The sequence below is a fragment of the Pristis pectinata genome, chromosome 1 (genome assembly GCF_009764475.1).
Source record: "Pristis pectinata isolate sPriPec2 chromosome 1, sPriPec2.1.pri, whole genome shotgun sequence".
NCBI lineage: Eukaryota > Metazoa > Chordata > Chondrichthyes > Rhinopristiformes > Pristidae > Pristis > Pristis pectinata.
Window position 1 is genome coordinate 119,333,948 of NC_067405.1, and position 72,089 is coordinate 119,406,036.

A 72,089-nucleotide genomic window follows, 5' to 3' on the forward strand; every position below is an offset into this window, starting at 1 on the left:
GGGTGGTGAAATTGTGGAACTCCTTGCCACGCACAGCAGTGGAGGCCAGATCAGTGGGGGTATTCAAGGAGGAGATAGACAGATATCTAAATAGTCAGGGTATCAAGGGATATGGGGATAAGGCTGGCAAATGGGATTAGAATAGTTTTTTTCTCTCTCTCTTTTTTCCCACCCCATTTCTTTTTCCCTTTTCCTTGGAGCAGACTCGATGGGCCGAATGGCCTGCTTCTGCTCCCTTATCTTGTGATCTTGTAATAATCAAAGATCTCCTTTGTTTAGGCTTTTTCGAGGTACTAGACAAGGCTGCCTGTTAAGCCCTTTATTATTTGATATTGCTTTAGAACCTTTGGCTATTGCACTTCGGGATTCTTCAAATATATATGGTATTACTCGTGGACAGAAGATTCATAAGGTATCTTTTTACGCAGATGACCTGTTGCTTTATATTTCTAATCTGGAGGAATCTATCCCCGCAGTACTATCGCTATTAGATCAGTTTAGTGTTTTTTCTGGCTATAGATTAAATTTTAATAAGAGTGAACTTTTTCCATTAAATATGCAAATCCCAATTTATAGCCAATTACCTTTTAGATTGGTAACTGACTATTTTATGTACTTAGGTGTTAAAATTACTAAGAGACATAAGGACTTATTTAAAGCTAATCTACTGCCTTTAATTGACCATGTTAAACAATTATTTACTAAATGGTCCCCACTGTCTCTATCATTGGTAGGCCGAATTAATGTGGTTAAGATGAATATTTTACCAAAATTTTTATATTTATTTCAAGCAATTCCAACTTTTGTTCCAAAATCTTTTTTTGACACTATTGATTCTAAAATTCTTTCATATATTTGGCAGAATAAAAACCCAAGGCTAAGTAAGAAATATTTACAAAAACTAAAAAAAAGGATGGTGGTATGGCCTTGCCTAACTTTAGATTATATTATTGCGCAATCAATATTAGATATTTAATTTTTTGGATACAAGATTCAGATGTAATTCAACACCCCAAATGGGTACTTGAATTTTCATTAGTTTCTGTTTTAGGAGCTCCACTCCCTTTTGCACTTACCAAATTAAGTAAACACATGATTAACCCAATTGTTAAACATACAGTACGAATATGGTTTCAATTTCATAAATTTTTTGGATTGAATAAATTTAATCTATCAAGTCCCATTCAATCTAATTTTTTCTTTCATCCATCCAGAGTTGACTCAGCTTTTTCCATATGGAAAAGGAAGGGAATAGTATGTTTTCGTGATTTATTCATTGATAACTGTTTTTCATCTTTTGAACAATTGTCTAACAAATACAATTTGCCTAGATCACACTTTTTTCAATATTTGCAAATTAGAAATTTTTTAAAAGCTACTATACCCTCTTTTCCCCACACCTTACAAAACTGAAATTACGGAAAAAATTTTTGGTTTTAATCGTTGTCAGAAGGGCTTGATAGCAATAATTTATGATTTAATTATGAAAGTTCGTTCAGAACCACTGGACAAAATTAAGAATGAATGGGAAAGTGAACTCCAGACATCTTTACCTACAGAGACTTGGAAGAAAATTCTTCATTTAGTTAATACATCTTCAATGTGTGCCAGACATCCTTTGATACAGTTTAAGGTAGTTCACAGGACCCATATGTCAAAAGATAAGCTAGCTCGTTTTTATCAACATATAAATCCCATATGTGACAGATGTAAATCAAATGTGGCTTCTTTGACACGTATGTTTTGGTCCTGTCCTCTTTTGGAAAAATATTGGAAAGATATTTTTAACATTATTTCAAGTGTATTAAAGATTGATTTACAACCTCATCCTATCACCGCAATTTTTGGTTTACCAAGGATAGAATCTGGCCATCTATCTGCCTCCACTAACTGTATGATTGCCTTTGTTACGTTAATGGCCAAATGATCCATTTTGCTTAAATGGAAGGATCCAATACCCCCTACTACTTTTCAATGGTTCTCTCAAACTATATCATGTTTAAACTTGGAAAAAATTAGGAGTGGTACTGTTGATCCTTCACTCAAATTTGAGGAAGTTTGGAGTCCATTTATTCAATATTTTCACATGATATAGATCCCCTTATAATAACGTTTCAATTTAGAGGAACGAAGTTGACGACATAATATTGCTCTGTTTCTATTGAGAAATTTTAGTCCAGTTTTTTTTTCTGTTTCTTTTTGAATTTTTTTTTCTTTAGCTTAGTTTGGTTTGATATATTGTTTATAATTTTCTTACTGTTTTGGGGATTTTTTTTCTTTCTTTTACATTTTATAATAAATCTTTTTCTTTTATATTCATTCACTAAGAGATCGTTGGATCTACAGATTTTTTTTATACTTTATTGTTCTTTATGATTATCCATGTCATGATTGTTCTCCTGATCTCTTTGTATTACATGTATAAACATTGATATATTAATCTGTATTAATTTGAAAACTAATAAAAAGATTGAAAAGAAGAATAAAGATATCTCAGCCAGTGCTCCTGTAATTTCTTCTCTAGCTTCTCTCTTTATTCTTGGATATACGTGATCAGGCCCTGGAGAGTTATCTACCTTCATACGTTTTAAGATGTCCAGCACCTCCACTGCAATGTGGACTATCTGCAAGACATCCCCATTTTCTCTCTCAAACTCTGAAGTCTTCATGTCTTTCTCCATGATAAAAACAGAGGAGAAATATTCATTGAGAGCCTTGCCCATCTTCTGCAGCTCCAGACAAAGATGTCCCCTTTGGTCTTTGAGGGGGCCTGTTCTCTCTCTGGTTACCCTTTTTGCCTTAATATACTTATAAAATCTTGTTGGATTCTCCTTAATCTTTTCAAAATGTTTCTTCTGCATTTTCTCATGTTTCTAAGAGCAGAGTGAATGAAATTAGTTTGTAATTTTGCAAGTTGTTTTGCAACACAGCCCAACATAACTAAAAGATTCAGTTGGATTTGGAGAAGATTTTTATTCATGTCAATAGAGAAATATCAGAGGTTGTTCAAAATGATAATTAATGGCTACCTTAATAAAGCAGGATTTGAGTCATTCTGGAATTGCACAAAAACCTTCCACGTTTTGATGCAAACCTGTTTCTTGAACTGGTAGTAATAAATTACCATGAGGACTTGGAATATACACTCTTTTAGGTACCTTGATAATATTGATATGCCAATCACTGTGGAAGTAACCTTTTCCAGTCAAAGGCTCAAAATCATTTGTCAATCTTTCCTCTTGTACTCGGAGGCTCTTGGTCATGTGTATTTTAGCTTCTGCCTAAGGTAAAACACAAAATAATTTTATAAATATATATTTATTGAAACTCATGCATAGAAATTGTTACCTCCAAGTAATAATTTTGCAAAGGGAATTCATGCCTGAAGATTAAAAAAATGAGCATGAGATTGTGGTTATTTGGAAAGGTTTTTCAAAGAGTCAGTAATGTACAAAATGCCAAATGGCCTCTACCTGTGCTATAAGATTTTGTGGTTCTAGGAGGTTACAGTAAAAGATTCTTTGTGATAGAATTGTGGAATCTGCATGAATTTTAATGCATCATGATGTTGCCTTTCTTAAACTTCTACTAGCCTACAAATAGCTTCAACAGGAGTATTTGTGAGTTAATGGTACACTGCAGATGGTTTTGGGCTGGTAATTCCTTAAATTCCTCTTTTAAGCCATGTGGAAACTGGGTAAACACTCTTCTGTACAGTGGTCTGGCCTTTTAAAGATGATATTCCTCTCACAGTAGTAAGTTGTGCTGTTTATAATTTAATTGTTAATATGGAAGCAGATGAAAATAAGTTACATTATTTGTTCTGCATGAGCTTGTAGTTTCCACACTGTTAGCTATCCTGCCAGAAACACAGCATTCCTCAACCCAGGAAACTGGGCCATTGTCAGGGTTGGGTCACAACGCTTGTATATATCTGACCTGGCCATTTATTACATGGCTGAACAGAATTTATATTTTTCAAGGTCTGCTTTCAGGACTGGACACATTATAAAATAAAAGAGATGAGAAGCGCCTAAGGAGTTACTGGCTAACTAATTCACAGTTCCACATGGAGAACCCTTGTGTTAGCTTGAAAGGAATGCAGAACATAAAAAATAAAGGCCTTATCAATTTGATTGGCACTGACTGAGATTGGATGTGCATCTTTTTGAAGCAAATGGTGCAGAATTAATGAATTATCCATGCTGTTCAACATCTGCAGATACAACTGTTTTCAGTCACTCTATATGTGTAGCATTTTATCAGATGTTGAACGAAGACCTCTCATGCTCTGACATTTTTGGAAGAACCTATTCATTTTGTAATATTTAATCAAATGATAGGATAATAATTGCAAGCACTCTCATAGCCGTGAATGGTCAATCAGCAAAAATTAATTGACAGTGGTATTGTTGGCTTATGAATCGTGAATTACCCAAAATCTGTCTGATCCCCAGGGCCTTTCATGTGGTCGGGATTCCCTGACTTTATGACTCTTTGTACATCACAGTGCCAAGGTCGTGATATTTCATTCCGCCATATAATGTTTGAAAAGCCTTAGAGAAATTTTATAGATGTTATACAGTGCTTAGGGGTGTACAGAACATGGAATCCTGGCAATTCTGTTTCCTTGCTACATAAGTGCCACCATTTTAATGCATTACACTTGTGGTCATTTCACAGACATAAATATAACATTGAAACTATTTTCCAAAATGAGCAGGAAAACTTTATCTGCATACCCATGATATATTTACCTTCCAGCTGGCTGATCTGCTCGTGAGAGAGATGGTTACTCCATAGTTTCTCACTGTGTAAATAGGCCTCTTAGTTTGAAAAGGTTATTAAAATAAACCCAGGTGCTTGGATTTTCCTTCCCCTACACCATAATATGTAATAAATATATGTAAGCTTTGTGACTCAGCCCTGACAATGGCCCAGTTTCCTGGGTTGGGGAGTGCTGTGTTTCTGGCAGTGTGGAAACTACAAGCTCGTGGAACAAGCAATGTTCTTTATTTTCATCTATTAACAATTAAGTTATTATTAGCACAACTTACTACTGTGAGATGGATATCATTTTTAAAAGCAAAGACTAAGGCACAATATTCATTTACTATTTTCTTTGAGTATCAATTATTCTTGTTATAGAATCATTCAATAGCCCAAAACAACCTCTAATGATTCTTTGATTCCTAATGTAGCTGAAAAAAATTGTCAATACCACTCTTTCCTCTACTTCATTTATCTCTGGCTGGTCTAATAGAAACTTTATTTTCCTTCAATTGTACATGATCCTTGGAGTCACTGGCCTATGTTTATCCAGAAAAATCATTTTTAAGACTTATTTTTCAATACAGATGTTGGAAGTAGTATTGAGGTGATTGAATTACTTGGCTAGCAGTCCTAGAGGCTTGCTTTACACATTGGAAGTTATCAGTTTGAAATCCACCATGATACTGGGGAGTGAAATAATCTGCAATAAAACAGTCTAAAACCTTGAAATTACTGGATAGTTGTGAAAATCCATCTGTTTCACTAATGTTCTTTATACAAGGAAATCTGATCTGGCCTATAATTGACTCCAGACCCATAGCAATATGATTGCATGCCTTCCAAACTGGTCAGGCAAGCCACTCAGCTGTCACAACACTCTAGGAATAGGGACAGGCTACCTGGCACTGCAAAACCCATCTCATGAATGCCAAGGAATTGGTGTCCAACTGGAAAGTTCTCCCATAGACTGGTGAAGCACTTGCTTGATGCAGTTACACTGAAATAATCTTTCCTTACATCCGATTATCTGAACAATCCTATATGGGGTATATCCTAACCCACTACAAGGATAGATGCAGCAGAGCTGAACAATTAAGCAGCTAATTAGGCAGAGGAGTTTCTGAAAACACCTGCAACTTCAAAGATGACAGAGTCCCATCCATAAGTGAAGAAGACCATGTTGAAGCACGTACAACCATTTTCAGTCAGAACTGCTGAGTGGATGACATATTTCAGCCTTCTCCTGATGCACCAACAATATCTGACACTGGTCTTTACTAACTTGATTCACAACTAACAGTAATGGATAATATAAGTGCTGTGGGATCTGACAACATCCTGGCTGTAGTGCTGATGTTTTGCACTCCAGAACTAGCCCCACCACTAGCCAAGCAGTTCCAATGCAGCTAAAACACTGGCATCTGCTTGACAAAATGGAAAATTGCTCAAGTATATTCTGTCCCTAAAATCCAACGTGGTTAATTACCATCAATCTGTTCAAAATCATCAGAAAAGTAACAGAATATGTCACTGAGCATGCTATCAACTTGTACTTACTCACCAACAACCTACTCACTAGGACCACTTGGTGTCTGACCTGAAAATAACCAAGATCCAAACAAGAACAAAAGAACTGAATTCCTAATATGAGCTGAGAGTGACTTCCCTCAGCATCAACCCTGCATTTGACTGAGTGTTACACTGAGGTGTTTCAATAAAATTGAAATCAATAGGAATTGGCTGGAGTCGTATCTAGCTCAAAGAAAGGTAGCTACAGTTGGTGCAGATCAATCACCTCAAGCCCAGCATATTGGAGCAGGAATCCTTGAGGACATTGTTCCAGGCCCAGTCATCTTCAGCTGCTTTATTATTGATTTTGTTTCCATCATGTCAGAAGTGAGGAAGTTCTCTGATGTTTGCATGATTTTGAATTCAATTCACAGCTGTCACAAACCAGCAACAAAAGAAACACACTGAGCATGATTCAGTGTTAAAAACTATTTTATTAATCACTACTTATGATAATACGTAAAATAAAAGTAAAAATGTTAGTATGTTAGAATTCAAAAATGTTAAACCTTGAACGTTAACCCCAAAACTAAACTCGTTGTGTGTGTGTGTGACAAAGTCCAAAACTCCCAGTTCCGGAATGGTTCTTAAAGTTCAGTTCCGCAAGCCATAAGGTGAAACATGAGCAAGGCTTCTTCAACAACCACCGTTGTCTGAAGATAAGATGTAGATGTAGAAAAACATAGAGAGAGTACATATGAAATCCAAATGTTCCACAATGGAACCCAAACGACACTCCAGTGTTTACTCGGTAGTGACTTCCTCACCCCGAAAGCATCCGAACCGTGGTCGTCCACATACAAATACCTGTTTCCTTCTACAGGTCAGCAACAAAGTGAACTCCACCGGATTACTTCCAACTTCCATACATGGATTTCAGTGGCAGACACAGTTATTGTTTCTCATCCATCGATAGAGAACACTAGCAGGCTGGTGTCTCTCTCCCTTCTCTCTCTCTCTCTCCTTCTTCTTCTGCTTCTTCAACAACGTCATTACGTCCTTTATCTTCTATTGACGTAAGCACGCCCCACACACTCATACACACACACTCTCTATCTTAAAGGGACTTTCACTGAGTCCGTAACACAGCTCTTCCAATAATGAAGCAGTTCATGTCAACAGCAGCAGGATCTGAATTACATTTAAGCATAGGTCCATAAGTAGCAAACAACAACAATGTCACACAAATTCCAGGTATTGACTCTTCCCCTCGACATTGCCACTGCTGAATCTCTCACCATTAACATTCTGATGCTCTCTGTTAAACAGAAGCTAAACTGGATCAGCCACAAAAAAAGCAGTGGTTACAAAAGAGACTGTAATTCTGTGATAAGTTTTTCATCTTTTGACTCCCAAAAATGTTTCCAACATTACAAATTTGGTGGATATTCTTCACTTTCCTAGGTTTAGCAACATTCAAGAAGTATCCTAGACAAACAGTTCATTCAGTTGGCACCCAGTCCTTAAGCTAAAAATTTACGTCCTCTAACACAAGTTCATAGTTGCTGTAGTGTGTACCATTCACAAAATGTCCTGTAGCCACTTGCTAAGTCATCTTTGATAACATCTCTAACATGCAACTTCCATTATCAACAAGGACAAGAATAGCAGGTTCCACTGTACTAAAGTTACACACAGTCCTGATTTAATATACATTGCTGCTGCTTCATCATTACTGGAGTTCCCTACCAAAATCTCCTTGAGAGCGCTTTCACCGCATGAATGCTGTAATACAAAATGGCTGCTTACCACCATCTTCTCAGGTATAACTGGGGATAAGCAATAAATTTTGGTCTTGCGAGCTTTGTCCACATCCCAGTAAATGAATGTAAAAAAAGCATAATCAGCTTGACTTACTCTTGTCACTCTCTCATTTTCTAATTTCAAGGACATAATTAGCTTCCATGTCTTTTATTATGCTCTTAAGGATTAATATCTAGAAAGTAATCGCTGGTCAGTAGTACCCCATGCACTATACAGTGCAGACAGTGTTGTATTCCTCTTCTGAAATTCCCAGTGTGCTGCAATACCACATATTTTGTGGTCCTGATGGGTATGAATTTCTAGGCAATGCCATTTACTTTCAATCTTGTTTCCACTCAGTGGGGCTGACCAGTTGACCTTTCTCAGGTCTTTTGCACACTTTGGGAACCCCCACAACTTTCTGCAGTGATGGCCTTCAGATGGCACCTAGAAAAAGCAGGACAATAAGTATCCAAATAGTGTTCCTGATGTTAGGTAGTGGTGGTGGGAGAGGACATGTGGTAGATTGTGCAGGGTGCTAGGTCTGTTTACATAAAGCATATATCTATTGGCACAATGCCAAAAATATTAACGAAAAGTTTCTGACTTTCAAGTCTTTGTATAAGATGCCTTTATTAGTCACATGTATATTGAAACACACAGTGAAATGTATCTTTTGCATAGAGTGTTCTGGGGGCAGCCTGCAAGTGTCACCATGCTTCTGGCACCAACATAGCATGCCCACAACTTCCTAACCCATACGTCTTTGGAATGTGGGAGGAAACTGGAGTACCCAGAGGAAAACCTCTAGCCTCCTGTATATGAGGAACTCTTTTAGTAACTAATATTGATACTGACTGTCAGTTGTAATTTCAAGTGCATGAGCAATTCTTAGAAGATCAAAGCTCAAAATATGTAAATTTATGGCAACTGGCCGGAAGATGACATCATGACTTCAAGATTGTAAAGGGTCACAAGCAGCAATGCTATTCCAACATCTCTAAATATCAGAATGTATGAGGAACCCCAGCTCCTAAAGGAAAGTATCGTACTCAAGTAGTTTAGGATTGATTTGTGGTAATATCTTTAATCCCTCACTCATGCTTAGAAAAAAAACCATCAGGTGTAACTGGAGAGAAGCAATAAATGTTGGTCTTGTGAACTTTGCCCACATCCCAGCAAATGTATTAAAAAATCATGATCAGCTTGACTAATTCTTGTAACTTTCCTACCTTCTAAATATAAATGCTTGTGTTAATTTTTAATATCTTTCACTGAACTTTTTGCCACTAGGAATAGCTTGAAGCAGCAAAGCATAAACCAAAGATTTTTAAAGGTGCAAGTTTCACACGAGAGTTAACAACTTGATTTGTCTCAGCTTGTCAAAGCAAATCTTCACCAAAAGTAAGAATTGAAGTTTCTCTGAAAGCATTAATGGCCAAGGGTTTAAATAAATATCAAACTTTGATATGTTTTGTTTTCACAAATGGAAGCCAGCTTAAGTTTCATTTTGCTTGCCATGTATCCTCTCAGTCTCATTGCCCAGAGCAATATTGGACTAATGTACAGACTAGTCATGTTACAGTTAAACTTTGAACTCAAAACATGTAAATTCTCAGAAACACATTGTATTTTTCCCAGAATCCTGTTCCCCAACCTGGAATACCTGGTAGTGAAATGCTGACCGTTCTACCTTCCATGGGAGTTCTCTGCCTTCATTCTGACTGCAGTCTACATCTCATCTCAGGCAGACATCAAGCTAACTCTTGAGGAACTAAGTGCTGTGATCAACAAGAACAAAGCAGCTCACCCCAACGCCTATCACATCATGGCGGGAGACTTTAATCAGGCTAGCTTGAAGAACTCTCTGCCTAACTACTACCAACACATCACCAGAGGACTGAACACACTCGACCACTGTTATACCACCATCAAGAGCACCTACTGATCCATCCCTCGCCAGCACTTTGGTAAATCTGAACACCTGGCTGTGCTTCTTCTGCCTGCGTACATACAGAGACTGAAGAGCATGGCACTGGTGAAGAGGACTTCAAAGAGCTGGATGGCAGAAGCGGAGGAGTGAATTCAGGATTGTTTCGAGTCAGTGGACTGGAACATGTCCAAGGATTCATCAGAGGACCTAAATGAATATTCCACAGTCATCACCAACTTCATAAGGACATGGAGATGAGTCTGTACCCACAAAAATATTCTATCTTCTCCAACCAGAAGCCCTGGATGAACTGGAGATCCATAATCTGCTGAGGGCTAGATCTGTGGCATTTAAGGCTGGCGATCCAGAGTGATATAAGGAGTCCAGGTACAACCTCCAGAATGCCGCTGTGAGTGCAAAGAAGCAACTTCAGATGAAACTGGAATCACAGATGGATGCTTGACAGCTGTGGCAGGGCTTGCACAATATAACTTCCTGCAAGACGAGATAGAGTAGCATAAGTGGCAACGACCCATGACTCCCGGATGAGCTCAGTGCCTTTTATGCGCGCTTTGATAAGGAGAACTATGACACACCCACATGAGCCCCCACATCTCCAGATGACCCTGCAATTTCAGTCACTGAGGACGACGTCTGGGCATCCTTCAAGAGGGTGAATCCCTGAAAGCCGTCTGGTCCAGACAGTTACCTGCCTGTATACTAAAGGTCTGTGCGGACCACCTGGCTGGAGTATTTACAGACATGTTCAACCTCTCGCTTCTGCAGTCTAAGGTTCCCAGCTGCTTCAAAAGTTGCCCAAGAAGATTGTGGTGACCTGCCTCAATGACTACCGTCTGGTGGCACATACATCAACAATAATGAAGTGCATTGAGAGTTTGGTTATGGTGCAAATCAACTCCTGCTTCAGAGATGATCTCAATCCGCTCCAATTGCCTACCGCCGCAACAGGTCAACAGCAGATGTGATTTCTCTGGCTCATCACTCTGCTTTGGATCATCTGGATAATGGGAGCTTGTACGTCAGGCTGCTGTTCATCGACTACAGCTCGACATTCAACACAATTTTCCCATCCAAACTCATCATCAACCTTCAAGATCTGAGTCTCTATACCTCCTTCTGCAACCGGATAGATTGACTTCCTCATTGGCAGACCTCAGTCAGTGAGGATTGGTAACAACATCTCCTTGCTGACCATCAACACAGGTGCACCTCAAGGCTGCGTGCTTAGCCCCCTGCTCTATTCTCTGTACACACATGACTGTGTGGCTAATCACAGCTCCAGTGCGATCTTCAAATTCACCAATGACACTACCGTTGTTGGAAGAATCACAGGTGGCGATGAGTCACCTTACCAGAGTGAGATAGATCACTTGGTTGAGTGGTGCAGCAAAAACAACCTTTCTCTCAATGTCAGCAAAACTAAAGAGCTGATTGTTGACTTCAAGAAGGGGAAGGAGGGTGAACATGTGCCAGTCCAGATTGGGGATCAGTGGTGGAGAGAGTCCGCAGCGTTAAATTCCTGGGCGTTAACATATTGGTTGACCTGTCCTGGACCCAGCACATAGATGCAATCATACGCCAGCACCTTTACTTTCTTAGGAGATTAAGGAAGCTCAGCTTGTCATTAAAACTTCTACAGATATATTGTGAAAGTATCCTGGTGGCTGCATCATGGTCTGGTACGGCAATTTGAATGCACAGGGATGTAAGAAGCTGCAGAGAGTAGTGGACTCTGCCCAAGACATCATGGGCACATCCCTCCCCAATATCGGTAATACCTACAAGAGGTGCTGCCTCAAGAAGGCAATATCGATCATCAAAGATTCCCACCATTCAGGCCATGCCATCTTTTTGCAGCTACCATTGGGCAGGAGGTACAGAAACCTGAAGTCCCACACCACCAGGTTCAAGGACAGCTACTTCCCTTCAACCATTTGGTTCTTGAACCAACCAGCAAAACCTTAATCACTAGTTTAGCAACACTATTTTTCTTTTGTTCTAATTGTGTTTTCTTGTAAAACATTGTGCATAATTTATGCTTAATTTATGTTTTTCTTGTGAATACTGGTTATCTGATGCTACGTGCCTGTGATGCTGCTGCAAGTAAGTCTTTCATTGCACCTGTGTGTACATGCAATTGTGCATATGGCAATAAACTTGACTTTGATGTGGGAAAAGATTAGTGAAATCCAACCACAAAGATGGAGCCCAAAATAAAATAAAAGCATGCTGGGAATACTCAGCAGGTCAGGTAGCATGAGTGGAGGTAAATTTTCAGGTCAATGGGTCTTCTTCAGAACTGGATAAGTGAGAAAACAAGCTTGATTTAAGTTGCCAAAAACGGGAGGGTGGAATGAACAGAGGGAATGTATGTGATAGGGTATAAGTGGGGGAGAGAGAAGATAATGGTCATTGTTACAAAGGCTGGAGTGTATAGAGTGAGAAGTTTACGTCAGGTTTAATGGCATACAGTGCATGTGAGTACTTTGGCTCAGCCTCAAGCAGTGTGGCCTGGGAGGATTGGAGCCAGTGGCTGTGGAATGGAGTTTGTGGTGCTGATTAAAGAGATTGGGGTAGAATTTTTCCTCAGTTTTTTATGCTAACTGTGTATATATAGCACTGTTTGGTCCCCCATATATGAATTTCTGGCTCCAATAAAGTCATTGGAAATACATTTTCAAAACATGACATCTGCAACTTATTCAAACGTGCTACTGATAACATATTTCTACTCCAATGTCCTCGCATTATTTAAGTGGAGGAAATTTCTACTCATCCAATACTAGATGTTAGACAAGCAATGTAACAGGTGAGAGGCAATGGGAGAGTGAAGAGAGAATGGTAAGGTAGAGTTGGGTGTCATCATTATTCATGTGAAACTAAAAGCTATGCCTTCAGATGCCATTCAAGAGCCATCATATAGATAAAAAATAGGAGGGAATGAAGCACAGAAAGTTGTGGTACTTCAGATGCAGGAGGTGGGTAATGCACAGAGAATCCATTGCAGGCAAGCTTGGGCAAGGCTAGAGCCAGGAGAAGAGAAACTGGAATGGCTAGCCATGTCAAAGACTGCAGATGGAGTTTGTCGCTGTCTAACCTGGGGGTCAGGAAGGAAAGCCTGTGTATTCCCGATCTTAATCATTCCAGCATTGGCTGCTGTGCCTTCTTGCTGCCTTCATCTTTCTTCCTTTCTATCTCTCTTTAAAAACTTGTTTAAAATCTATATTTTGGACCAAACATTTGGTTATCAATCTTGATATCTATTTCAATAACTCCCAGGAAGTTACTGATACAGTGATGATATTGCAACTGACTTGACAAGGAAGATTTTTATGCTCCCCCTTGTTTGGTCATTACCTGGCACTTTTGTTGTGCAATTGTTATTCGCCTCTTTCAAGCTAAGCCCCATTGTTGTCCACGACCTGTTACATTGCAAGCATACTCTGAATGGAGCTGAATATTGTGCAAGCATTTTTGAGTGGCACCGTATGATACAGGTATGGTCACTGGTGGAGGAATGGAGACTTGGGCTAAGGACAGTTCCCTGAGGAAACCTACAGCATATCCTGTGCTTGAATAGATTGGCCTCCAACAAAAGCAATAATGTCTCTTTGTGTCAGGTATGGCTTCATTAACTGTAAAGTTTCTTTGCACGACCAATTTTATTGGAGTTCTTTGGTTTCATATTGGTCAAAGCTTGCCTTGCTTTCAAGATCAGTCACTCTTACCTTGCCTCTGGGATTCTGCTTGTGATGATATTTGGATCAAAGGTGTAATATGGTCTGCAGCTGAATGGTCCTAACAGAACTTGAAAATTAGCATTGGCGTTTGTACTATTGATGTGTAAATACTGCTTGACAGCCGTTCCATCTCTTTCCAGAGATTCTTCTGTGGAGCAAACGAATCACTTACAAATCCATTCTCGAGTCAAATAGAAGCATATTTATTTGATTGATCTTTCACCTGTGGGGAGAGACAGGCCCATCCACTAGAGTCTTGTGTGGACATTCTCTCCCTTTGCTTATACAGAAATCATCATTTTATATATATTTTGAGACAAGATAATACAGTTCCACCCATGCCTAACAGTTTAGTTACTGGAATTGAGCTAAGCAGGCATAGAAGAGCACATGTCTTCAAAGTCTAGCAAGGAAAAGTTACTTCCCATCCAGTCCAGGGGAATACACTCCATGTCTCACAGGTCTGACCTTGAACAATTACTTACCTGGTGGCTCCACTTCAGGAGCGTAGAGTCACAACCGCGTATCTCAGAAACATGGCAAGAGGGCTGGGCTGCAAGCGAGGCTGAAACAACGTGGGTACAAGACCCCGCTCCCCAGCATACTACTAGCTAATGTCCAGTCCATTGAGAACAAAGTTGATGAACTAAGGGCAAGACTGACCTACCAAAGAGAACTGAGGGACTGTTGTGTACTACGTCTCACTGAAACGTGGCTTACACCTGCCTCACCTGACTGTGCCATTCAACCTGAGGGCTTCTCAATTCATTGAAAGGCGTGTACAGTGTCCTCAGGCAAAGTTAAAGGCGGAGGGGTCTGCTTCTTAATCAATAACTTGTGGTGCTCGGACGTGACGGTCCTGGTGAGCTCCTGCTCACCCAGCCTCGAATATCTAACGGTGAAGTGTCGACGATTCTATCTGCCAAGGGAGATAACTTCAGCTATGCTGATGGCAGTCTACATCCCACCACAGACGGACATGAAGCCTGCACTCAATGAGCTATACTCCGTGGTCAACAACCTTGAGACAGGATACCCTGAGGCCCTCTTCTTTATCGCAGGTGAATTTAATCAGGCCAACCTCAAGAGTGTGTTACCAAAATACTACAAGCACATCTCCTGCTCCACCAGGGGTGCCAACACACTTGACCACTGCTATACAACCATCAGAGATGCCTTCTGAGCCACCCCTCATCCTCACTTTGGGAAATCAGACCACCAGGCTGTGCTCCTTCTCCTTGCATACAAACAGAAACTGAAACGGGAGGATCTGGTACAGAGAGTCGTACAGTGCTGGTCTGAGGAAGCAGATGAGCTCCTACTTGACTGCTTTGAGACAGTGGACTGGTCCATGTTCAAAGACTCAGCTGCCAGCCTTGATGAGTATACCACCACCATCAGACTTTATCAGCAAATGTGTTGAGGACTGTGTACCAAGGAGGACAATACGGGTGTTCCCAAACAAGAAACCATAGATGAACTGAGAGATCCACTCCCTACTGAAGGAGAGGACTGCTGCACACAAATCTGGTGATCCTGATCTGTACAAGAAATCGAGATATGACCTTCAGAAAGCTATCAGGGATGCTAAGAGGCAATACCGACTCAAAATGGAGTGTCAGACTAGCCATCAGTTATGGCAGGGCTTACAGGCCATGACAGGCTGCAAGATGAAGACGGGCTACATAGTTAACAACAGCACATCCCTTCCTGATGAACTTAACTTCTATGCACATTTTGAACAAAAGGGAAATGAATTGTCACCACCCACCCTGACAGCCTCCAATGCAACTGAACTCGTGGTCACCGCTGAGGAAGTAAGATCAGTTTTCCGGAGAGTGAACATGAGGAAAGCATCTGGCCCAGATGGTGTCCCTGGCCACGTGCTCAGATTTTGTGCTGATCAGCTGGAGGGAGTATTTGCAGACATATTTAGCCTCTCCCTGCTTCAATCTCAGGTTTCCACTTGTCTTAAGAAGACCACTATCATTCCGGTACTGAAGAAAAGCAAGGTAACATGCCTCAATGACTACCGACCAGTGGCTCTGACATCCACCATCATGAAGTGCTTTGAGAGGTTGGTCATGGCACGCATCAACTCCAGCCTCCCAGACAATCTTGACCCACTGCAATTCGCCTATCGCCGAAACAGGTCTACAGCGGATGCCATCTCCCTGGCTCTACACTCAACTCTGGAGCATCTGGACAGTAAAGACATCTATGTTAGACTATTGTTTATTGACTACAGCTCCGCCTTCAATACAACAATTCCAAGCAAACTTCTCACCAAACTCCAAGACCTTAGACTCAACACCTCCGTCTGTAACTGGATCCTTGACTTTCTAACCAACAGACCGCAATCAGTGAGGATAGGCAGCAATACCTCCGGCACGATTATTCTCAACACTGTGCCTCACAAGGCTGCGTCCTCAGCCCTCTACTCTACTCCCTGTACACTCATGACTGTGTGGCCAGATTCTGCTTTAACTCCATCTACAAGTTTGCAGATGATACCACCGTTGTAGGCCGTATCTCAAACAGCGATGAGTCGGAGTACAGGAAGGAGATAGAGAGCTTAGTGGAATGGTGTCATGACAACAATCTTTCCCTCAATGTCAACAAAACAAAAGAGCTGGTCATTGACTTCAGGAAGAGGGGTGGTGTAAATGCACCTGTCTATATCAACGGTGCTGAGGTTGAGAGGGTTGAGAGCTTCAAGTTCCTGGGAGTGAACATCACCAACAGCCTGTCCTGGTCAAATCACGTAGATGCCACGGCCAAGAAAGCTCACCAGCGCCTCTACTTCCTCAGGAGGCTAAAGAAATTCAGTTTGTCCCCTTTGACACTCACCAACTTTTATCGATGCACCATAGAAAGCATCTTATCTGGATGCATCATGGCTTGATACGGTAACTGCTCTGCCCAGGACCGCAAGAAACTGCAGAGAGTTGTGGACACAGCCCAGCGCATCACGGACACTAGCCTCCCCTCCTTGGACTCTGTCTTTACCTCTTGCTGTCATGGTGAAGCAGCCAGCATAATCAAAGACCCCATCCACCTGGGTCATTCTCTCTTCTCTCCTCTTCCATCAGGTATAAGATACAGGAGCCTGAGGGCACATACCACCAGACTTAAGGACAGCTTGTCTCCCATTGTGATAAGATTATTGAACGGTTCCCTTATACGATGAGATGGACCTCACGATCTACCTTGTTGTGACCTTGCACCTTATTGCACTGCACTTTCTCTGTAGCTGTGACAATTTACTCTGAACTGTTATTGTTTTTACCTGTACTACCTCAATGCACTCTGTACTAATGCAATGTAACTGCACTGTGTAACAAATTGACCTGTAGGATCGGTATGTAAGACAAGTTTTTCACTGTACCTCGATACAAGTGACAATAATAAACCAATACCAATACCAATGATCTGTCACTTCTGACTTCTTCTCTATTGCATGATCAGCTCTTGTGAAGACTCCTTTCCTCTGGTGGACTAATGACCAGGTCTCATCACTTAGATATGTCATTGCTCTAATTCAGGTCCTTGATTGCCGTGGAGACAACCCTGGAGACAACACAAGGCCTTTCGCCATTGTCATTATCTCCAAATACTTAACCTCATTATTAGCAGTCTTTGAGATAATCTCCAAGCACACATTCCAGTGAGCTGCTTGTTTCTTAGCTCGTATGGCCAGCTCAGGTGAAAAAAAGAGGAATTAAATGGAATTAAAAGTTAATGGATCTACAGTAACGCACTCTCCAAAAATCTGGGACTAACCTTGAAGAAAATAAACCTTCACATAAAACAACAAAAGTGCACACCTCAAACTTTGCTTTGAGGAATTTTTATATTTTATACTTTTTGTATTTTCTTGCAACATAGAAGAACGCCTAAGTCTCTGCCAGCTTTCAAAGCATTCCCATCACTTATTTCTCTGTAACCTATTCTCTCTCACAAACCCATCAACTGCCCCCTATTATTTCTCCTGTCATCTTCCCTAGTAGAGATCATTCACTGTGGTCAGTTAACTTACCCGCCATACGTCTTTGTGATGTGGAAGGAAACTGGAGCGCCTGGGAGAAAACCACTCATGGGGAAACATGCAAACTCTACATAAACAGCACTCAAGGTCAGGATCGAATCTGGGTCACTGGACTGTGCGGCAGCAGTACTATCTGTGTGCGGTACTAACTGTACTGCCCTAGGAATTAAGAAGCCATTACATATAATGGAGCATTTTTTTTGGAAGTAATTTCTTTGGCTAATGCTTAGTAAATGCATTTGTAATTCATTTTAAAGCTTTTCTTCCTGAGGTTTGTGTGCAATGAGATAAGGAAGAAAGTGAGATTAGCCTGATCAGTTCTGACAGGGATCATTCACACTAGTACACAACTTAGTTCAACATCCGTCAGTTCCCTTACGTTTGCTGATTTGATCATTAATTTGATATATGATAACAAAAGTGAGGTTTTCTCTTGTGAATTCTGGATATGATATGAATTGAAATGTTGACTGTCAACATAAACACTTACAGTTGGCATCTATGCTTATGAGTGAAAGTAATCCTTGCTTGCATCGGCTTTCACTATATTTATATCTGGAGAGTACTTACGTATCAACTGTGACTCAGCTGGTAGCGTTCTTGTCTCTGAGTCAGAAAGCTCAAATCACATTCTGGAGGTGAGCACCCAAACATTGTCTAACAATTCGGTGAGAGCTGCCCTTTTGGAGATGCTGTCTTTCAAGATGAGAAAACCATGTCTGCTTGCTCAGAGAATGTCCAAAATTTTCTGTTGGTCTTAGGTAGAAGACCGGAGGATTTTTCTATGTTATTTTGGACAATATTTATTTCTAATTTAAAATCAACAAAAAAGACCCTCAGAATATCTGGGCATTGTCACATTGTTGTTTGAGAAAGCTTGCTGAAATCAGCTGCTCCTTTTCATATGTAACAACAGTGGCTACATTTCAAAAGTATTTTTATGATAATCCTTTTCTGTGTTTATTTTTACTTATGCTTTAAGGTTGTGTAATCATGATTTCTTGGAGGCATATTTCATTGTCTTAACTGGGACCTGTAATGTAACTAAATGAACTGTTTTGAACTCCTTAAGAGTTTGTGCTGGTTATTTGCACTTAGAAAATTATCAATCAATATCAAAATACAGCTGCAACAGCAGTATACCAAACTCTTCATCAATGGCTCATTACACTTGGGAACACAAGAAACCCTAGCAAATAAAAAAATTACATTTTACTTTCAAAGAATACAAAGTCAAAGAATACAATTTTCTGGGCAGAGTTTTGCAGACTATGAATCATGTAGAATGACATTTTACCATGAACAATGCTGAAAAGCATCAAAATGTACCCAAATAGTGGACAAAAATAGCAGTGCACATAGTGTGCAGTGGGGGTAGATCGTGTGAAGGGAATGGAGATACTAAATATGGTCAAGGACTTTGTGCTAGTGTAGTGTGTTTCATTAAACGAGTAAACTTGATTCCCAATATTCTGTGCTATGAACATCAGTTACGATAGCACATGGATGCAATCAAGAGGAGGGCGCGCCAGCGTCTTTACTTCTTAGAAGGTTAAAGAGGTTCGGCAATGTCACCGAACACTTCAACAAGCTTCCACAGATGTACTGTTGAAAGTATCCTGAGTGGTTGCATCATGGTCTGGTACGACAATTTGAATGCGTAACAATGAAAGAAGCTGCACAGTGTAGTGGACTCAGCCCAATACATCATGCGCATATCCCTCCAAACCACTGGTAGTCTCTACATGAGGCAATGCCTCAAGAAGGCAACATCTATCATCAAAGATCCCCACCATCCAGACTACGCCATCTTCTCACAGCTATATTTGGACAGGAGGTACAGAAGCCGAAAGTTCCACACCACCAGGTTCAAGAACAGCTACTTCTCGTCAACCATTTGGTTTTTGAACCAACCTGCACAAACCTAATCACTACCTCAGTTCAGCAACACTTTGACCATTTTGACCACTTTGCACTGCAATGGACATTGTTTTTTTGGTTATAATTGTGTTCTTTCAAAAGATTGTGTATAATTTATGGTTAAAATGTTTTTCTTGTGAATGCTGCTTATCTGATACTATGTGCTTGTGATGCTGCTGCAAGTAAGTTTTTCCTTGCACTTGTGCAGACATCTTCTTGTGTAGATGAGAATAAACTCGACTTTAAACATCTAATTGAAACCACATGCACAATTTTGTACCATGCACACATGACTGGTAAATAGTATGAAGAATGGAACAGGTCTTAACTGCAGGATCAAAACCAGTTCCTGTGTTAGATAAAGGGCCCACTTCTAACTAGACTGCTGCATGAGATCTGCCAGAGAAGATTCTCCAAGCATATTTTAACCTTCTTTTAGGGAAGTCTCTCTTTCATTTCTCAACCTGCACCCTGCCATTCCATCCTCAACCCCATTTCAACTGTCCTCCATGGTCACTCAGAGCTTCCTTCAATGTTTTTTCTCCCTCATAATCCTGATGTTTTGACAACAATGCTCTCCTCACTGACCCCCTTCTCTGATTTCCACCTTTCTACCCAGTCAGTCTCCAGGCACCTCACTTTCCTCAGCTCTACACTCCTACCAACGTCTCCTGCCCACCCAACTGCCCCTACCCCCCATCCTGATCTCCTTTCCAGCCACGCTCCCCTCCTACCACTAATCTTCTTCCAGTTTTCCCCCAAAGCTTCCTGATTCAACCCCTCATCTTATTCAGTCATTCATGTCCTTATGAACTTCTCCCCATTAATCACCTCCACTTCACATGCAATCTGCCCTCACTACTCTCTTCATGATCTCTACTTTGAATGGACAGAAGCAATTGCATAGGACCAGAATAGCTAAACTATGAAATGGCATCCTCAGTCCTGTTCTATTTATTAATCTGGAAGATTTAAATTCAAGTAATTAAATCTGGAATTTAAAAAGTTGGTATCAGTAATAGTAGCCATGAAACAACTGGATTATTTTGTAAAGCCCTCATTTTTGTCATTGTCCTTCAGATTAAGAAATCTGCAATCCATATCCTTTCTTTTTCAATCTTTTTATTAAATTTCAAATTAATATACATAACAATAGTGATTATACACATGGTGCGAAGAGATCGGGATAACAATAATAACAGTTGACATATACACTCACAGGGAGTAAAATATATAATCTGAACCTCCCAATCGCTTACTAAGTGAACATGATACAAAAGAATTTGAAAAGAAATTTAATTATATGAAAAGAGAACCCCAAAATTAAAAAAAATAATAAACAAAGCAAACCAAAAACTTCAAAAAAAAGCTGGACTGTTATTTCTTCGGTTAAAAAAAGCATTATTATGTCGTTAGCTCCACTCCTCTATATTCAAAGGTTATTGAAAGGGATTCGAAAAAGGTCTGGTTACATCGTATGAAAATACTGAATAAATGGACTCCAAACTTCCTCAAATATAAGCGAAGGATCAACAGGACTACTCTTCTGGAAAAATATTGGAAAGACATTTTTAATATTATTTCAATTGTATTGAATATTGATTTACAACCTCATCCTATTACTGCAATTTTTGGGTTACCAATGATGGACTCAGGCCATTTATCCACTTCAGCTTGTCGTATGATTGCATTTGTTGTGTTTCGATGTACATGTGACTAATAAAGATATCTTAGAACCCTTTGCTGAATCCATCAGGAAGGACGAGAGCATAAGAGAGATGACATTGCCAGGCAGTGGAGGCACACAAGTCAAAACCTCCCTGTACATGGATGATGTTGCCGTCTTCTGCTTAGATCCATGGTCAGTTCGCAGATTGATTAGCATCTGCAACCAGTTCGAGTTGCCATCAGGGGCCAGACTCAATCACAGGAAGAGCGAGGCCATGCTCTTTGGTAACTGGCCTGACCAATCCAATGTCCCTTCACTGTCAGGTCTGACTACCTGAAGGTACTGGGGATCTGGTTAGAAGGGGCTGAGGCATGTTACAAGAATTGGCTTGAGCGGGTTGGGAAGGTAGAACAAAAACTGTGTTTGTGGAAATGGCATTCTCTGTCAATAACTGCGAAGAACTTGGTCATCAGATGCGATGTGCTCTCAGGGCTGCTGTACTTGGCGCAGGTGTGGCCTGTTCCTCGCTCCTCTGCCTCGGCAATCACCCGGGACGTTTTCCAGTTTATCTGATGGTCCAAGGTGGAGTGAGTCTGACGGGTCACACTGCACAAGTCCCCTGAGAATGGGGACAAAAGTGTACCCAAAGTTGCCCTCATCCTGATGACCACCTTCGTGTGTGGCTGTATCAGTCGGTGTGTGGATCCAAAGTATGTGGGCACCAGGTGTCACTATGTGCTGAGGTTCTACCTGTCCCTGGTGTTGTGGAAGATAGGCCTGGTCCCTCTACCGTGCAATGCCCCAATCAGCTGGACGATGCCGCACTACCTACCCCTTGTGGAAGAGTTCTCCCAAGCAAACACCTTTGACCACAAGTTCATCAGACAGTGGTCAGTGCAGAATGTACTTCAGACACTGCGGGACAGGGACACTGGATTCTGTGGGTTTGTTCCCAATGCAAACAGTCCAAACCATATGGCAGAATGCCTCATCGGCAGATCTGACCAACAAGCACCAAGACCTCGCTTGGTTGGCGGTGAGAAGTACCCTCCCAGTCAGACCTTTCCTCTTCAGACAATATGTCACCCCAATGTACGCTGCCCTTGGGACAGCTGCGATGGGGAAGAAACAGTCACCCACTTCTTTGTAGACTGTGGATTTGCTAAGAGGCTATGGAGAAGGATGCAAGGGTCTTTGTTCCAGTTCATCCCCAGCAGCTGCGTGATCTACGGGCTGTTCCCAGGGACAAACGCCGAGACAGACATCAAGTGCTGCTGGAAGATCACCAACTTGGTTGTCCGTAAGGGAATGCTGCAGACTGGCACAGTCCAGGCTGCAGGAGTATGTGCTGAGGGACACACTGAAGCTCGGTGCAGCCAATGCTCAGTCTCCGTAGGGAAGGTCCGCAGTATAGGCCCCTTCTGCTACCGCACATGGAAGGGCAGAGGTGGGCGGGGAAGCCCCTCGAACGATGAAAGGAGTATCATCTCAGGGAGCCACATGAGTGGCAATGGTGCCATGTTTGTTTCTGTGTTTTTTTCCTCTTTAAAAGTTTACACCACTGAATGTAACAACCATGAATGTGAAGGGTTTTTTTGCACTGTTTCTTCCTTTGTATTATAACTTCTTATTATGAATAAAATTTATTTTTGAAATAAGAAAAATTGAGCCTGCTTGTTACGATGAATAAAGACTTTGCTATCCGACAGTTTCTCCAGTGACTTAGTCATAGACACAAGATTCTGAAATAAATATGTTTCCGGAATTCTGTGTGAATGTGAAAAATGAAGTAATTTAGTTTATTTGGAAAGTCCCAGAAGTTGGCTCTACGTGCTTATTTCTCTTGTTCCAGTCTGTGGAAATTGTATGGATGTCTGACCTGGACATAATTTCTGAGGAGTTACACATGCAGGAATTATTTGGTTTCCCAAAATGTTGAGATGGTTGTTGATGATTCATTGTTGTCTTTGAATTAGTGCAGTTTTATTTATGTTTTATTTATTCTTTCTTTTTTACGCCAGTAATTATTTTCAGTGGCATGTGCTAAGAAAGCCTGCCCAGTATCTTTGCAATATCCTTATTCTCCAAAGTTTACATTAATAAATGCTAGATCTTTTCATGCCTCTTAGTGTAATTTCTCAGAAGTCCGCCATTCCATTTCCTCGCACAGCAAACCACATTATCAATGACATGGAATGTTATGTTGAACCAAAGTAAGTAAAGTTTACTGAACAGTAAATCACTTCTTTAGCAGAGTGAATGTCAGGAACATTACAATGTCAGGATACTTTAGAATATTTTACAATGGAGCATAATGCCAGTCTCAGTTTGAAGGAAGTGCACTAAAAGCTGATAAGTCCTGAAGAAAGGTCCTGACCCGAAATGTTGACCGCCTGCTTTTCTCCACGAATGCTGCCCCGCCTGCTGAGTTCCTCCAGCATCGTTGTGTTTTTCATCTAGTTTTCAGCATCTGCAGTCCTTTGTTTCTCCACCAAAAGTCTTAGCTTGTCAGAAATCCAAGGTTCAATTCTGGGTGAACCCTAGACTTGAATCTTTTGCAATGATCTCCAAACATGTTAACTGTTTCAGGTCTGAAATTGGCTTAAATAAAATGACAGTCTGAAATCAGTCCAATCTGCCTGACTTACATTTCCGGCATTTCTGTTTTATTTCATATTTCTAGCATCTGCCATTTTTCGATTTCTGATGCAAGTAATATAATAGATTTTTGGAAAATTTGATTGTCACCTAATGTCCTATGGAAGAATGTACTTCAAGAAATATTCAAAGTGATTAAAAAGGTGTCATATTCATTTTAAAAACTTAGGTTGTTGTACATCAATAAATATATTTGCTCTTCTTCAAGAAAACAGAAAATAATATGTTAGTGCATTAACAATAGCATCCATTTTATTCTGAGTTGAATTCAGGTCTAGTTCATCATCTGATACTCTAATATTCTATTGATCTTTACAGGAATTAGCATCTTGATAGCTTCATCCAGATTGTATATTGCTGCTGTCTAGATATGACCTTGTCCAGGGTTGTCAGATCTCTGACTATCACTCATGAAGCAGACAACATAGAATAGCCATGTAAAATCTGATGCATGGTATACTGGAAAATCACTGGTGCTGTTGAAACTCCATAGGCTAGGCGATGATATTTGGAAGCCCTTTGTTGAGCTTGTTACTCTGAATCCAAATCCAGGTATGGCTATGTGAAAGATAAATCCTCTACATTGCATAATACATATGTTTCAGCTTTTATACAGCTATTTATTGTGATCTTTCTTACTAGTTATGTTGCTTTGATTCAACTGCAATAGGAGGAACTGACCAGTCACTCCTCTCTATTCGTGACATGATGCTATATCTCTATAGAAGATCCATTTCATTCTCAACCACTTCTTTCAAGGCTCAATTGTTGCCATTTTAGTGCTAAGGAAATGTAATCATGATAATGAAATGTTCCAATTACTCATGCCTTCCAAAACAATGTACAGGATATTTGCATAAACCATTTTGGGTGAATTTTACCTTGTTGCCACTCTAGTAACGGTCATGATGTTAATACAGAAAGGAAGACTGAGACATGTACTGTTTATCTGTGTACAGCCATCTTTATTTTGACTCTGCTCCTGATTCCCACTGCTGGTTAACTGCTGGTAAGCCAGAGCCAAGGCAACCCATACTGTTCAGGTTTGTTTTGCTCTTTTCCACCTGAGTTTACAGTGCACAGACTACTAGCCTGGGTTTATGGTAGATTGTCTTCACATTTAATTCTTTATCCATGCCCCCTTGAACCTCCTCATATTCTTCCAGAGGCTTGCTTAAACATAATCATGATTATTCTTCCCAAATAGCTTTTTCAAGTTCCATTTTCAGCCAATCTCTTCCAAGCAGATTTGGTTTGTTGACATAATCAGCCACAATAATCTGTAGTTTGTTTTTTGTCCATTACAGCTGACCTCTGCATGGGGAGTGGGGATTGGGGGTTGGGGGGGGACACCTGTAATGGGCAAAACACAAACTACCAATTGTGTTCCTAGAAAAAGGTCCATATCACAATTTTTCGTAATGCAAAGCTGCGTCATCTGTACGTTTCAAGAAACGCGAGTTGAAAAAATTTAATTTTGTGGGCTTTTTTACACATAAATCCAATGAGAGCGAATTATATTCATCTCAAATTTTTGGCTAGTGATTTGTGAATACTGTAGCTGCGAACTTCTGTAATCTGAATGGCCATAGCACGGTGATCACCTGTATAGAGGACTATACATTCCATATGTCTAAGTACTCTCAGGGTCTCTTTGAGGTACATTCCCAATATTAAATTGTTTCTGCCAAATGGGACCTTGCTAACATTTGATTATACACATCCCTTACAATGATGGAGCTTTTTGTAGCCATGTCAATATCTATGTTAATGTGTCCATCATTATTTTTCTAAATTTAGAGTAACATTGAAAGTATAATTCTAAAATTAAAATTTAGACTTCAATTTTAGAATTAAAATTGCTCTAAACTCTCCTTACATTGTTTACCCATCCCAATGGGGTGTAAACCTCCCCTCTGCACTTTTTTACTTTGATAATTTTCCTCCCATTGGGACAGTGCTTGTCTGCCATTGTTTGCTGTGTTCTGTTCACCTTTGCACATAGAACAATGAGCTCTTGCTTAATACAGTTGAAACAACTTGCTACCATGAACAGACACACATGTCCAAATGATTCCCATAACGATGGATCAGTGCTTCCCATTAGGGCCTTGCATTAAGCACCTGTCACACTCACATGACCTGGATTTGATTTTAGAGTTCTCACTATATTTCCACTAATTGATTGAATTGTACATGCTCATCCATTATCAGAAACTTATCATGGAGTGGTACTGCAGAAATGTTCTGAAGTTGCGATGCTGCAACAGATATTTTAGAGCAACTATATAGTAGCTTATGAGCTCTCTGACCACTGGTTATTGGTTCCAAACAAATTACTTATCATATCCTCTGATGGTGCTGGGGTGAAATTATTCAGTCATTTCTCTATTGGTAGTATAATCCATGTCCAGTTAACAACTTACTACCTTGAACAGACATAGACATGGGTGTCTTTTCAAGATAGTAAGTTGTTAAATGGACATGGATTATACTAAAGAAATGAAAATATGTAAGCCTCCATCATATAGGTATCTGGCCTTATTTTGTACCTTTGCTGTTTATTTCATCAATGTTATTTGCCCATGCAAATATTTCAATCCTTTCAATGTACATATTGAAAGATACACATCTTGTTATAACCACAGAGGCCAGACTCCAAGAATGAATGACCCTTTTCCTGCTAGCATGACACCATGGGTAGCATTGCCTCCTCGAGTGCTGTAAGTACCTATGATTCTATGAACCTGCAAAATTAGTACAATATTTATCTTTATATGGTAATGTTATTCATTACCCACTGCAAAGTGGCATGAAATCTTGCAGTATCACCAGTTGGGCATAATGGGATCACTTTGTACTCTATTGAATAGTGTAAGTGCAGCACACATGCTGATTTGTAAAGAGAACAGAGGTGAGAACACTCTACGCAAAAGATGCATTTCACTGTGTGTTTCGATGTACATGTGACTAATAAAGATATCTTACCGGTCTCTTCATGTATCAAGACACACCACATTGCAATCTGACATGAACAATATGGGCTGAATGTCCTACTTCTATGCCACCATTTTCAATGACTTTATAAATTCTATTGAATAGACTATAACAACTTACACTTATATACCTTTAACATACCAAACCATACCATGGAGAAATTATGGCAGTTGACTAAAAGCTCAGCTATATTTGTAGGTTTTAAGCAGCATCTAAGAGTAGAGTGAAGGAAAGGTTTACTGGAGGATTCCACTGCTGAGGTCTTAGGCAGTTGACTGATGATGGTGAAATTAGGGATACTCAGAATGAAAGAAAGTTGGAGGTTGTAGAGATATGGAGGGATGGGCCTGTAGGAGGCTTTTGACAGACTAGAGCCAATGCAGATCAGTGAATACAGGACTGGTGGCTGAGCTGGAAGGCACAAGTTAATATATGGATAGGAGCATTTTGAGTAAGCACAAATAAAAGTAGATTAGAAGAAGGAGGACTGGGTTAAAATAGTCATGCCTGGGGCAAATAAAGACAAAGGACAAAGGTTCTGACAGCATACGAATTGAGGCAGTAGTTGAGGTGGGTGATGTAATGGAGGTAGATGTTGGTAGACTGTGTCAGATGTGGTCAGAAGCTCACCTTGGTGTCAAACACAAAACTACGGTTATGAACAAACTGCTTCAGTTTGAGGTAGTTCCCAATTCAAAGATTAACTTGAGGATTACAATCTTCTTCTTAATATGTGCAGATTTAAATATTTTTCTGTATGAACTGAGATACAGAAAGGTATGATGTAATATTTTTTTACTCACAAACTTGAAAATTCAAATTGAAAAGCACTATAAGTATGTGCATAGTTCAGCAAAATTGAACATTTTACAGATTTTGGTTCATTGTGCATTTTATCAATCTAGCAAGGAGCTGAAGATGTATTGCAGACATTCTATCTGACCAGGTGTATCTGCATCAAATTCAATCGTTTTTTGCTGAAATTATGTTACTCAAGGTAATGCCCCGTTTGCTGCAATGCATAATTTCCTAAGGTTAATAAAGCAACAGATTTTGACACTAAAGATGCAGAATAAGTACTGTGTGTTAATCCAATGCAGCCAGCCAGACACTGTCAATATAGTGATAGCCTTGTTTGGAAATTAGATGATGACATTGGGAAGCCCAAACAACAAGGAGGCCAACTAGCATTTGTAATTTTGATTAGTGAAGCATGAGAATACATCAATGATTTGGAAGCTAACTCTCATTACATCATTACTACCAACAAAAAATGGTGCAGAGAAGTGAGGGGAAAGCAATTAAAAAATAAAGTTTTTGTAATATTCTTCCAGATAAAATTAAGGTAGATTTTATTTAACACTGTAAAAGTAACATTAAGGCACATAGACTCATATATTTGCATGCCAAACATAGTAGCTAACTGGGCAATATGTTTTAAGGTTGCCTATGTCACTTTTAGGTATGCTATAAAACTATGCAAACGTTTTTGATTAGGTAACTTACAAAACAGAAGTATTTGTGTAGCAATTACAATATGAGGAACTTGAATAGCATTTAAGCTAAATATGAAGAAAATTTTTGAGACTTAACATGACACTCAGCATCAAATTGTTTATTGTTCACACTTGTTGACTCCATATTGAAAAGTAGTTCTTGTGCTGTTAATTACAATGGCTAACTCCAATGTTTAAAATATAGTGCATAGATAAGACTGTTAGCAATATCTGCAAATCCTTAGCATGCTCATTTTATATTCCTCTGCTTACTATTTAAGTAAAAGCATTCAGCTTCTGCTGTAATATCGGATAATAGAATGTCTTCTGAAAGTGCTAAAAGTTATTTCAATGCTAGAAAAGCACATTGGTTCAGAATGAAATAAAGAGAGTATATTTGCTTTTTAAAAAAAGAAATAAGATATTCCTCCTCTATTCCTTGCTCTGCAATAGTCACAGATCAGTTCACTCAAAAAGCAGTAAAAAACCGAAAATTAAAAAAAATACTGCAGATACTGGAAATCTGAAATAAAAACAGAATCAATTCTGACAAAACATCTGGACCTGAAAGCTTTACTTCATTTCTCTGCACATATGCTGCTTGACCTGCCGTGTTTGTAGCAATTGCGAATTTTGCATTTGATAACTGTGTTTGTCACCATATGATATGCCAAAGGTCTGTGAAATTGACATAAAACATAATATGAAGAATTCTAACTTCACAAACCAAATTATCAAAATAAATTTTGCTCAGGCACATCTATTATCTAATTAAGTCAAATAACAAGAAAATACAGCACTGATTGGCTGAGAAATACTAACCTTAAGTCAGCTTCTCAACCAATCAGAAGCAGTTTTTAAAAGATGGAGATTCCAATTTGGAAATGTGTCAATGAAAACAAATGAGTTTCATTTCATTACCAAAAGGTATGAAATAGTGTTAAAGGCATGGAAAAGAATAAGGAATAAGTGCTATTATTTAAGAGCTTTGATTACCCAAGACTTTTTTTTAATGTTGAAGTAAGTCAGATACTGCCAATAAACTAGCAGTTTTACTGATAGATAATTAGGTACTTTTCTGCCCTAAAATATGTGGATGAAGTGCTTAAAAATAGCTTGGGTTACAGAATTCTCTCTTAATGTTAGCATTATGAGTTAATTTTTTTTTAAATTTAAATTTTATTTACAGCGTGGTAACAGGACCTTCCGGCCCAACGAGTCCGCGCCGCCCATTTTAAACCCAAATTAACCTACCCGTACGTCTTTGCAATGTGGGAGGAAACCGGAGCACCTGGAGGAAACCCACGCAGACACGGGAGAACATACAAACTCCTTACAGACAGCGACAGGAATTGAACCCCGATCGCTGGCGCTGTAATAGCGTTGCGCTAACCACTATGCTACCATGCCGCCTGACAATAAACTTAGAAATATGCATCAGTGCCACCTAGAGTTTGGTAACTTTTCTGATATTGTTGTTTACTGCAAAGTGCGTTGTATAAAAGAAGAAATGCTGCTCTTTCTTCTCTAGCTTCACATCTTTTAGAAATTTCTGAGGGTTCCACCTATCTAGATATCGAGTTCCCAATGTACAAATATCTGCAGCACTCTGTTTTCCACACAACAAAAAATGACTCCACTTCAAAGAGAATCAAATCAACTGTTGCTACATATTCCATTCTACAGTTGATGCATTCTCTTGTTCAATGGGGTCACAATAACAATGCCACATGCCCAACAAAGCAAATATTTGAATACATATTGTTTGACTCTCTTCAAAGGCAGTCTGAGTGAGCATTTGATGAGGTCAGGTGAAATGTGAATCATTAAACTGGTTTATTATACAGCATTTGACTACGTAGTACCAGAAGTCATCATAAATAACCACCACATTCAGCTGCAGCTTCAGCTTTTCTATTGGAAATATCAATTTACTATACCTTCAGTGGATAATCTCAAGTGAGTTTTTAAAACCACTTTCTAAACAACAGCTGGCTAAAAAAAATTCAATCTTGGGACTTTGACTTTTGATCCAACATGGAACTACACCTTCTGTCACGGCTAATCTAACTTGCTTACTCTCTTTCTAGTTCTAATGAAGGGTCTTTACCCGAAATGTTAACTCTACTTCATTTCCACAGATGTTGCCTGTCTGCCGAGTGTTTCCAGCATCTTCTGTTCTTATTACCATAGCAGCTGCCTGCTTTCATGTCTGCTTGCCTCCCAGTTTTCAGTCAAACTGACTACTCCTCCCTCTACCCAAGAACAAAATCTGGCAATATACCTTGCCACTCCCTGCCTACCCTCTAAGTTTAAATGAAAAGGGTTGTTGTAGCAGCAAGTGAATGTGAATAAGCCTTCTATTGTCTGAGCTCACCACCCGAAACCTGACCTCTAGCTCCAAGCCTTGTTGTCCATTGTATTTATCCATCTGGAGCCAAATTCAGGTGAACCACACCATTTTAACATATATTTTCCCAAAGCCATTCAGTGACAACTTGGTCAGAAATCCCTAGAAGTTATAAAGTACATTCAGACATCCTAAGGAGATGATAGGCATAATAGAAAATACAAGTCCTTTCTTTCTTGATAGACATTCAGCCAGAAGATTGTTGGTTTAAGGAAAGATTTCACAGTGGTGTAACTTGTGTGGCAATTACCATCCAAATGTGTGATATTAGAAGTGTGACAAACTGACAATGTGCACTTGAAAAGGTATTCCTTTGTAATTGAATCCTTCAGCACAAGACTAAAAAATATTTGCAGTTTGAAAACCACTGCGATGGTTTCCAGTGATGTGTTGATTCTCAGAGAGCCTTTAGAACTGAAGAACTGGTAAAGAGCTTCAGGTCCACGGAAGTGTCTGCATTGTTCATGGGGGTGTTAAGAATGTTCAGAATCTCCTTTTCATCTGATTTTTTCATGTTCCCTTTAATGTGTAAGATGGCTCCAACGTGCTGTTTTCTGCAGAGAATGGAACATTTGATTAGAGTGAATGTCTGCAAATAATTTCACTGTAATAACAACTACAATTGCAGCATACAGAAAACGAGTGCAGCCCAAAATCATATTCTGTTAGCCAATGTTAATAGTTAAAGTGGTGAATGATTGGTTAGTGGAATGCCTGAAGGTTTGAATTAATATCTTACATCTTCAAAACTCTGGAAAAAAATAACAACAATGAAATCTTGAAGGAAAAATATACAGATGCTAGACATCTGAAAAAAAACAGAAAATGCTGAAAATGTTCAACAGGTCAGGCAACATTTGTGTTCAGAGAAATGGACTTATTCTTTCAGATTAATGACCTTCCACTGGACATTTTTAAGTGTTTTTCTCTCTTCACAGATCCTGCCTGACCTGCTGAGTACTTCAAGCATTTTCCATTCTTAAATAAAGAATTTTTAATTTTTCATGCTTGTTTTGTGCAATGAGATGAATCAGAATTTTTATCATTGTAATTTGATTTCTTTGGTTTTTTTTGACATTGATATGTGGCAAGTCTAACATCACACTTCAGATAGTTTTCCATGTCCACTGAAGATGGAGTCACAATACCAGATGTTTCTTTGGGACATGATACGGTGCTGTATCTAAATAGAAATTTTAGATGACACAAATTTCACACAATTTTAACAGCTTTCATGCTGATGAATACAACTGTTTAAATCTCTTGAAAAATGCCTTCAACAGTATAATTAATTTTATAATATAATCAATTGTGATGGCTATTATGAAAATAAAATTTTCAGCTCGCAAGTTGTATTCCAGGAAATACATATAACTTGGGCTGCTATTTTGGTGTTTAATAAAGAAAGGACTGCATTGCATGTGTCAATATGATGCTATATTAAACTGCATTCAGTTGGGTGGAGGTGAAAGGCCCCATGTAGTTATGTAAATATCAGAGCAGTCTCATGATGTCATTCCCATTTCTAAGAAAGAATAAGTAGTCTTTTATCTCATTTTCCGTAAGTGGGATCTACCAGTTACACTGTTAATCTTGAAAGTAATTTATTGGCTATCAAACACTTTGGATGTTCTTAAGCTATGAAAAGTGCTAAATAAATACAATTTTTTTTAGAATATATGAAATAGGATCATGAGTAGACCCCCGGAGTTGACCTCGCAATTAGACAACACAGAAACAGAATCTTTTGTCCACTGAGTCCAGTCTGACCATCAAGCACCATTTTATTCTCCCCAATTTTTCATCCCTACTGGCCCCCAGATCCTACCTCTCACCTACACACTAGGGACAAGTTATTGATCACAGGGAGGACATGCAAACTCCACACAGACTTCAAAAGAGGTCAGGATTGAACTCGGGTCTCTGCAGCTGAGAGGCAGTAGCTCTACTAGCTGCATCACTGTGCCACCCACGCATCTGTGTAACATTCAATTCAATAAGACTATGGCAGACCTTCCTCAACTCCGCCTCCCCCTCTGCCTCCTGACCCTCTGATCTTTAAATTCCCTTGTGTTCAAAAAACCCATGCTCAAGGATTAGAATTCTAAAAATTCACATTTTTTTGTGTGAAGAAATTTGTTCTCATCTCATCTTACATGACTAGTTCCTTATCTTGAGATCATGTCTCCTAGTTCTAGGCCATCCAGCCAGAGTAAACAGTATCTAAACTGTCAAGCAAGAAATATTTAATCCCTTGTTCTCCTAGACACCAGAGAGTATGTCCTTAAAGCACATCACAGGAATTGGTCTTTTGCACATTTACTGAACAATGCACATTTTCTCTAATTAGATAATAATCCCCCTGAACATTTTTTATTCAGCATTAGGTTATTGGAATCATCTATTCACTCTTCAAGAAGCACCTTCATTTGAAATGACACTTTCAAGTTTTGTGATAATAATTTTGTAATTGTCCTTACTGAACATCTGGGAAGTCTTGGAAAAGTGCAGCAACTTCCATTGTAATAGCTTCAATGTCTTTAAGCCTGATGATTTCAGCTATTTTAAGGAGTGCAGACTCTAGATACGTAGCTTCAGATCTCTAGTTAAATGAAAAGAAAAACAATCCATCTGTTAGATGCATAAAAGCATAATAATTTGATACTTATTGCAGGTCAGCAAAGTAATCATTGTTGCCAGGTTAATGTGATAAGATTTAATAGCAATGTTAAATGAGTAATGATTATCCTCTGAGCACTGATATAAAATTACCAAGTATATTTTGTCACTGGGTGCATTGCTTGATTACTGTTGGCTCTGACATCCTGAATCTCAGATCTACACGTTTGCAATACAACAGAAAAGTAAAATAAAACTTCTTGTAAATCAGAGGTCCAGCAAAAAATGAAACATTGCAGAATAAGAGTGGCACAGCGTGACACAGTCTTTTCCAGGGTAGTACAGGTGGAGGTTGGGAGAAAATTTTTTGCCCATTCATTATTTGTGAAACAGTGAAATTGGTTGGCGTCTCAACAAGTGAGCAAGCACTTGAAAATTGCAAGTGTGAGGAGAGTTAAAGAAAGAGAAATCAAGATTTGCCTCTACCCTCTCTTCCTGTATTTATAAACTTGGACAGTGATACTTGGTCTCTGGCTAGCTTGAGGGCCCCTGGAATCAATCTCTGTTGAACCCCCTCAAAGACAAGCACATCCTTTCTTATCCCTCTCATAAAACACTGTCAACTCCACCTAATCATGATTTTTACATGTGACCTGTTACCATATCCTTGATAATGTATTATAACTTATCCCCTACTACTCCAATCAGGCAAATAGATCTACAATTCCCCTATTTTTCTTCTTCCTTCCTTGAAAGGTTGCTTTTACATTTGAATTTAAAAGTATGCAACACTAGAAGCAGTCTGGCTGCACAAAGGCAAAGGGGTCAAGACAAGTGGTGGAGAAGACCGGCTTGATTTCTTTTGCTTTCATGCAGAAGCTGGCTCAGTCTCTATGGCCAAGGGACAGTGTGGAAATGAAATAGAGGGCACCAATGATGTATCAATAGAATGCTGTAAAAGAAGAGGAAACACTTTTGGGGGGGATGGGGGGGTTCTCACCACTAGTGGATAGATACCAAGTAATGACCATTCTCCTCAGCTGGAAACGTTACAGAAAAGCAAAAGAGCCAACCATACCAAATACGGTGAGGAGAATGAGGTAAGTTAAAAGGCAATGTACACCGTTGTATATTATTTGGAACTTGCTTATTTTATGAACAAAAATAGGTTGGGGGGGGCTGGGTTTAATCAGGGAATAAAGAGACAAGGGCACAAATTTTGAAGATTAATATTTTCAAAAGGACCCTGGAGGAACAGATGTTGAAGATGGGGCAGTAATTTAAGAGGATACATAGATCAGGGATTGTTGTTTAGTGCTGGGATTGATGAAAGTATTTTCCTCTAAAGAAGAACAGTAACCAAGAAGAAGGACTCCTTGATAAAAGGAGCAATTTACAGAAGATAGGGAACTAATAAAAAGTTAGGTGCAAAGAAATTCAGAGCACAGCAGATGGTAAACCAGATGGGAACTGACGCCAGGGATCCCCAAATTAATCTGAATGTCTGTCCCTGAAATTGTGATGCATAAGTAAGTTAAATGAGCATATGTGTAGTTGGAGAGAGTGTGGTAAACAAGGTGCTTACATTTTACCAATTCTCCACATCTCTTTGGGCAGATTTTTTACTTATAGTCACAGACCATTAACATTATAGTATGCAGGTAATTACTTGGAGTTTTGTTTATTGAGTTAGAAAAAGATCTTGAAAAGCTAGTAGATGAATGTACTGTCAAGATCGCAGAGTCAAAGCCAGTGAAGATATCTTTACAGAGTTGGACATGGCCAGGGAGAACTATCCAATATATAAAATTTCCTTATTGTAGTAAGGGAATTTATAACTGCTTTGTAATCAATGTCACTCAAAATGCACCGATGTGCTACAAGTTGAACATATACTATGAAAAAGCAAAGTACTAAAGATCTGAGATCTACTTTTGATTGTCATGCTTCATTCAGAGCTAGGCTAGGATGATGGTTCTTATTTGCATTCACCTGAGAGTTTTACAAAATTAAATAATATTAATACACAACTGCTTCACCATATCATTCAGCGACAAATGATACAACAGAGAGATGTGTGAGATTTGCAAAAAAAAAGTCCAAAAGAATTGTGAGGCTGCTCGAATTTAACAAGATCGCAAACTTCTTGCTAAAACTATTAAATATCTGGAGTAGGTTACACATCTGTTGAGGCATAGAAGAGCTGGAACACGATTGAGCTTAGTTCCAAATAATCCTGAGGGCAAATTGGAAGACTGAGACAGAAACAGAATTATTACTCAAGCCATTTAGAGAAACAATCCAAACAATGTGGTAGAATTCATATGTTAACACTATCTAGCAAATTTGACTTTCAAACGTGGGATGTTGGAGTGATGGTTGAAGTATCTGGCACAAAGATAGATCATGTGGGAAAAGGTGATAGAAATAGAAATATATTGAAGAATTTTGTGATTGCTTGTGTATCCTGGAAATTGATCCAGAGGAAAATGGGGAAGAAATGACATGAAATCCAGAAGTGGCTACAATGCCAATAACAAAAGTTCCTTAGGGAAGACCAAAGAAATTCAGAAATCCTGTTGAGAGGTTAATTCTGTAAATAATGTGAATGTGTGAATTACTCTTTTTTTTGAAAAAGTGAAAAGCCACGTGTTGAATGTAAATGTGCATCATATACAGGGGCTATCCAGGTTATGAATGACCTGACTTTAAAGCATTTTCCAAGCTAGTAATAACAATAATAAATGTTCCATGGTTTTCATTAATGATTGAATACCATTCATATTCCACTAGTTTAATTATGGGTAGTGTTAGGGTCAAGGAAATTATGGAATTATAGCAAGTGTGTGTAGAGCAATATGGTATAGGTTACTATTGAAAATGGAGCAACACACAGAATGCTGGAGGAAATCAGCAGGTCAGTCAGCATCCATGGATGGAAATGGACAGGCAACATTCTTTCCAGTCCTGATGAAGGGTCTTGACCTGAAACGTAGACTGTCCATTTCTCTCCAATAGATGCTGCCTGACCTGCTGAGTTCCTCCGGCATTTTGTGTGTTGCTCCAGATTTCAAGCATCAGCAGCCTTCCTTGTATCTGCCATAGAAAATGGACATTTCTGACAGAGATAAATTGACTTATAGACAGTTCTCAGCAATGCAACCCTTAAATAACTCACGGACCACCTGTATTTATAATGTCTACACACACGTGCAGAGTAGTTGGAGAGAGTGGAATAAACAAAATTCACTTGTTTCAGCATTTTTTCATCCGACACATCATATTCCTGGGACTGCAGACAGTTAAAAAAGAAAAAAATATACTAACACTGCACAATCTAATTTCCATCACTTAAGTTATAATACGAAAATTAATAATAGAGAGTATCTGGTTCACTTACGTAAAAAGTGAAGAGTTTCTGTAACTGGATAGCTTCATTCTCTATTTGGTCTGCCACTTTTTTCTGCTGATCTACTGTTTTGCAATTTAGCCTTTTCTTCATAATTCTTATAATGTATTCTGTAACGAGCTGCTTATGGATTTCCCTCAATATATTCTATTTAAAAACATAAACACAAATCAAAATTGAAGTAATTTGTGGACACCAGTCTAATACCAAAAAAAATTACATTTAAGACAGAGTTTTGTTTTTGTTTTGTTCTAGTTCTGTTCCAAAGGCTTCTTTGAAAGATATGGGCACTGACATATTTCACAGACTTTTTAGTACCAATGTCTGTGCATTGGTAATAATTTTCAGTATTCAAGTAACACATATCTGTCCTCACACAACACCCACACGTGGATGGCTCCAGCAAGAGTCATTGGCCAGGAATCATGGTAGGAGTTCAGTATGACTGTTGTTCCTTCCCTAGGCAAAGATCAATACATATTCTAAGAACACATGAAAAGAGGAGCAGGAGTGGGCCACCAGACCCCTCAAGCCTGCCCACTGTTCAATATGATCATGGCTGATCTATGCTGGCCTCAACTCCTCTTCTGTGCCAGTTTCCCGTAACCCTGAATTCCTCAATCTTTCAAATACATCTATCTCCATCTTAAATATACCATCACCCTTGGGGGCAGAAATTCACTACTCTGAGAGAAGAGAAGAAATCTGCCATGCTAGGTGAAGCTGGTTAAGACAGCATGGAACTATTTTAGGACTACTTGAGGTTCATTGCCAAATCAGTTCAGCTATTCATATCTTGACCTTTGGGTAGCACTGCAGCGTTCTTTTACAGGCAGATCACAGAAAGCTGGAGCAGTGGTTGATGTCATCTTCACTGTAGATTTGATAAACCTGATTGTCACAATATTCATGTCTTATTATCAGTTCTCCTGGTTGTTACATACCTGATACAAGGGTGCTTTTAATTTCGCTAATTTTGCAAGATCCTCCTCCAATATTTCAAGCATTTTGTTCATGGGATCTGAGGACTTGAGCCATTTTTCTGTCACCAGTTTTTTACAGTGAGGCTACAGAATAATATAGTTAGTTTGTGATGACTCAAATTAAGTGCAAGTTTCAACTTCTAACAAAATACAACACTGAAAAAAGTCAATTAATCTTTAAACTAAGTATCATCATTTTTTACTGAATCTAACACAGTTTTCTGCACTTTCAAAAGCAATAAGCATTAAATAGTTCTTTTAAAAATCATAATAAAAACTGCTATGACGGGGATTGACCATAATGAAGTTAAGTGTTTATGCATTATGTACCAAAGAAAATGAAAAATCTTATTCAACATTTCTAAATTTGGTAAGAAGCTGACCATTGCGACAGTTCTTCAAAAGCCTTTTTATTAAGTACCTGTTTGATTTGTTCTCATCGTACCTTTAATTTACAAAACAAGGTCTTTAATAAAATGTCTTTTCTCTTCTTTTCCATTTCGTTCAAAATTGATAGAACTTTCTCCTTCACTTCTGCATTTGTGATTTTCTCATTTGTATCAATATAATTCCTAAAAATAGAATTAAAAAGAGCAGTAATTCTCTGATGTGTAAACAAAATTGTGCTTTGAGAGACTTGCAAAGGTAATCTTATTGAAAGTCATTTTGATTTTGGGTAGTAATGGAAAGGGGGAGGGGTTGTCACATTATCCATCCATTATATATCTCTGTTGATTTTAATTTCCACTGTAGCATTATTTTAATTCCAAAGATTAAAAGTATATTTTAAATCTCTGACAGCTGCCAGTAGAAATTGATTTTGATTGAACTTTGAATTCAAAAGCCCAAAATTCTTACTAAGTGGAATGTAGGCAACATGTTGGTACCTGTCACATCTCAAAGGCAGCTTCTACAAAAATCAGGGGTGAAATTTGGGCCAGCTACATCACTGCTATTAGCCCTTTGGCAAGACTTTTAAGGGTAGGTTGGGGAGAGGGGAGAACATGGCACCAAAATCAAATGTGGGCCAGCAATAGCCTCCATGGTGCTATGGAAGCGGAATACTCCTGCTCTATGGGAAGATAGATAAAAGTAAGAAATTACATTTTACCTTCAGACATATTTCAGGTGTCCTTGGGATATTGATTTTATTCCTGTAAAACTGAGGATCCTCCCCCACTTCCACTGCAATAATGAGTTCAATGTGGACTGATTTTACCTCTATGTCAGCTCTACTTCTTGAGATGGTCACTCAGAGAGTCTGTGGTATTTTATTGGTTTACAGATAAATCAATGAGCGGAAGATTTATGGTTATGCATTTAATGCGAATGACATCATTTTGAACTGCTTAACAAACTTACCTGATAACTTCACAGCAGTTGGTGATTAAAATTATAATGGAAATAAAATTTGTTTGGTTCAAATTCAATTTTTCAAAGTTCTCTGCCGATCGCTGGAAGCTGAAAAACATTTTACATTTTATTTCTTATTATGTGCATCACAAAAAAGAATCACCAAAATATAAACACATCTATATCACCACACAAGTTTGATGGCATTTTGGAGTTTAATCCTAACTAATCAAAGTCAATTTATTGGACTTTTCTATTTTATCAAGATCATTAAGTATCGAAAGTTAAAGGGTGCCTGAATTGAGATGTTAAAATATTAAAAGGATTTGATGGGGGAGATAACAATAAATTTCCTTTGACAGGAGTATCAAGAACAAGTGAACATAATCTTAAAATTAGAGCTATATACTATTGGAAAATTGAAAGCATTTTTTTATAAAGGGTGGTGGAAATATCTAATCCTTTCTCAAAATGACTATGAATATGGTGTCAGTTTGTTTTCCAGACTAGAATGTTAGGTTTGTTTGGTAAGGATTCCAATGGAAAGCAGTGGTAGGTTGGAAGTGGAGAGCGGGAAGGATGGTAATTGGAGCTCTGACAAATGGCGAAATAGATTCAGGTGGATGTTATACACATCCATGTGCACCTTTAATGTGGTTTATAGTTATTGGGCACGTCTTTGTTGACCCTGCCTTAAGGTCCAAATTCAACAATATTGCACCCATTTTCATATGTGAAATGGGCTCAACATTTAACCAATCTATCAGGTCAAAGACATGCAGCTAAGCTGCAGGGTGCACTTTGTCTGACCATAAGAACACAGGGAATAGGAGTAGGAATAGGCCATTCTGTCCTCTGCATCTTTGCTAACATCATGGCTTATCTTTTATTTCAGTGCCACTTTCCTGAACTAACCCCCTATCCCTTGATTTCATTAATAACTGAAAATTTCATCTATCTCTGTCCTCAATCTACTCAATGGGCGAGTCTCCACAAGCATCTTCAGGAAACAATTCCAGAGATTCACCACTAATTTCTTAAAATCACTGTGCTGAATGGCCAAACCCTCATCTTGAGATTGTGAAACTTGGTGCTAGACACACCAGCAGGGAAAACATCATCCCCACATCTACCCTGTCAATTCATTGAGAATTTTGTGTGTTTCAGTGACATCACCTGTCATTCTTCTAAATTCAAAACAGTATAAACCCAATCCGTTTCATCTCCTAATGACAAACCCACCATTTCAGATATCAATCTGGTGAATGAGGGGTAAACCTTTTGCACTGTTAAGAGTGTTCCTAATATTTTTAGGGCTTGATTTTTCACTTGTTGTCTCTTGAGTCAGCAGAGATTCATTTTGTAATCTTTATTTTAATCAAATTTATTTACAGATGCTTTCAGTTTAATTTTCGGTTTAATGACAAGAAATGATGTATTAAACTCCAGTAGATAGGAAGAGATTCCCGCAGACTAGTTTAAAATTAATTTTGGTTGATTACAATTTTGCATAGTTTTTTTAAATAGAAATATGTATTTCTTTCTTGTTACCTACAATCTCTGGGCATTCCAGTAGTTCTCATTTAACACAATGGAAAATTTTGAATAGGAATATGCCGTGACTTGGCATGGTCCTCAGAAAATAATAACTTTCCACATGAAGTTAAATGTTATCATTGCCAATACATGTTTCTCTAAACCACATATGTTTCTCTTTATATGAAACTAGGAAAAAAGTTTGTATTTCACAAGTCCCTCCCCCAGAACCCAAAGCTGGATTAAATTAGGCAAGGGAGCTTGATTTCTATGCAACTAAGTAATGTCTTTGAAGAGCAAGCATGGGATAAATATGCATCCCATAAAATGCTTTCATTTTATTTCATCACAAACTTGAAACAAACAATGAATAGCATGATTTGAGCAGTTCAGCCAAACACATTTTTAAGCTTGTTCATGGGCTCACAGGCCCCTATAGCTTTGATAGCCTGGATTAGTCTATGTTCCACATTTGCGAAGAGTATGGGAGACTGTAATCCCTCTTCTATTATTTCTGGCTATACACTCCTCAGCTCCTCGTTGTAGGCTACCTTATATGGAGTGGGGAGAGCAGGTTGGAGATTTTCTTAGGTCTCCTTCTGGATAGTAAATAAGTCTGGGTTAGATGTGGTCAGCTTGGTTCTTCCTTCTGGCTGGTGCTCTCTTCCATGGCTCCGTCTGTCCCTAGGTGATTCTAGAGAAGGAGCCTACTGATCCATCTGAGGCCCTCTGTGATCACTGGGTGCCAACAACACTGCATTGTAGGTGTGGAATGTAATATTCTAATTTAAGCTGGTAAATTTGAGTGTTAGCCTTTGAATGTTTTTTTCTTCAGAAAGTGAGAAAATGAGCTAGTACCAAAGATGGTGCCTTCTTATACCCAGCTGAAAACTATGCATCTCACTTTGAAGTGACCTAATTTTTTGTTGGTTTCAAATGTACATAAGATCTTCCACATACGTTTGCTCAGAAATCAGGAAAGATAAAGTCTCTTTTTTTTATTATTATGTAGTTTTGCTACTGGTTTGAAGTCATGATTTAAAAAATGGGAGGAGTGTTTGATGTGATCTATAATCTTACAAATCTGCTGTACCTTTCCAGGAAGGAATTTGTTTCCTCTAGCATGATGTCTAGTGCTCTGTCAGCCATCTCATTAGAAAGAGTTCTGGCATTCTGGATTGCCCCCTCAATTATCTGAGTGATAAAAGATAAAAACATATTCAATTATTTGTGGAAAAAGAGTAACAATTGCCTTATTTATTTGAGATCAATGGATCAACATGCTTAAAATTAACACAGCATGAAAACATAATAGTCAATTTCTTGTTTTAAGTAGGAAGGTCAGTACAGTCTGGCAGTAAATAAATAGCAAAGAAATGGAAGTGAAATTTATGCAGAATTCTAAATGGAAAGTAATATCTGCCAGTTCTGTATTTTTAAAATATCTTTACAGCTGTGATTGTAAATTCCTATAACTGAATTTTTACAACAGATTTTCAGAGTGAGTGGACTAAAATTCTTTGTTTTCACACTTGGAATAAGGTTGCATTCAGTTAAAGTTAGTTTTATTGTTATACTTCCATTAAAATTATTTTCAATGTTCAGTTCAACTCACATTCTGATGAGCTTGACATTATGATTTAAATTTAGTAGTCCAACACACAGAAATGGGCCCTTTGGCCCACAAAGTTCATGCTAACCTTTTTGCCCATCTACACTAATCCCTTTCCCCACATTAGATCCATATCCTTCTATGATTTGCCTAATTACGTGCCTTTCTAAATGTCTCTTAAAAATAGTGATTTGTATCGGATTCCACCACCTCCTCTGGCAGCAAGTTCCATATACCAAACACTGTGTAAAAACTACTTCCTCTCACCTTAAACCTATGTCCTCTTGTTCTGATGCCGCTATTATGGGGACAGTCTGACTATCTACCCTATCTATGCCTCTTATAATTTTATATACCTCTATCAGTTCACCTCTCAGCCTCCTTTACTCCAGGGAAAGCAACCCCAGCCTATCTAATCTCTCCCTATAATTAAATTTGTCCAAACCAGGCCACATCCTGGTGAATCTCTCCTGCACTCTCTCCAGTGCTACTGTATCCCTCCTTCAGCCCACACTTCAGCTTTAATTAATACTAAATAAAAAGACGTGTTTACAGGTCATAAAAATAGATGCTGAGTGGGGGTGGGGGGGATTGGAGATGGAATAGTACTGCTGACAGTGGGAACGAGATTGAATTTCAGCTATGTTTTTGGGACAGAGCAAAGGGAATTCTATTCTACTTGTAGTTATACTGCTTCAAGCATAGAAGTGTTTTCTTCAGTCCTAATACTAGAGTTCATTATTCTCCAGTATCTGAGGAACCCAAGTCTACATGTCTTTAAATCTGCTACACAATCTGAATAATCTTTTGTACTGCTTGCTGTTCTTTCCTTGCTTTGGCTATTTTGCTGGAGACATCAAATTGTTTTGCTGGATGGATCAACAAAATATAAAATGAAAATCATTTTGAGGAACTGACTTAGAAACAAATGCCTGGAGTTTTTTAATCTACTGCTGTTTTGGTGGAACATTGATTCAGGTAGTGATATTGAAGTGTTCATTGAGAAATGGCATAAATTGCTAACAATTTCCAATTACGCCATCTGACTGGGATTTCCATTGTTCATCCTTTCGTTAGACGAAGGGATCCCATTGGAAATACAGGTGCACAACATGCTATGTCAATTAATGCCATCCTATGTACCTGGATTATGTCGATAGGTAGCTCACTGTGGTAATATCCATTCAGCACAATAGGCTCTTCCTCACTTTTCCAATTTTTCTCTTCTATATGGAGACTCTTATCCATGTGCAATTTAGCATCTGACTAAAATAAAGAAAGCAACTGAATAAAGAGAAGCATATACTGAGCAACGATTAATGCTTACAAAAGATCATCTACAAAGTATTAAAACAAATGACTTTTGTGATAGTTTGACCACTGAAGTTCCAACAACTATTGTAATTTTATTTGTACATTTTTAAATGCAAGGAAGTGATAAATATCTTACCTGTAAAGCAGAAAAGTATTCACTTTTCAAATGACTGATCATCCTTTCTGGGAGCAAGGTGTTTGCCAGTTCCTGACTTGTATCTTCCCATTGTGTGATGGTACTCATAAGTCTGAACAAGGAATCAGATATGGTCACATTGACTAATTTGAGTGTTTCACAATAGCATTTTGAAAATTGAAACTATGTCAATCTTCAGTTATTATTTGTCAACACTATACATTCATTGGAAAGTTGTACTACTATCACACACCAGTAGCTACTTTATTTCGGGTAATGCCCTCCCATGAAAATTCTGTCATGAAAAATTTGACACCAAACCATATAAGGAGATACGAAGATGACAAAAACTGGGTCAAAGAAGCAGATATTAAGGGGCAACATAGAGGAGAAAAAAACTGGTAGTAAAGCAGAGAGATTAGAGGAGGGAATTCAAGAGCTTGGGGCTTTGTCAACTGAAGGCATGACTGCCAATGGCAGAGCGACTGAAGTCAGGAATGATTAAGAGTTCAGAACTGGAAGAGTACGGATACCTTGCACTATAGGGCTGGAGGTGCATGAGGATAGGTGGGCCCAAGGGCAAATTTTACAACCATTAGGATTTTTAAAAATTGAGCTATTGCTCATCAAGAGTTGATGTAAGCAGGCAAGCACAGAGGAAATGGTCTAGTTGGTCCTGGTATAAATTAAGATATGGGCAGCAGAATTTTGGATGATTTTGAGGTTATGTAAGGTAGCAAAAGGAAGAGCAACCTAGAGTGCAATGGAATGGTCAACTCTGAAGTGATTTCAGCATCAGATGAGCTGAGGCAGGAATGAAGCCATATGATGATATGAAGATAGAAATAGGTAAACTTAGTGATGCTGGAATCTTCGTGATAGTCTGAAACTCACCTCGAGTTCAAATAAGCCAAAGCGAATGATCTGGTTATTTCAGACAGTTTCCATGGCGAGGAACTTGAGAGAATGGCTCGAAAGTAGAGTTTATGAAGGTGTCTGAAAACAATGGATTCTGCCTTTCCAGTCTTTCATTCAGAAGAGATTTCTGCTCATCCAATATGGGTGACTGTCAAGCAGTCTGAGAATTTGGATACAGGTGGGAGGTGGGGGCAAAGTCAAAGGAGCTGGTGGTGAACTTTAGTTTGACAGTGCATTTATGGAAACAGATTGCTTTTTTGAATGACCTTGCCAGGGGCTAGCTTGGAGATATGAAATAGTGGGACAGAGGGGCAATATAAAAGAGTGAGAATAGTTCTTTATGGGACACCAGAGGTAATGATGCTTATGTGGGAAGCGATTCAATTGCAGATGGTTCTTCGGCTATAATTGGAACCAAGTTTGTGGAGGACGTTGATAAGTAAGTATGATGTGGGCAATCCCGTCAATTGCTGCATAAAGGTCAGGAAGAAAAAGAAATGCACAAAGAATACAAAAGCCCAGTCACTGAATACAGAATGTGTTGCATCGAAAAAATACTCCATATAAATTTCTTGTACAGTGATGGGATTGAATTCAACCAATTACAGCAAATGTATGTTGTGTGAAATTCCAGTGGTTGGCACCAAAACCTACTTTACCAGGAGGAAATCATGGGAGCACTGATTATAATCTTCTGATTCTCTTTGGATACTGGGTGGTGCCAGAGGACTTGAGAGTGACAAACTCTCCAAGTTAAAATGAGATAAAAAGGACACTGATAGTATGGACACAGCTGGTTACGTGACAGGCAAAAGAGGGTTGTGGAAAATGGTTGTCTTTCAGACTGGTGGAAGGTGAGTAGTAGTGTTCCCCAGGGATTGGTGTTAGGTCCATTGCTTTTTATTAGGCCCATTGCCTTGTATGAATGACCTAGACTTGGAGATGCATGCCACATGCACCCTTAAGTCTATGGGGGAGAATGGGGAGAGACTTTCTCCCCATTCTTAAATCATAGAGCAGAAGAACTTGTGTGTATGCATGTACAGATCATTGAAAGTGGCAAGTCACATTGAGATAGTGATTTATGAGACAGTCAGAATTTTGGGATTTATCGATGTAAAGCAGGAAGGACATGCTAAACATTTGTAAAACACTGGTCCAGTCATGGCTGGGGTATTTTATTCATTTCTATTCACCTTATTATGAGGGACCAGTTTCAATGATGGAATAAAGTGACTGAGATTGTTTAGATCTGATAGAGGTATATAAAATGAAGAGGAGGTCTAGACAGAGTGACAGAGTGGCATTATGTTCCTATTGGTGGAGAGGTTAAGGATTAACAATTACAGGTACGAAATAAAGGTGCAGAGAATTAAGAGTGACATGAGGAAAAGCTTTGTTAAGCGCATTTGGTTGGAATCTGAAATTTACTGCCTGAAGATGAAGGTGGAGGTAGATTCCACTGGGGCTGTTAAGAAGGAATTGGATAAATATATAGTGAGGAAAAATTGAAAGGCTACAGAGAAGGGGCTGGGGGATGGAACTAGTCAGTTGCCCTGGTCATTGATTTGGCAAATACATGATGGGATAAATGGCCTCCTTCTATGCTGGAACCATATTGTCATTCTATGATATACAATAAGATAAGCAGGTAAGAAAATCTTGATCTTAAAATATAATACTTAACAATAATACAGTAAACAAAAGTAAACACATTTTGGATCTGTATCCAACTTACTTTGGATAACAAGAGTAAATCCAGTGCAGAAAGGCATAAACTTCTTTCCCTTTTAGTCCACTCTCTACAATTAATTCCATGTGGGAGGAACTTTTCTTATGATAATATTCCACGTACTTTTCACATATGTTGTACTCTTGTGGATAACATGGCACGATGCAGTTCACAATGGTGTCAAAGTCCTTTTCCAGTTTTTTGTGATGCTGCACTAAACATTCAATGACCCATTTGTCTTTGTCAACATCAGAAACACTGGGTAGTTCACCTAATCTTTCATTCACAGATTGCTCTAAAATACTCAGCCATTTAGATTCCCATTCTCTTGGCCTAACCTCTGCAATGCCTCCAGATTTCTCTTTTTCCTGTAGATATGTCTGATCTGCTTTTTCTTCTTGGATTTTCACTTGTACTGCCATTTTCAACAGATCTGGATCTTCCTTGGAAATGTTCATTGAGTTTTTCACCACTGTGAAAATTTCAGCACTCAGCAGTTCATACAGTGATTCAATTCCTTTCTTTTTCTCTTTGATGAGATCTTCATCAGTCTCTGTTGTGTCATTAGCATACTGCTCATGTTCCAATTTGATGAGGTGGCAGTCAGCCTTAAAATATTGCTTTTGTTCAATAAGTTCTTTGATGTCTTTTTCTAGGCAAAAGGAAGTTACTATTACCTTTCTGGTCAATTGAAAATGGTCCAATATTTTTAAAAAATCTAAGATTTGCTTTGAATCAACAGAAAATGCTGGAAACAGTCAGCAGGTCAGACAGCAATAGAAAAAGAGAAACAATTTCGACAGAATCTAGTATGTTAACTATGTGCCAGAAATGCTGCCTGACCTGCAAAAATGCATAACCATCTGTTTCTCTGTTTTTGTTTCAGATTTCCAGCATTTGCAGATGTTTTTTCATTGCTTTCAATAAACTTTGTCAGTATAACTATCATCACTTAAATAGTCATTAAGTTAACTCCTGGTTAAATTTTAAACAAATATATTCCTCATATTTAAAAATAAATTGTTTGCCATCAAAATCATTCACCATAATTATTAATTAGCAAAGCATGAAGTATTTCTTATTTAACTGAGAACACACTCTGAACCAATTTTTAGAGACTTTATGCTCATTGACAAACAATTTAGAAAATATATCTTTATTTCCTGCAAAATCAATGATAGTATGATTTAATACTACTAGAAATAGAATATCTCCAATCCATTTACGATCTCCTCTCAAAAGACTTTGAATATGTTGTGCACTCCTAAATTTGTGCTCATCTGTAACACAGTACTGAAACAGCTTCAATCATAGCCAGAAATAGCATCCTAAGTGCTAGTTACAAAAACAATCCTTCCCTGCTAACCCTTCTCAATCTGTCTGTCGCGTTTGCCATAACTGACCAAAACAACCTCCTTCAATGTTTCTATGTCATCATCCAGCAGAATGGAACTGCATTTTGCTCTTATCTGTCCAGTCTTAGCCAGACTTTAACCCATAATGACTTCTTTCACCCCATCCTTCATCCACCCATAGCATCTGGTGTTCCTTAAATTAAATATCAGGAAGTCTGAAGTCATCAGCCTCCACAAAGTTAAAATGGTGGTACCAATCTCCCCAATGTTGTTTCAAACAGCACGTTCAAAAATGGTGACATTAGTACAGTCCCAATATGACGTGAACAGATTCCCCCCTTTTTAAAGTCATTCTGATTCAGGAACAGTGGACATAAGTGTTGAATTTCCCACAATAACACCAGCATTCTTGTAGCTACTAATGAGTACATGTTGCAATGAAGGGAGCGTGTGGAAAGGGGGTTGGGAGGGGTATGTAGGCAGAATCCTTCAGGTGGGATGGAGGAACATGCACAGACTTTTGAAGAAGAGAGGCTGCAGGAAGCAGCCTCCTTGTGCAAAGTGCATTCATGGAAGGATGTTGCTGGGGAGGTTTCTGAAAGAGCATGAATCATCTTTTTGAATGCCTGGACTTTTACAGTGAAATGCCCCTTCCAGATGTGACTAAAAACTGAAGATTCACCACCTGCAATCAACAACAAACAGTAAAGTGTGACATGTGACAGACAGAGCATACAAGATTTCTCAGAATGAGAGTAACTGACTTTGAGAGACAAACAGGCCCACTTGGTTGTTACTGAGATTTGTCTAGCAAACACAAATGCACAAGCACTGCTCTCAAAGACAAAGGCAGGGTCACTCTCAGTCTCAGAAACCTTGCCTCTGGATTCATGCAAACTGCCTCTACTGAGTTGTGCTCATTGCTGCATTGTATTAGTCAAAGAAACCCCTACTGGCAAAAAGGGGAAACTTTCATTTTTGGTCAGTGTGACTTTCGTATTCACAGCTGAATGAAGCATTTCACTGCAGTGCAAGGCTCCCAAAGATATAGTCAAACATACATAGAGACCTTCCTTTTATGAGTGCCATCTTTTATGTCAGATAACTTTCCCCAGGTTTTTAATTCATTTCTGATCTTATGAACGTGGAACCATTTGGTTTTGCAGTATTGACAACTTTGACCACTTCACTTCCAGGGGAATTCAGATTTTAAAAAATTTGGTGATATGCTGGCTGGCATTCAATTTGGTTCAATCTACTGAAAGGTTTTTGACAGAAAATTGTGTAGTACCCAGTCTATGACTGTGGGAGAGATCTGACATTTTAATAAAAGCCTTCAGTGTTATTAAAGGCTGGTTCTTCTTTGAGTGAACAATATCAGTAGTGATATAACTGAGAATCTTACCAGAAATATACTTCAAGCTTTGTGGTGCTATGACATTCAGACGAGCTGGATATCAGTACTAATGTACACAAGATTCTCACACCAAGAAGTCTGCATCTTGTTCTCAGTTGGTGTTAATGCACTCAGAAGCACTCACAAAATTGGTTAGTACCATGTTATCATGATTTTTATCTACACATTCCCTTTTTTGATGTTGCACAGATAGGTTTCTCAGCTACCAACTTTGGTCCCTATGTCTGGACACCAAATCCATTCCCTCTCAGGGAAACTGAACTAAACTGTTCATAACATTTGGTTATATTTGACCAAATTGAATTTTGGACCACGTATCTGTGCCTCACCTTTGTCATCTCTTGACTTACAATTACAATTCAATTACATTTTCAATGCCGACAGATGAATTTGTCAGATTATCAGATGACCTTATGTAAAAAACTCAGGGATATCTCATTTAAACAGTATGAGTATCGTGTTCCAACAACGTTTAAGGATCAACCTAACCACTTAATGGATTCCAAATTCTGCCTTTCTTGGGTTATCCAGGATAATGCCTTCACCTTCCTATCTTGAACAATCATTAACTTAATCCCTTAAGATTTATAAATTAACATTCACCATTAAGCCCTTCTTTCCACATTAACTATGAAAAGCCTACCTGATAGTACTTTTATAGAATCCCAAATTTTGCCATTGATTTCTACAATATCCACAATGTTGTCTGTTGAATCAAATGTTTTTTCCTTCTTGTGAGAAAATGGTGAGAAAATGGCCCTTAACTTATTGTGTTTCTTCACATTTGGTTCAGGGCTTATTCCCGAACAGTCAGCTTCCAGTATGCTGGCTTTCTTGTCTCCCACTGCAAAAGAGTAAGTAAGTTTTATTTAAAAATAAGAATCAGTTTTATTATCACTGACATATGTTGAGAGATTTGTTGTTTTGCGGCAGCAGTACAGTGCAAGACATAAAAATTACTGTAAGATACAAAAATAAATAAATTGTGCAAAAGAGGAATAACCCTAACCAGCTGCTATACCTGGCATTGTTTGTGTTATTATTGCTGGTAGTAGTGATGTTTGCATTTATTTCCATGCATTTTGTTTTTAAAGCACTCCTTTTAAATGAAAAAAATCTAACTTAAATATGTAATTATTCCATAAGTAATATCATTAAGGGGTTAAAAATTATGTAGTTTAACTAAATTTACCAATAAAAACATACAAGACAAATATGTATACAAAAATTACATTTAATAGAGTTCTCTTTTAGTAATGTACCTATGCACAATATATAAATTTACTTGATTTCAGTATTGAAGTGCTTCAGAATACACTGTATTTCCTTTTTTTAATCCAGTTTAAAAATATAGAGATTATGTTTATGTCCAACTCTGGAGCAATCAACATTAGCTGATCATAGGAGGTGCATTGAGTTTTGAAATTAAGGCCAACAACTTTGGTGATTGTCCTTGCACCTTTAATGCTCAAACTAAGTTGAACAGAGAACTGAAGTCGCTTGAATTGAGAAGTAGGTCAGATGGATAACTGGTGTCTGAGGGACGAAGACATTTTCCCCAGCAGCATTGCCAGTTATTATTGTAGCCTCAATTACATGTGGTAGTGACTTTTCAACTTATAATCTTGTGTCACTGCATAGTATTTGTTGATCCAAATTCCTGAGCAGCATGACTGGAGCTCCTTCTTTCAGTTCAAGATTATGTGATGGAATTTGATTACAGAGTTTAAAAATTAAACAGGAAGATGTACAGCCTCAATGTCTATCACACTATCATTAGATTTATACTTGTGTGTTTGTGAAATGAACTTCAAAAGTCAGAGATAACCTTTTAGCCCAAAGGCTTACCTATGCGATTCTTAAATTTCTTCATCGTTGAAACCAGCATGAAGCCAATTGGTTCTGAATTCTGTCTTGATTTAGCCTCAAAATTAACTTCTAACTTTACTGTGAGCCTAAATGCCAAAAAAATAAAGATGTTACTTTTCTAGAATAAATTCCAGTGCTTATTATGTTATAAAGGTAGTTTTACCATCTGGTAAGTTCCATTAAATATCTATAGAGGTATAAAAACAGACAGCAACAAGTTCAGCAAAGTGAAGCTGATGACTGAATCATTGACGCCATAATGTATTTGCTGCTTGTTTCCCATTTTTTGTTAAATTTGTCTGAAACTCAGATGCTCAAATATTCCTATATATGCACAGTATAGCTCTTTTAACATAGGAACACAATTGATGGGAAAAAACTGTGCCAAAGGAGGATTCAGTGCACCAATTCCTTATTAGCCAGTCCCTTGAGGTCAAGGATATCTTAATTGTACTCCGATGAGCTGGTTAATGAGGCCAATGTGAGATCTTCAGACTCTGCCTCAGATGGAAGAGTAAGTACTTGATGGGGTCAGTGGGTCATAGTTTGGGAGGTGTTGCATTGCTGTCATTTACCTTGGACTTCTGTTCACCTGATGAAGGGATTTGAGATTCTCAATGCCATTCCAAATGCTCCTTCTGTATTTTAAGCAGTCATGGGCAGAAATGGATGGGGGGAGGGAGGCAGGGTATTCGACTATGCATTGGGAATGTAGGACATCCTTTAATTGTTTCCTCTGTTGAACTGGTAATCTTTTGTTGAGACAGAGCTCAGAATAGAGAATCTGTTTTGGGAGCCTGGTGTGGGCTTCAAACGATTTGGCTTGCCCATCATAGCCAACAGATCATATGTGGAACTTCAATACTGGGGATGTTAGCCAGGGAGAGGACACTGATTTTAGTTTGCTTATCCTTTCCATCAATTTGGAGGATTTTGGTAGCACCTCTCCAGCATTTTGAGGTATCTCTCGCAGATGGTCTACATCTCAAAATGTACAGGAAGGTGGGGATCATTGCTGCCCCATAGACCATCAGCTGTGTCAGATTTGAGGTCACGGTTCTCAAACTTCCTTTTCCTCAGACAGACAAAGGCTGTGCTGGTTGACAAAGTGCAGTGCTGATTTTCATCATCAGTGTCTGCTTTTGGCGAATGGTGGCTCCCAAGGTATGAGAAGAGTGCTCTATGTTTTCCAAGGTCTTGTCATGGATTGTTTTGCCAGAGGAAGATGTTGTACAAGAGAACAGGTTGGTGGATGACCTGTGTTTAGCAAATGTTTAGTGCAAGGCCCATTCTCTTAAATGCTACAGTGAATGAATTGAGAATAATTTGGAGCTCAGCCTTGAACTCATGCATACACAAAGTGTTGTCTATGTACTGCAGCTTGATGACTGAAATTGGAGTAACCTTGGTTCAGGATTAGAGACACTGTCTCCCATTTGTTCTGTAGATTAGCTCCACTCCAGCAGGAACTTGTTGTAGATTAAGTGCATCAGTATAATGGGAAGGATTAAGAAAAGTATTGGGGTGATAATGTAACCTGGCTTGATACTGGTCTACATTGAGATTGTGGACCCATTGATTAAGATCATGGCCCACATTTTCATCATGCTGCATACGTAAAGTGGAAACAAATTTGTGGAAAATCGTATTGGAGACTCCACATGCCCTCTTGACTGACGGAGTCAAAGGTTTTTGTGACATCAAAGTAGGTCATGTTCAGTAACTGATTCTGTTTCCTGCATTCCTCTTGGAGTGGTCACATGGTGCAGAATATGTCCACTGTGTCCCTAAATGGACAGGATCCACACTGCAATTTGGAGAGTATCTCCTAGGCCATTGGGAGGAGGTGCTTGAGGAGTTCTCTTGCAATGTCTTTGCCTGTAGCAAACAGCAGGGAGACCCCCTCTATAGTTACTGCATTTGGATTTGTTTCCTTTTTTGAAGCTGGTCACTATTATGGAATTTCTGAGGTCCCCCGGTATGTCCTCCTCACCACAGATGTGGGTGATCAAGCCAAAAATTTGTCTTTTGCTCCTCTCTGCCAAGTTTTAGAAGTTCAACAGGGATATCTGTTCCTGAGTCCTTGTTCTTTTCCAATGAACATATAGCATATTTGACTGCCGGTGTAGCTAGGCCAATAAGTAAATAGCACTTACTATTCATAAGAACTGAATTTCATTTCCTTTTTGCATTTCATGCACTGCTGAGGTAGGCTGTGGGATGAAGTGGAGAGCAGGTGCCATGTGTCCTTTTGGATAATGTCAGTTATAACAATTCACTGCGTTCATCCATTGAAACACTCACACTCACTCCCTTCTCATTCAAGCTCTCACTCGGTCATTCTCATTCATTCTCTTTCAGCCATTTTACATTAGATCCTTTATGTCTCACAGAGTCATACAGCACAGAAACAGGCCCTTCAGCCCAACTGCTGACCAGGATGCTCATCTAAGCTAGTCCCATTTTGCCTGCATTTATCCCATATCCTTCCAAACCTTTCCTATCCATGTACCTGTCCAAGTATCTTTTAAATGTTGTTAATGTACCTGCCTCAACCACTTCCTCTGGCAGCTCATTCCATATACGGACCACCCTTTGGCTGGAAAAAGTTGCCCCTTAAGATCTTATTAAATCTTTCCCCCTCACCCAAAACCTATGGTCTCTAGCTCATGATTCCTCAACCCTGGGAAAAAGACAGTGTGCATTCACCCTATCTATGCCCCTCATGATATTATACACTTCCATAAGATTGTCCCTCATGATCTTACACAGCTCCATAAGATCACCCTTCATTCCCCTAGGTTCCAATGAATGAAGTCCTAGCCTGCTCAACTTCTCTCTATAACTCAGTCCCTCAAGTTCTGGCAACATGCTGGTAAATCTTTTCTACACTCTTTCCAGCTTAATGGCATCTTTCCTATAGCAGGGTGACCAAAACTGAACACAATACCCCAAATGTGACCTCATCAACATCTTGTACAACGGCAAAATAACATCCCACTCCTATACTCAGTGCCCAGAGTGATGAAGGCCAGCATGCCAGAAACATTCTTCACCTCCCTCTCTACCTGTGACACCACTTTCAGGTAACCCAGTACTGGTACTCGTAGATCCCTCTGTTCTACAGCACTCCCCAGGACCCTACCATTCACTTTGAAAATCCTACCCAATTTGTCTTCCCAAATTGCAACACCTCACATGTATCTGAATTAAATTCCATTTGCCATTCCTCGGCCCACTTACCCAGCTGAACGAGATCCCACTGTAATTCTTGATAACCATCTTCACCATCTATGACATCACCTATTTTAGTGTCATCTGCAACTTACTAACTATGCCTTGTACACTCTCCAAATCATCAATATCAATGACAAATAACAATGGCCTAGCACAGACCCCTAGCACACCACTAGTCATGGGCCTCCAGTCCGAAAAGCAATCTTCTACCATCACCCTCTGTTTCCTACCATCAAGACAATTTTGTATCCAATTAGCTAGCTGTCCCTGGATTCCATGCAATCCAACTTCCCAGAGCAGCCTACCATGCAGAACCTTACCAAAAGACCAGTAAGACCAGTCCATATAGACTACATCTACTGCCCTGCCCTCATTGACCTTCTTGGTTACTTCTTCAAAAAACGGAATCAGATTAATGAGACATTATCTCCCACACACAAAGCCGTGCTGACCATCCCTAATCAACGCATGTATTTCCAAGTTCATGTACATCATCCCTCAGAATCTGTTCCAGTAACTTACCTACCACAGTTGTTAGGTTTACTGCTCTATAGTTCTCAGGTTTTTCTTTGCAGCCCTTCTGAAATAAAAGCAAAACATTAGCTACCCTCCAGTCCTCTGGCATCTCACGAATGATGCAGTGGCTAACAGTGATACATACATCTCAGCCAGGAATCCCTCAATTCCTTCTCCAGCTTCCCAGTGTTCTAGGATATACCTGCTCGGCCCCTGGAGATTTATCCACCTTCATGCATTTTAAGATGTCTAGCATCTCCTCTGCTGTAATGCGATCTATCCCCAAGACATCCCAGTCAACTATCTCAAGTTGTGATGTCTTCATGTCTTTCTCCACAGTAAAAACAGAGGAGAAATTTTCATTGAGGACCTCACCCATCTCCCCACATAATGATATTCACTTTGGTCTTTGATGGGCCCTGTTCTCCCTGGTTACTCTTTCCCCCTTAATATACTTATAAAGTCTCTTTGGATTCTCCTTAGTCTTCTCAGCCAAAGCTATCTCATGCCCCCTTTTGCCCTTGTGATTTCCTTCTTAAGTACACTCCTGCATCCCCTGTGCTCCTCCAGGGATTCACTTAACTTTCACTTTCCCAGATTCACTTACTCTCACTTTGTCTGTCACCCGTGCATTCTTACCTGTTCTCTCTTGCATTATCTTCTCTGGCACCCTCACTGAAACACTCAGTGACTAGCTCGTCTACACGGTAGTTCCATACCCATTCAATCACTGGGTTTCACTTTCGTTGAATCCCTCGTTCATCCTCCTCCATTACCTCACTTTACACGTCCTCTAATCCTGGCCTACAGGGCTGTCTCCCTACTCCTGGTTGAAATGGCATTTTCTCTGTCTCCCTCAGTTGTGACATCTCTCACCAACTCCTTTCCACTACCCAGATCAATAGCTTCGCAGTTAATGGATCCCTCCCCCAGACACAGTATCCTTGACTCTCATCTTACCTCTACTTAACTACACAGGAGGCCTTTCCATTCATGCCAACTCCCGGGAAGCAGTCCCATTCCTCCCGCCCCGACGCCCCCCCCCCCCCCACCCCCACCCCCACCCACCGCACACACCCTCCCACCTTTTTCTCCTGTGCTCCGGCAACTTCTTCTCTCACACAGATATATGTTCATCAACTCCCCGTTGATGTTCCATGTAATACACCAAGGGGCAGTTTGTAGCAGTCGACTAACCTACCAGTACGACTTTGGGATGTGGAATGAAACGGGAGCATCTTGGGGAAACACCCATGGTCAAAGGGAAAATGTACGAACTGCACGCAAGCAACAGCCGAGGTCGGGATCGAACCGGACCCCCAGGTCGCGCCCTGGAGAGGGGGAACCGGGACACAGAGAAAGGGGCACTCCCGTCCACTTCAGGTCCCGTTTACTTCGCAAAAAAGACGCGGCATCGACAGGGAATGAGAACAATTACTGATGCCGTGTGTAATCCATCTCCCCCTTGTTCACTGAGCGCTGGCATCATTTCACCAGAAACAAAAGACAGAACGCCGATTGCTGGAAATCCTACGTCAATATTTAAATAAAAGATGGGATGCTGGAAACCTGAGCAGTTCCGGCAGTGTCTATGCAGAGAAAACGTGTAGTATTTCAAATGAAGGGTCGTAGTTATTTCTCCTTCGTAAGTGCTCTCCGACTGTCTGCCACTCAGAATTTATTTCCCCTTCATCTCCGTTTCTGGGGGAATCTCTCGGTCGTTCTGACTAACGGTCGAGAAACATTAAAAGATTAACTCTGTTTCTTTTCATACAAATGCCCCCTGTCCCGCTGAAGGCGAGATGGTGTCATCTGGAACTGGACCCCAATTTTGACATTGTTTAGCTCGGATTTCCAGCACTCCCATTTTGCCTCCCTGCAGTCTTTGACCGTCTCCCGCATGCCCCGCGCCGCTAGAACGAAGGACCAGAGTCAACCAAAGCTGAAGCGCAGTGCTGCGAATTTCTCCACTTACCCAATATTCTTAAGAATAAATTCAACCATTATATCGATTAAACATTAGCTGAATGTTGAAACGGGATAAAGACGATGAACCTGTCTGAGTCCATAAAGCAGCCGACCGTCGCAATCACAAGCAGCTCTTACACGTCACGATCTTTTTTCGGGTCTCTATTTATACTGTATGCCGAAGTGAGATCGGAAACTGATTCTGCAAGTGCCGGGGAATTACGCGGGGAACGCCCAACTGTAGCCGGTAGTCGGGGAAAAAAAGCCCTGACCCCGAATAAGTGGAAGAATTATCCTCCAATAAGCGGTGAATCGTTTATCGTCCATTGGTATTGTATTGGTTTATTACTGTCACTTGTACCGAAGTACAGTGAAAAACTTGTCTTGCATACTGATGGTACAGGTCAATTCATTACACAGTGCAATTACATTGGGTTAGCACAGAGTGCATTGATGTAGTACAGGTAAAAACAGTAACAGTACAGAGTAAAGTGTCACAGCTACAGAGAACCTGCAGTGCAATAAGGTGCAAGGTCACAACAAGGTAGATCGTGAGGTAGTCCATCTCATCATATAAGGACACCATTCAATAGTCTTATCACAGTGGGATAGAAGCTGTCCTTACTGTAAGCCTGGTGGTATGTGCCCTCAGGCTCCTATATCTTCTACCTGATGGAAGAGGAGAGAAGAGAGAATGACCCAGGTGGGTGGGGTCTTTGATTATGCTGGCTGCTTCGCCAAGACAGCGAGAGGTAAAGACAGAGTCCAAGGAGGGGAGGCTGGTGTCTGTGATGTGCTGGGCTGTGTCCACAACTCTCTGCAGTTTCTTGCGGTCCTGGGCAGAGCAGTTACCGTACCAAGCCATGATGCATCCAGATAGGATGCTTTCTATGGTACATCGATGAAAGTTGGTGAGAGTCAAAGGGGACAAACTGAATTTCTTTAGCCTCCCGAGGAAGTAGAGGCACTGGTGGGCTTTCTTGGCCATGGCATCTACGTGATTTGACCAGGACAGGCTGTTGGTGATGTTAACTCCCAGGAACTTGAAGCTCTCAACCCTCTCGACCTTAGCACCATTGATGTAGACAGGTGCATTTACACCGCCCCCTTTCCTGAAGTCAATGACCAGCTCTCTTGTTTTGTTGACATTGAGGGAAAGGTTGTTGTCGTGACACCATTCCACTAAGCTCTCTATCTCCTTTCTGTACTCCGACTCATCGCTGTTTGAGATACGGCCTTCAATGATGGTATCATCTGCAAACTTGTAGATGGAGTTAGAGCAGAATCTGGCCACACAGTCCTGAGTGTACAGGGAGTAGAGTAGAGGGCTGAGGATGCAGCCTTGTGGGGCACCAGTGTTGAGAATAATCGTGCCGGAGGTATTGCTGCCTATCCTCACTGATTGCGGTCTGTTGGTTAGAAAGTCAAAGATCCACTTACGGAGGGAGGTGTTGAGTCCAAGGTCTCGGAGTTTGGTGACAAGTTTGCTTGGGATTATTGTATTGAAGGCAGATCTGTAGACAATAAACAATAGTCTAACGTAGGTGTCTTTACTGTCCAGATGCTCCAGAGCTGAGTGTAGGGCCAGGGAGATGGCATCCGCTGTAGACCTGTTTCGGCGATAGGCGAATTGCAGTGGGTCAAGATTGTCTGGGAGGCTGGAGTTGATGTGTGCCATGACCAGCCTCTCAAAGCACTTCATGATGGTGGATGTCAGAGCCACTGGTCAGTAGTCATTGAGGAATGTTACCTTGCTTTTCTTTGGTACTGGGATGATAGTGGTCTTCTTAAAACAGGTGGGAACCTGAGACTGAAGCAGGGAGAGGTTAAATATGTCTGCAAATACTTCTGCCAGCTGATCAGCACAAGATCTGAGCACGTGGCCAGGGACACCATCTGGGCCAGATGCTTTCCTCATGTTCACTCTTCGGAAAACTGATCTTACTTCCTCAACTGTGACCATGGGTTCAGTTGCATTGGAGGCTGTCAGGGTGGGTGGTGATAATCCACTTCCCTTCTGTTCAAAACGCACATAGAATGCTTTAAGTTCATCAGGAAGGGATGCGCTGTTGTTAACTATGTCTTGTAGCCTGTTATGGCATGTAAGCCCTGCCATAACTGACAGCTGGTCTGGGACTCCATTTGGAGTCGGTATTGCCTCTTGGCATCCCTGATAGCTTTCCGAAGGTCATATCTCGATATCTTGTACAGATCAGGATCACCAGATTTGTGTGCAGCAGTCTTTGACTTCATTAGGGAGTGGATATTCCAGTTCAGCCATGGTTTCCTGTTTTCTTCTTTGGTATGGCAATAATTTCCTTGCAGCTCCGGCTGTCATGGTGTCTTTCCACAAAGTGGTAGCATTCATCATCCAGAACAATGCAACTCTGGGTCCACATCACAAAGCCTGCTGCTAAGTGAGTTTTATTCCATTTTTTAAAGGGTGGTATTCAGAAGCCAATGAGTAACTGAAACCATATGTTGCAATGATGTAAGCCAGGCATTCCAAAAAGAAAACTGCCAACAACTTAGTGCCTCCAAAACCTGGCAACAGAAAGACTGCCGACGTGTGAAAAAGAACAGTTACTTTTCTATCTCAACGATAGAATCATTGTTATGTACAATGATTCTTCACTTTGATTGGAAATAAAAGTATACTGAGTCTGGAATAATACAACACAAAGACGAGCAGGTTTGTGCTTAATGGTTATTGCCCCGTCTGTATAGTCTTTCTCTGTCAAGTATGCATTAAATTCCCTTTCAAAGTTATTGTTAGGTCTGCTTCCAACAAACTTTCAGCGAGTGAATTCCAGATCATAAAATGAAACTCTGCTCAAAGAAAATTCTTTCCACCCGTATGGTTCTTTTGCCAATCGCTTAAACAAAAAATTTGAAGGGTCATTAAGAGGAATGCAAATGTGAAAAGCATCAATGGCCCCACGTTAAAGGATCAAGTAGCTTTCTTTCCTGGAAAGAAAAGTTTTAATGTTAACATGAATTATTAAAATTCATTAATTTTATTACGATAACATGAAGATGCAAAGTGCTGTCTGTATGTTAGACCAGCTGAATTAAAATTACGCAGTGGGCGGCACGGTGGCACCACTGATCATCTGCAGCGACCGGAGTTCCATCCTGACCTCCGGTGTTGTCTGGGAGGAGTTAGAACGTTCTCCCTGTAACCCCGTGGGTTTCCCCCAGCTACTCCAGTTTCCATCCACATCCCAAAAAGAACTTGAAGGTTGGTCGGTTAATTGGCCACTGTATATTGCCCCTTCTGTGTAAATGCATGGATGAGTGGTAGAATTTGGGTGGAGTTAATGGGAATGTAGGGAGAACACAATGGGGTTAGGGGTGTAGGCCTGGTATAAATAGGTGCTTGATGGTTTGTGCTGACTCAGGTCTGTTTCTTCGCTCCATGACACTTCACAGTTCAACTGTGGCTACTGTTGTGCAACACAGCCAATTACAGCCAAATCATCTGATTAAATTCCAAGTGCTGTCCAGCTTACTCTTCCCAGAAATAGTGTCAGTGGATCTTTTACATTCACCCGAGAGAAGAGTCTCAATGGAAGCTCTAATAATATTGTATTTATCAATGTCCCAGTGCAGTGCCAGCCTAGGTTTTATATGCAGGAGAAGGCTAACAGAATCCAAGGAGGGCAAGAGGGCAAGTGGGGGGGGGGGGGGGGGGGGGGGGGGGGGGGGGGGGGGGGGGGGGGGGGGGGGGGGGGGGAGGGGGACAAGAAATTCTGCAGATGCTGGAATCTGGAGCAATACACAATAAGTGCTGGAGGAACTCAGCAGGTCAGGCAGCATCCATGGAGGGAAATAAACAGTCGAAGTTTAGGGTCAAGAAAGGAAGAGGGCAGAAGCCGGAATAAAAAGGTTGGAGGAGGGGGAGGAGCACACACAAGCAGGTGATAGGTGATTCCAGGTGAGGGGGGAAGGTAGGAGAGTGGGGGAGGGGGAAAGATGTAAGAAGCTGAGAGGTGACAGGTAGAAGAAGCAAAGGGCTGAAGAAGAAGGAATCCGTTAGGAGAGGGCAGTGGACCATGCAACAGCCAGGACCTCCTGGTGGTCACCCACTTCAATTCCACATCCCACTCCCATACCGACATGTCTATCCATGATCTCCTCTACTGCCACGTTGAGGCCAGACGCAGGTTGGAGGAACAACACCTCATATTCTGCCTTGGGAGTCTCCAACCTGACGGCCTCAACATCGATTTCTCTAACTTCTGGTAACCCCATCCCTTGTTTTTCTCCCCCCCCCACTCCTTTGTCTTCGCTTATTCCTGTGGCTCCCTCCCCCCGCCTTGATGACCTGTCCATCTCCTCTCCTCCCCTCCCCCATCCTTTATTCCATGGCCCACTGCCCTCTCCTTCCAGATTCCTTCTTCCTATCACCTCTCAGCTTCTTACATCTTCCCGCCTCCCCCACCCACCTACCCTCCCCCTCTCCCCACCCACCTACCTTGCCCTTCTCCCCCACCCACCTACCTTGCCCCTCTCCCCACCCACCTACCTTCCCCCTCTCCCCACCCACCTACCCTCCCCCTCTCCCCACCCACCTACCTTGCCCTTCTCCCCCACCCACCTACCTTCCCCCTCTCCCCACCCACCTACCTTCCCCCCCTCCCCCCCCACCTACCTTCCCCCTCTCCCCACCCACCTTCCCCCTCTCCCCACCCACCTACCTTCCCCCTCTCCCCACCCACCTACCCTCCCCCTCTCCCCACCCACCTACCTTGCCCCTCTCCCCCACCCACCTACCTTCCCCCTCTCCCCACCCACCTTCCCCCTCTCCCCACCCACCTACCTTGCCCCTCTCCCCCACCCACCTCCCATCCCCCTCTCCCCCACCCACCCACCCAAAACGTCGGCCTGAAATGTTGACTGTTTATTTCCCTCCATAGATGCTGCCTGACCTGCTGAGTTCCTCCAGCACTTTTTGTGTATTGTTTGGGGGGGGGGTTGTGGGGTGGGGTGGGGTGGGGTAGAATGTGAGAGGAGGGGATAGGATGGGGGTGGATGAGGGAGTGCAGCATAAGGAAGAGAATATAATGGGCAGTGACAAGGGGGAAATGCATGACGGTAGAAGGGAGAAGGAAGGAGAATTCAGTTACAGTAAAGAGGACTCTATTCAATGGACCTAAAGGGGAAGATTAGTAAGGAAGGAGAGGAGGAAGGGAGTGAAAACTGGGGCAGTGTTTCTAGAGGAGCAGGAGAAAGCTGGAAGTCAGTGTGTGGGTAGACGATTCTTGTAGGTTGGAGGGACACTGTCAGTGGTAACTGAGAGGGCAGAGAGGAATATAATATGACACAGGTTGGAAAGGGAGCAAATGTATGGCTAACTTAACAAGTAGAGAGAATAAAGAGTAGGTATGAAGCTTGATAGCTGAGAGGAGAATCCCTGTGGGAGATGAAGATGGATAACATGTTTTATGCCTGTGATCTGGGTTTATATAGATTAAAGTACCTTTGCAATCTAAGGTAATGAGATTGGCTTTGAGAATATTGTCATAGAGAGGTATAGCATGGAAACGGGCCCTTTGGCCCATCGAGTCCATGCTGACCATCAAGCATTCAGTTTTGAACTGAATTGCCCCGTCTTGCTGGTAACCAATGTCTCAGAAGCAGAGAGGAGGGCAGGGATCGCTGCTGCCCAGTAGACCATGGGCTTCACGCCAGGCGTGGAGTTTGGGGAATGCCTGGTAAAGCAGGGGTGGCAACAGCTTCAGTGTCAGGACCACGATGGGAACATGGCGCATGTGAGTGACCGGATCCGGGATCCAGAAGCCTGTGAGGTGTAGGGCCAGAACCAGGATCAGGAGCATTGGGAGGTGGCCAGCTGGAAACTGGGCTCAGACTTGGGAGCGCAACCGGGTACGGGGGCAGGAGGGTGTATGAGACAGGCGAATGCAGTCCCTTCATGTAACCGTTCATGAACCAACAATGTGGACACCCATCCCACAACCACCAATGGGGCCAAGCATGGGTGACTGCATGAGATTAGTGGTCTTACCGCCATTCTTATCATTTGATATATTCATCTGCCATTCCCACCTAACATGAGATAGTAACTGTGACAAACAATTATTGCCATCATCTACACATGGTGGATAATACAGAGATTGCCAAAAACTGAATGGATACTTCATCACAACAATTTGGGAATCAAAACCCCTAGCATGAGTCTGACGTCAAGTAGAAAGTATTCAAGACATGAACCGAAACCCTTCCACAATAGATCCAGAGAAATGACTTTTGTTATAAAAACACTCTCCTGTGTGTAGCCTTGGGTAAATTTGCCTTCTTGTATTCCAATCCTATGCATGAAAAGGCCAACATTCCATTATCCTTTCTGATTATTTTCTGTACTTTTCTGTGACGTTTTAACAATCCATGCACATGGATTCTTGTCTCTCTCATCCTCCAATATTTCTAGCTTGTCACTATTCAGAAAGTATTCAGTTCTCTACTTTTGTTTGCGTATCACCTCACGGTTTTGCTTTTTTGCTTAGTAGGGGCAGGTATGGCAGTAACTGATTGTACAGGAGTTGGACAATCTGGCCTCATAGCTCTGTCATTTTTATGTTTCCTTCTAGTCCCTTTATGATGCCACTTTTGTGTCATTGGCAGACTTACTTTCTATCCCTTCTCCAAGTTGTTTTTGAATACAGTGACAGTTGTGTCTCCAAAACAGATCTTTTGGAACACTGCTGATCATATTCTGTCAATTTGAGTGTCTGACTATTACCTCCAGTCTAGGACTTTAAGAAGACCCTTGATAAGATGCCACACAAGAGATTTTAAACAAAATTCAAGTCATGGTATTGGGGATAATATACGGGCATGGATTGAAGATTGGCAGAAAACAGATAGTAGGAATAATATTTTTTAGGTTGGTGGACTGTGACCAGTGGAGTGGTGTATGAATTGGTGCTGAGGCCTGAGCTGTTCACAGCCTACATCAATGGTTGAACCAGTTGAACGGGTGAGTCAGAGTAATATATCCCTGTTGGTTGATGGTGGGCTCTGAAGAGGAACCATAGAGGTATTGGTAGATAAAAACATGCTAAGTGAACAGGGAAGGACATGGTAGTTGGAATATAATGTGAACAATATGAGGTCAGCTACTTTGGTAGAAAATAAAAGAAAAGGTATTTTTTAAAAGGTATTGGCGTTCGTAGGGATCTGGGTGACCTACTACACAAATCACTGAAAGTTAATAATGCAGGTTCAGGAGACAATTAAGAAGGCAAATGGTATGATAGTCTGTATTGCAAGCAGATTTGAGTACTGGAGTAACAAGATCCTGTTACAGATATATTGGACCTTACTGAGGTTGCACCTGGAATCTGTGTACAAGCCTGGTCTCCAGGTTCAAGGAAGAATAAATTCGCAATATAAGGAATGCAATCAAAATTCACTACATTGATGGCAGGTTTGTAACATGAAGAGAGTTTAAGCAGACTTTTAAGCAGACCGTTTTCTTGAGTTTAGAAGAATGTCAAAGTCAAAGTTGAGTTTATTGTCATATACACAAGTACATGCAAGCACAGGGTCAATGAAAAACTTACTTGCAGCAGCATCACAGGCACATAGCATCTTCTAAGCAACATTCACAAGGAAAACATAAATTAAACATAAATTATACCCAATTTTTACAAGAACGAATACAATTAGAACAAAAAAAGAACACAAAATCCATTTTAGTGCAAAGTGCTAAACTGTAGTGATTAGGGTTGTGCCGGTTGGTTCATGAGCCAAATAGTTGAAAGGAAGGAGCTGTTCTTGAACCTGGTGGAATGGGACTTCAGCCTTCTGTACCTCCTGCCTGATGCTAGCTGTGAGAAGATGGCATAGCCCCGATAGTGGGGATCTTTGATGATGGATGTTGCCTTCATGAGGCATTACCTCCTGTAGATACCACTGATGGTGGGAGAGAAATGCCCATGGTGTATTGGGCAGTTATTCTCTCTGCAGCTGTGCCAAACCATGATGCAACCAGTCAGGATACTTTCAACAATACATCTGTAGAAATTTCTTAGAATGTTCGGTGACAAAGCTGAACTTCCTTAACCTCCTAAGAAAGTAAAGACGCTGGTGTGCTTTCCTTTTGGTTGCAACTATGTGCTGGGCCCCAGGACAGGTCATCTGATATGTTAACGCCCAGGAATTTAAAGCTGCTGACTCTTTCCACCGCCGATCCCCCATTGTAGACCGACACATGTTCACCCTCCTTCCCCTTCCTGAAGTCAACAATCAACTCTTTAGCTTTACTGACATTGAGCAAGAGGTCGTTGTTGTGGCACCACTCAACCAGGGGTTCTATCTCGCTCCTGTATGCTAACTCATCACCACCTGTAATTTGTCCAACAACAATTATGTCGTCAGCAAATTTATATATGGCATTGACATATGCTTAGCCAAACAGTCATGTGTGTGTACAGAGTAGAGCAGGGATCTAAGCACGCAGCCTTGAGGTGCACCTGTGTTGATGGTCAGCGAGGAGGAGATGTTACCAATCCTCCCCGACTGAGGTTTGCCGATGAGGAAGTCGAGGATCCAGTTGCAGAGGGAGGTACAGAGGCCTAGGTGAAGCTTAAATATGAGTTTGGATGGGATGACTGTGTTGAACGCCAAGCTGTAGTCGATGAACAGCAGCCTAATGTAGTAGTTTCTGTTGTCCAGATGGTCCAGAACTGAGTGATGAGCCAGAGAAATTTCACCTGCTGTTGTGGCAATAGGCAAATTGAAGTGGATCCAAGTAATCTCTGAGGCAGGAGTTGATTCATGCCATAACCAACCTTTCGAATGAGAGGTGATCTCATTAGAATGTACAAAATCTCATGGGGCAGCTACAGGGTTTATGTATACTATTGCTGGGTCACAATCTCCAAATATGGGATTAGCCATTCAGCACTAAGATAAGAATGAATTTCATCACACAGAGACTGGTAAATCTTTGGAATTCTATACCTAATAGTGCAGTGTTGAATATATTCAAGACAGAGGTCAGTAGATTTTTAGATATTAAGGGAATCAAGGGATATGGGGATTGTGCAGGAAAGTAGTGCTGAGAAAAGACGTCAGCAATGGTCTTATTGATTAGCAGAGCTAAAGTGAGGGAGTGAATGGTCTGCTCCTGCTTCCCTTATGTTCTTATATACTGTACGTTTTGTCACTTTTTGTTGTCCTTTGTTACTATTTGATTTTCAGATTAAATTTGCTGAGATTTTTCAAGGAAGTAGTGGCATCCTGAATTAACGTAGGTGAACAAAGAACTTGATTTCTCAAGAGAATGAGCATACACAAACAGGCTTTGAAGCTTCATGAGCATATTAGTTTTTCTCCTTCCCACTGAATATATTTAAGGCTGGAATCTATAGCTTTTTTGGATGCTTGAAGGGATCAGCAGATTGTGTAGAACAGTGGAAATAATACGATGTCCTGGCAGAAGTGAATTTGAGACACAATCTCTTGGGATAGAGGAGCAGGTTTGAAGGGCTGTGTGACCTACTCCAGTGCTTTCTTATCTTCTCCGAAATGAGCAGCAGCTCACTCTGCTTTCATTTTGCTTGTATTCCCCATATCAAAAGGAAGAAATGTTGGTTTGACCTTGTGTCTTGAAAAAACAAGGAAAAGAACTGATGCCATGTCTTATGGGTTCCCACTTATATAACCCACAGAGGGATCATTGTCAATTGAAGCATGCTAGGCTAATCAACTGAAGGGATGGTGGTCTGGACTACTAGAAATCTGGCCAATTGTTTAAAAGAGCTTTTAATGTGTCTCCCTAACAAAGAGAGCCACAGTGGGTACCCATAACTCAATTTCTGGGAAAAAGGTGTTGCTTGATTGACAACCCACCCCCTCCTGAATCTGTAGCTGGGCTTTCCTGGTCCTGTAATGTACCAATGCCTTATCGGCATATATTTCCATGTGAAGCATGAGTGTGATCTCCCAGACTGATTTTCAAAATCTTTCATTTTCACCTAAATCTATGAGGATACAAAACAACCTCTTTCAGAGGTGAACTCAAAACAAAAGTAATGATTACTTATTTAAAAAATTTGAAGAACATTTTGGGAAATGTTTCTTCTCCTTTTTAATTCCTTTTGAGGTGGCATTTCTGAAATTATATTTGGAAATGGAGAAATTTATAGTGCGACTTCTACTTTTTCTTTTGGTAAAAATCAACAAAACTTCCTGATTCATTTTGAGGGAAATGACACACGCACAATTTGCCTAAAAGAAAATCTGTGTGAATTTCTCACAACAATCAAAAGTCATAAAACCAATCTGAAATGTCAGTTGCTTTTTCATCTGCATTCCATGCTATCAATTTAATATTATAATTTATAATGGTTAATCCAGTTATAATTCACAGTGTTGACCCTAAACTACCAAGCCATATCCAACATTTCTGGGTCATTAAGTGGGACAAGGTCGATCAACAATTTGCGACAATCGCTGTTTCCATCAGGCTTTGATCCCAGATTAACTTTCTGAATTCATTTCCATGTTTATCTTGAAGGCTTGCTGCGATTTCCACTTGTGAAATAAAAACTATACAAGTCTAGCTTTACACTCTCTGTGTCAATTTCAGTGTTATGAAGGCAACTCTCCGTGCAGCTCACTCTGTGAAGTGCATATCATGTCAGGATTGTGTGCATATGTAGGTCATGAGTCACTTTGCTGCTTGCCTCCTCTTCTCCTTCCCTCCAGTTCCCCTCCTCACCCCCTTCCTTTTATTCTATAGTCCACTGTCTTCTCTTATCAGTTTCCATCTTCTTTAGCCGTTTGTCACTTCCACCTATCACCTCCCAGCTTTTTACATCATTTCTACTCTCCTCATCCCCCCCCCTCACCTGTCTATCATCCCCTTCTCACCTGGATCCACCAATCACCCACCAGCTCTTGCTCCACCCCTTCCTCCCACCTTTTTATACCGGCTATTTCCTCTTTCTTTCCGGTCCAGATGAAGGGTCTTGACCTGAAATGTTGACTATCCATTACCCTCCATAGATGCTGCCTGACTCAATGAGTTCCTCCACTCCTTTGTGTGTTGCTCCAGATTTCCAGCATCTACAGTCTCTTGTGTCTCCAAGTTCTTTTTAATACCTTTTTCTATTGACAAGTGCTTGAACCTGGAGGCAGTGGCTAGATTTTCCAATGTTGTGCAAGCTGAGTTTTTTTCCAAGAATGAGGTCATTTATATTGTCTTAATTGTCACCTTTGCCTATGTTTGGGAACTGTGAGATGAGCCGCAGGGAGCCTTGCAAGATTATGTGACCAATCACCTTTATATTGTCAATGTTTAAAAAAGGATTGTAGCGGTTGCTACCGCGGAATAAAACAAGACTCACTCGGAGGATTGCCAAACAGAACTGGTTTATTTTCCCGCCTTGCGCGGGCCCTTTAAGGGAGAAAACTCCCGCCCAAAAAAACCGGCAATGACATAAGTCCTACGTCATCAGGACTTTCCCGCGCGCGGGTTCTCCCCGTCGCTCGGAAAGACGAGGCCCGCCGCCATCTTGGGCCTCGTTGCTCCGACGCTGCGCGACCCAACTGCCGAGCCGGTTCGCCCGACTAGACGGTGAGTCGCCACACAACCCCCCCCAGAACCGGCGAGACAGTCCCCAAGGTCTGTGGGCTGTGCCAGCTGCCGCTTAGGGGGGCGGCCTCTGCGTCGCGGCGTGGCAACCTCGACAGGCTGTTGCAGATCCAAATGGGCCGGTTTGAGGCGGTCCGCCATGAAAACCTGTTCCCTGCCTCCAATGTCCAAAATAAAAGTGGATCCGTTATTCCGTATGACTCGGAACGGTCCCTCATATGGTCATTGCAATGGCGCCCGAGGTGTGCCCCTGCGGACGAAAACAAACTTACAGTCCCGTAGTTCCTTGGGCTGGCAGGATGGGGCTTGACCGTGCCATGAGGTGGGAATCGGGGCCAAGGCGCCAAGCTTCTCGCGCAGTCTTTGTAGGACTGCTGGGGGTTGTTCCCCTTGGTCCCGAAGGGTAGGTATGAAATCCCCGGGGACAACTAGTGGCGCCCCGTATACAAGCTCAGCTGACGAAGTGCGGAGGTCTTCTTTGGGGGCAGTGCGTATGCCGAGCAGGACCCAAGGCAGCTCGTCAACCCAGTTAGGACCCTTCAGGCGGGCCATCAAGGCCGATTTTAGATGGCGGTGAAAACGTTCCACCAACCCGTTTGATTGAGGATGGTAGGCCGTGGTGGTGTGCAGCTGCGTCCCTAGCAGGTTCACTAATGCAGCCCAGAGACTGGAAGTGAATTGGGTGCCTCTGTCTGAAGTGATGTGGGCCGGAACGCCAAAACGTGAGACCCAAGTTGTGAGCAGCGCTCGGGCGCAGGAATCAGTTGTGATGTCAGTCAGGGGGGTTGCCTCAGGCCACCTCGTGAACCGGTCCACGATGGTAAGGAGGTACCGGGCTCCTCTTGAAACCGGCAGAGGGCCCACGAGGTCAACGTGTATGTGGTCGAACCTCCTACGAGTAGGCTCGAACTGCTGTGGTGGGACCTTGGTGTGTCGCTGGATTTTTGACATCTGGCAGTGCGGACAAGTCCTGGCCCACTCACTGACCTGTTTGCGCAGGCCATGCCAGACAAACTTGCTGGCGACCAGTCGGACAGTAGATCTGATGGACGGGTGCGCCAACCCATGTACCGAGTCAAAAACGCGTCTCCGCCAGGCTGCAGGGACTATAGGGCGGGGCTGACCGGTCGCAACGTTGCAAAGTAGGGTCCGCTGACCTGGACCAACCAAGAAATCTCGGAGCTGCAGACCCGAGACTGCGGTTCTGTAGTTGGGCAGTTCGTCGTCGGCTTGCTGGGGCGTGGCTGCTCGGTTGCTGGGGCCGGGCGAGGCGGGCGTTGGGCTCGCGGCCTGGTGATTTGACTGACGGACGAACCGCTCTCGCGCTTGGCCCTCCACAGGACATCTGCCCGGGCGGCCACCTCACGGGGGTTGCTGAAGTCGGCGTCAGCTAACAACAAGTGGATGTCATCGGGGAGCTGTTCGAGGAAGGCCTGTTCGAACATCAGGCATGGCTTGTGTCCCTCGGCCAATGCCAGCATCTCATTCATTAGGGCGGATGGGGATCTGTCCCCCAGGCCATCCAGATGAAGCAGGCGGGCGGCGCGCTCACGACGGGAGAGGCCGAAGGTCCGGATCAAAAGGTCTTTGAAAGCCGGGTACTTATCTTCCTCCGGAGGCGACTGGATGAAGTCTCCAACCTGGGCGGCTGTCTCCTGGTCCAGAGAGCTAACCACATGGTAGTACTTCGTGGAGTCGAAGGTGATCTGCCGAAGGTGGAATTGCGCTTCGGCCTGGTCAAACCAGACGCTGGGCCGAAGTGTCCAAAAGGTGGGCAGCTTGAGGGCCACTGCGTTGGCTGCTGCGCTGTCGTCCATTTTGCGGGTCCAAAAGCAGTTTGGACCGTCGGGGTCACCAATGTAGCGGTTGCTACCGCGGAATGAAACAAGACTCTACTCGGAGGATTGCCAAACAGAACTGGTTTATTTTCCCGCCTTGCGTGGGCCCTTTAAGGGAGAAAACTCCCGCCCAAAAAAACCGGCAATGACGTAAGTCCTACGTCATCAGGACTTTCCCGCGCGCGGGTTCTCCCCGTCGCTCGGAAAGACGAGGCCCGCCGCCATCTTGGGCCTCGTCGCTCCGACACTGCGCGACCCGACTGCCGAGCCGGTTCGCCCGACTAGACGGTGAGTCGCCACAGGATTAAACATAAATGCATCATAACCCATGTGACTAATAAGATTGGATCTAATTTATAACCTTCTGGTTCCTTCACTTTTTAAATTCACCCACAGTTGCATCCTTTAATATTGGACACTTACAAGCTATTAAATAATGCAATTGGCCAGGTTTTCTTGAGAAATTCTCACAGGCCCAAGATAAGTTGTATGACTATGTGGCAGGAACCACAATATCTCATACACAATCATGAAAGTTCCCAAATTCGTCAGGCATTTCCAAGGTTTGCTAAATTATAAGTGCTTTCTGAGATAACCAGCATTTATTTTGGAATGATCACAAGTTCAGTTAGAATTTTATGAACTAATTAAGTAATTAAGTTTACTTAAATGTTTTTAATTGTTATTGTTTTAATTTTTTTATGGCTTGATTAACCCTCAATCCTTTTTAAATGTTTTTACTTACTCAAAAGCATTGTTTTGACAGCTAGCTCAGCTTGTTAAATTCCTGCACATTTATATTTAGAAGGCTTTACACTGTATGGGGCTTTATCAAGCAGGATGGAGCTAGTCTTGTTTCAGAAGCTGCTGATTGAGAGTCCTCTTATTAGCATTTCACAGCAATTTAATGTTGTAATTTTATCACTTCCACTATTTATTGAGCCGGGTATGGTTTTGCATGACAGAATGTTTTCATGCACTACTTGAAAAAAAATTAATCTAAGACCAGATAGTTAAACATGACACAAGAGATTCTGCAGATGCTGGAATCTTGAACAATACACACAAAATGCTGGATGAACTTAGCAGGTCAGGCAGCATCTATGGAGGGAAATAAACAGTCGACATGTCGGGTCCTGATGAAGGGTCTTGACCCAAAATGTCAACTGTTTATTTCCCTCAATAATTGTTGCCTGATATGCTGAGATCCTCCAGCATTTTGTGTGTGTTGCTCCAGTTAAACATGACTGTCTCTTTTGTGTCAGGCTCTGGCACATTTGAAAATTTATTCAGGGTCTTCCATACATACAGTGCTTAAAAATACAAGATGATGCTGGAGGAGCTCAGCAGGCCAGGCAGCATCCATGGAGAAAAGCAGGCGGTCAATGTTTCAGGTCAGGGCCCTTCTTCAGGACTGAAGATAGAAAAAGGGAAAACCCAATATGCAGGAGGGAAAAGCAGAGCAGTGATAGGTGGACAAAAGAGGGGAGGCAGGGTGGGCTCAGGGTGGTGATAGGTAGATACAAGTAAGAGATAGTGATAGGCAGGTGTGGGGGAGGAGGGGAGAGCAGATCCACCAGGGCATGGGTCAAAGGTAAGGAGAGAAAGGGAAAAAAAGGGGGCTAGAAAAAAGAGAGAAAGGCTAGGAAACAGGAAATGGGGAAAACTGGGTGG

At 40.9% G+C, this 72,089-nt stretch overlaps 1 protein-coding gene across 1 annotated transcript; it reads right to left on the bottom strand.

Annotated features, from left to right (window-relative positions):
- Window positions 1-28,483: 28,483 nt before the first annotated feature.
- Window positions 28,484-57,104, bottom strand: LOC127572566 (tumor necrosis factor alpha-induced protein 2-like). Its single transcript, XM_052019970.1, has 14 exons — window positions 56,959-57,104; window positions 54,990-55,047; window positions 51,210-51,316; window positions 50,005-50,205; window positions 46,596-47,241; window positions 43,940-44,051; window positions 43,633-43,755; window positions 41,971-42,071; window positions 39,351-39,449; window positions 38,434-38,560; window positions 37,950-38,072; window positions 36,997-37,152; window positions 33,458-33,579; window positions 28,484-31,531 (listed from the first exon to the last, which is right to left on the bottom strand). The coding sequence occupies exons 3-14, from the start codon at window positions 51,247-51,249 to the stop codon at window positions 31,375-31,377; spliced, it is 2,007 nt and encodes a 668-aa protein (XP_051875930.1). The 5' UTR covers window positions 51,250-51,316; window positions 54,990-55,047; window positions 56,959-57,104; the 3' UTR covers window positions 28,484-31,374.
- Window positions 57,105-72,089: the final 14,985 nt, after the last annotated feature.

Excerpts from the sequence above, each read along its gene's own strand:
- LOC127572566 (XM_052019970.1), bottom strand. The coding sequence starts at position 51,249 with ATGCTGGTTTCAACGATGAAGAAATTTAAGAATCGCATAG. Across the intron at positions 38,073-38,433 it reads CCTTGTTTTGTAAATTAAAG|CCTCACTGTAAAAAACTGGT; the intron begins GTACGATGAGAA and ends ATTATTCTGTAG. Across the intron at positions 33,580-36,996 it reads AGAAACTCTTCACTTTTTAC|AGATCTGAAGCTACGTATCT; the intron begins GTAAGTGAACCA and ends TCATTTAACTAG.